This window comes from Cibotium barometz, chromosome 45, assembly GCF_041138505.1.
Source record: "Cibotium barometz isolate CiBa-2024 chromosome 45, ASM4113850v1, whole genome shotgun sequence".
In the NCBI taxonomy this organism is placed as follows: Eukaryota; Viridiplantae; Streptophyta; class Polypodiopsida; order Cyatheales; family Cibotiaceae; genus Cibotium; species Cibotium barometz.
Genome location: NC_141090.1, coordinates 8,785,153 through 8,857,241, shown reverse-complemented (window position 1 = coordinate 8,857,241; position 72,089 = coordinate 8,785,153).

Here is a 72,089-nt window from a genome sequence, read left to right as displayed (position 1 = left end):
CGGGAGGCACCGGCAAACGGTCTCTGATTGAGGAGCTTTCTTCGCGGGAGTAAAGCTATAGGGCAACTATGCAGTCCTTTGGATTGCAATTTTCGGGCCGAAAACGCGTTTCGGGCGCGTCTGGACCTCCGTTTTTCAGAAAGCAGGCGATTTCGAGCACTGCAGGTAAGTCATCGACTCTCTACAGAACTCTGTTTTAAGTACTGCATGAAGATAGATTGACTGTGCAGACACTGTGGGTGCTGCAAAGAGGTCTACAGTTGCCATTGGGTGTATGTATGCACATTGAGGTCACTGGTTGCGACATTTGAGTGGACTGCAGTGCCACTGTGCAGAAAATACAGCAGTTGCGCAGGAAAAACCAGAGTGCAGTTTCTGGTAAAATTGTGTGTTTAGCAAGATGTCTAATGATGGCATAACACAGATTGTGGCTGAGAAGCTGGATAAGAATAACTTCCATGCTTGGAGGTTCAGGTTGACGAATTTCCTGATGGGAAAAGGCTATTGGGACTACATAGAAGGTGAGCATGAAGAGGCACCGGAGATACCGGATATAAATCCGACTGCTGCAGATGTGAAAGAGTTTAAAGACTGGAACCAAGGAGCCAGGAAGGTTATGTATTGGCTTTCCATTAGTATACAAGACACCATGATTGGGCACATTCAGGATGCCAAGTCCCCCAAGGAGGCGTGGGACACCTTGGTAAAGCTTTATGAAACCAACACCAAGGCACGTAAGATACAGTTGAAGAATGAACTTCATACTGTGGAGAAAAAGAGCATGTCTGTGAATGACTATGCGTTGAAGATAAAGGGTATTGTGGAATCCCTTGCATCTATTGGTGTGTCAGTTAGATGATGATGATAAGGTGGAGGTCTGTCTACGTGGTCTCGGGCCACAATACAAGGCATTCAAGACGTCTATTCAGACTTGGGAAAACATTCCCAACTTTACAGATTTGGTGTCTATGCTGATTATTGAAGAGAAGAACTTGGGTGAAGACCAGCAGTCTTCACAAAGCAAAAACAGTTCAGAGCAACAGGCCTTCTACACGAGTTCAGGAAGAGGACGAGGTAGAGGAGGCCGTGGACGCGGTCAAGGAGGTGGCCGAACAGGTAATCAGAATTATGGCCAGCAGCAGCAGCAGCAACAACAGTCCCAGAATCAACAACAACAACAACAACAGCACGCAGGTGGAAGAGGCAAATTCAGAGGCAGGGGGAGTCAAAGAGGCCGTGGAAATTGGCAAAGGCAATACAATGATGCACGTGAATGCTATTATTGTGGTAAGCCTGTCCATGTGCAGGCAGAATGTTATAAAAAGCAGGCTGACATGCAAAATGGGAAAGTGCAGCAAAACAACTATGCATCCTCAAGCAGAAATAATGAGGATAATGAAAGGTTGTTTGTTATGCAGCATGTTGTGAATGCCATGTCTGAAAATGTTGATGCAGCACAAAAAGATAATGTATGGTATGTGGATTCAGGCGCTTTGAACCACATGACGAGTCATGGGGAGTGGTTCAAGGAGATGAAGAACCCGGAAAGACCAGGTTTTGTGGAAACAGGGGATGACACTGCTCATCCAATTGCCCACATTGGAGATGTGCCATTGTCTATGCAGGATGGCAAAGTGAAGTACCTTGCAGATGTACTTCATGTACCGAACATAACAAAGAATCTGGTTTCAGTTGGCCAGATGATTGAGCAGGGTTTGCAGGTTCGGTTTAACCCTGATGGGTGTTATGTTGAAGATTTTAAAGACAAGTGCAGGTTGGTTGCAAAAGGCAACAGAGTGGGCAGAAATTTTACGTTGAATGTAGACATGCCTGAAATGAGTGCTGCGATGTTTGCAAATGGTTCAGTTGTTGCAGACACAGACATATGGCATAAAAGAATTGGACATGTAAATGTGTAGAGATTGAAGTCTATGCAGACAAAAGGAATTGTGACAGGGCTGCCAAAATTTAAAGTGGAAGGTATACAGAAAATATGTGAAGCATGCCAATTTGGGAAGCAAACAAAGCATGTGTTTCCACGTAACAGATATGTGAGCAGAAATGCACTAGATGTTGTGCATTCAGATGTATGGGGTCCTACGAAGACCGTGTCTATGGGAGGCTGCAGGTACTATGTCACTTTCATTGATGACCACACAAGGAAAGTGTGGGTATATTTCATGAAGGAGAAGAGTGAGGTGTTCACTCACTTTCAGAATTTCAGAGTTTTGGTTGAAAAGCAAACAGGGAAATATGTTAAGTGCCTAAGGTCAGATGGAGGGGGAGAGTACTTCTCCAATGAGTTCTCTGAATTTTTGAAGAAGAATGGTATTCGGAGACAGTTTACATGCAGATACACTCCGCAGCAAAATGGAGTTGCTGAGCGAAAAAACAGGCACATTGCTGAGATTGCGCGAGCATTGATGGAAGAGAAGAATATGCCGCATTGCTATTGGGCTGAGGCTGTTTCTACAGCAGTATACATCATGAACAGGACTCCAACTGCAGCCATACATGATGTAACTCCAGAGGAGAGGTTTAGTGGCAGAAAACCAGATTTATCTCATCTGAAAGTCTTTGGATGCATTGCATATGTGCATGTGCCAGATGAGCTGAGAACTAAGCAGGATCCAAAAGCTGAAAAATGTGTGTTTATTGGATACTCCCTTGAGCAAAAGGGATACAGGTGTTATAATCCTGCTACACGTGAATTGAGGGTAAGCAGGGATGTTGTCTTTGATGAGATGAGCAGCTGGTATGCTGCTGAAAAAGAAGCTGTTGGGGCTGATGTGAGTGGAAGTGTGGTTGCACAGAATGCAGGTCAGCAATCACAGTCTTTGAGTGGACCAGGAGAGTCCTCATCTAGTGGGTCTATTGATAGACCATGGAGTGGCAGGCTGCGTCATAATACCAGCCCTGCAAATGTGATTAGTACATCACGTAAAGGAAAAGAGAAAGTAGTTGAGTCCCTTGGTATGCCTGACATTTCTGCAGGGCATTCTCATGTTGATGGAGAGTCTAGTGGCTCAGATATGAGCCTTGATGAGGAGCTTGGGATCCCAGCTATGAGAACACCTGGTGTAAAGAAGGCTATGGAAGCCATGAATGAAAAGCTGTGAAGATCAGGGAGAGTGAAGAACCCTGTGCAGAGATTTACATATGATGGTTATGTGGCACATCACTATGCATATATGGCAAAGGTTGTGCAGGTTGTAGAGCCCACATGCATTGATGAGGCTGTTGGAAATGTGTGTTGGGAGAAAGCTATGGATGAGGAGATGGATGCACTATATGGAAATGAAACTTGGGACTTAGTGCAATTGCCTGAAGGCAAGAAAGCCATTGGATGCAAGTGGGTGTACAAAGTTAAACATAACAGTGATGGAAGCATAAACAGGTACAAGGCTAGATTGGTAGCCAAAGGATATGCGCAGACATATGGGATTGATTATGAGGAAACTTTCAGCCCAGTTGCCAAGATGGCAACGGTGAGAGTTGTGATAGCAGTGGCTGCGTCAAAGCAATGGTCTTTACATCAGATGGATGTAAAGAATGCATTCTTGCATGGGGATTTGCAAGAAGAGGTGTATATGTTGCAGCCACCTGGTTATGAGGATGAGGGTCACCCCGAGCATGTTTGCAGGTTGAAGAAAGCCTTGTATGGCTTAAAGCAAGCACCAAGAGCATGGTCTGACAAGATTTCTGAATATCTTGTCACTATTGGCTTTCATGTAGCCAATGCAGATTTCTCATTGTATGTGAGACATGGTGATCGAGGAGTTGTGCTTGTTGTCATCTATGTAGATGACTTGATCATTACGGGGGACCATGATGCAGAGATCTTTGATGTAAAGATCTTGCTTAGACAGAAGTTCGAGATGAAGGATCTGGGGGAGCTTAGATATTTCTTGGGCATTGAGGTGATTAGGTCACCACATGGTATTGGATTACTGCAGAGACAGTATGGCTTGGACATGTTGTCCAAGTATGGTATGACAGACTGTAAGCCTATTTCTGTGCCATTGGATCAGAATGGCAAGTTGAGTGCAGATTCAGGAGAGATCTTAGAGGATCCTACTATGTACAGGAGCATAGTAGGAAGTTTGATCTACATGACGATTACCAGACCAGATTTGAGCTATGCTGTTGGGTTGGTGAGTCAGTTTATGCAGGTTCCACGGAAATCGCATTTGGATGCAGTGAGACGCATACTGAGGTATGTGAAGTCTACTTTGCATTGTGGACTATTCTATGAGACTGGGACAGAGATATGTGTACATGGGTACACAGATGCTGATTGGGCTGGTAGTATCTCAGAAGATCTACCAGTGGATTCATGTTTTCTTTGGGGAGTGCTGCTGTGACTTGGAGCAGCAAGAAGCAGCCTACGGTTGCTCTATCGAGTACAGAGGCCGAGTACAGAGGAGCTGCTATGGCAGCATGTGAGGTAGCCTGGTTGAGAAAGCTACTTGCAGATTTGGGTCTATCAGTGGATAGACAAGTTGTCATTTTCTGTGACAACATGAGCAGTATACAGTTGGCCAGGAACCCAGTCTTTCATGCTCGTACGAAGCACATAGAGGTCCACTACCACTTTGTCAGAGAGAAGGTCTTGGCAGGAGACCTTGACCTTGTTTATGTCAGCACAGAGGATCAAATAGCTGACATCTTCACCAAAGCATTGGGTACAGAGAAGCTCCGCAGATTCAGAGCTTCGCTTGGTGTACATGAGATGGAGTTGAGCTCGAGGGGGAGTGTTGAGATATCGAGCTCTAGTGAGGCGGTGGACACTGATGATGACCCGCTTGGGGGATAGGCCCCGCACTTACACCACTGGCATGGTTGGTGAGATCATGGGAGATATGCGGCCAGTGGGATGACAGGCTATGTGACAGCCACTCTAGAGACTGGCATAGTTATAGTGCCAGCTCATTTAGTCAGGTTCACAATATAGAGAACCCGTGTATGTATTTGGTTGAGTACCTTTCATATTGAGTATACTCTTATTCTTGTATATGGTGTGTTGAGTGTTGAGTAGAGAAGAAGAAGATTTTCAGCCTCTCACCTTGTGTGTTCTCTATTAGGGTTTTGTGAGTGTGTGTGTGTGTGCTTGCAAGAGCTCAAGCTCTCTTCCCCCCTGCATCTTTTCATTATCTTGGTGGGCCTGTGACTTCTCAAGGTAGCCCTTGCCTTATTGCCGCCCTCCTTTGGAGGTACCAATGGTTTTAGCGCGGTAATGAACATATGGAAAGACTTTGGGGACCATAGGTAAATCTTTACGATTATCCGCTGAGCAATGTTAACCCTTACCCTCTAGCTTGAATCATGAAGGAGATGAAAGGCAAGAGGCTATGTGAAAATTGGGGTTTCATGCAAAGAGAGGGAAGACTTGCAGTTTTTGTGGTCTAATACACAAATTTCAACGGGTAATTACTCATCACTCGGGTATTGGTTTCTAAAATTGATCATATAGATAGAAAGCTCTTTATATGATCTTTCCACTCATGTAACTAATTTCTTAATCCTTTACTTCATTGATGATCAGAATTTCTCCCAAAGTTGCTAACTTTTAGGCAAATTTTGGATAGTTTTATAGTCTTGTAGTAAAATGCTCATAACTTTTCGCTCGGTTGCCCATTTTTGAAAGTTTTTATATAGGTGTGAAGCTCTCTTCAAGCTCTACGTACCTATGTAATCCTCTTTTGTATAGTCTATATGGATTTAAAAATGTAATTCTCTGTGTATCTCTATTTTTATAGACTTTTGGCCATTATTTCTTCTTAATAATGATTAATTTCTCTTAATCTCTTATCAAAAAGCAAATCCCATGTATCTTATCCTCTTGTAAGTGATTGCTATATTCTTTTACCTTAAGATGTTCTGTCCAAATCGCCCAATTCGAACGGATGATCCTTACCAACATTCCCCGTATGTTTCCGTTCACATAATCCTAAGTCGGAAGATTTTCTTCCAACAAAGAATTGCCCTCTTGCTTGGAAGATTTTCTTCCAAACAAAGAATTTCCCTCTTGTTTGGAGCTGCAAGACTGGCAGAAATTCTTGCTTCTCTGGAGCATTTCATCTTTCCTTCCATGAATTATGATCTCACCTTTGATGTGTTTATCTGGAGGCTATGAGATTTCATACAAGTGTGTTTTGATTCTAAGAAGTGATCGAAGTCAAAACCCCAACTTTGTGTCACATCTTTTGGTGGAGACGGCGGGCAGGTTTTACTTAGAATTATTCTATTTTAACCTCAAGGTCCCGCATGATTAAAGAAAAGTTATTTTGAAATAAGTAAATTTCCCTTGTTGCTACTCATCTTTTGGTGCAAGATGTTCAACATTCCGGTGTTCCAAGGATCGAAAAGAGAAGACCCGAGGAGTTACCTCCGAGAGTTTAACCAAGCATGCCGCTTGACAGATTGGTGTATGAAGGAGAGGGAAGAAATACTTCCAGATTTCTTGGAGAGTGTGGCCTTAACTTGGCGTGAGGCTTTGCCAAGTGAGTCTAAGAATGATTGGGAAAGGTTGACCAAAGCAATGAAGAAGAGATTTGGGACAGTGGAGCATGCTTTACTATTGCAATTGGATCAGATTTTCCAAAAGGAAGGAGAGTCAGTTTTCGCCTTTGGTATAAAGTCTTGTTCATCAAATATCAACAAGCTGCTTTACATGTTGTTGCTTCTTCTTTTTCACCTTCTATGGGAGATTCAAAGAGTTCTTTAGCAATGGAGCACCTTAAGATGAGCAAGTTTATCATGGCTTTAGATCCCTGCTTGCATGGAAAAGTCCTTAGCAAAGATCCCACTAATTTTAAAGAGGCTCTTCGTATTGCTTTGAAGAAGGAGGCCACTCTTCATATTGAGACCACATTCCTATCTTCTTCGAGTGTGCTGACCTCACCCAAGTAGAGATAGCCTCAACATCTCAGGTACAAGCTCCATCCTTGGATCATAACATTGCACAACTTATGATAGAATTTGCTGATTTGAAGTTACACTTAGTCAACGCAAGGAGGCCACTCTTCATATTGAGACCACATTCCTATCTTCTCCGAGTGTGCTGACCCCACCCGAGTAGAGATAGCCTCAACATCTCAGGTACAAGCTCCATCCTTGGATCATAACATTGCACAACTTATGATAGAATTTGTTGATTTGAAGTTACACTTAGTCAACGCAAGGCCACCTAGGGTTCCATGAGTTGATGATAAACCTAGGGATAGAAGTAGTGTCACATGCTATGAATGTCAAGAGAAGGGGAACTATCACACTGAGTGTCCAAAATTAAGGATAAAAGTTCAACACTTTTAGAGGAAACATGCTCAAAAGAAGAAGAGGAAACATTGATGCCATTAATGGCAAAAAGGGGTCGTAAAACTAGGAGCCAAGAAGAAGAAGAACAAGAAGATAAATCTGAAGAGAAGAGGAGAAAATAAGAAGAAGAAGAAGTCGTCTAGAAAAATTGGACAATCTGACTTTCCTCTTGGACAAGGATCTCTTAGTTATGACCTCTTAACAGATCTTAGGAAGAAAACAACACAAATCACATTTGGGCAGCTTTTGGCGCTCTCTCCAAAGCTCAGAGAGGAATGGGGTAAGCTGGCTAGCACAAGGGAATCTAAGAAAAAGAAGAAGATGGATAATGGGACTCCTATGGCTTAAAAGGTGGATATTTATATAGGAGATGATGTGCCTGTGTGATTGATGTCATCATTGAGGAGCAAACAATGTCTAATGCATACATTAATGGAGGTGTGTCAATTAATGTCATGAGTGAAAAAACAATGAAAGATGCCGATTTAAAGTTTTCTACTAACCCTCCCTATCGCATCAAACTTGCTGATAATACTAGGGTGAAAACCTTAGGAATTTTCAAGAATTTGAGAGTGGATGTATGTGGTATTTCTGTGCCTACAACTTTCCAGCTCATTCCTACAAAGCCTGATGCTAGGGCTTACCCCCATTGATATTGGGTAGGCCATGGCTTCGCCAAGTGAATGCAATTCAAAGTCACAAAGTGGGAGACAGGTGATCTTATTGTACAAGGTGACGAAAAGAAGGTCCACTATAACATCAAGAGTCGTCTCGCAAGAAAGTGGTAAGAGGTGAACCTTCAACTTTCAAAAGTTCAGAGTCAGAGATCCGATGAAGAGGAGACAAGTGGTAGCTCCGAGGATTCCATCTCAAAAGGGGAGGTGGAGGGAGTTGCATTTGGTCTTTCCCTGGGAAAGGATCAAGAGGATGCTGAAGACAATGGAGTCTTAGAAAGGGGAAGCTTCTTCAACCATGTTCAAGAAAGGAGATGTGGACCTCACTAGTCTTCACCAACAGAATGAACTTATTCTTGATGAGTCCATAGTAGCAGGTAGTGAAAGGGAGAATTAATTAAAAATGTTGGATGGATTTCCTAACCTTTTTGCAAACAGCTACTCACACAAGTACGCCAAGTTACCCCTAGTAGAGCACAAGATTGATCTCAAGCCCCAAAGTATAAAGCCAGTGGTACAGCGGCTAAGGCATTTGGGAGTAGTGTAAGCGGAGGTGCTTAAGAATGAGGTAACTAATTTGCTTGAAGCTGGATTTACTTTTCTAGTAGAGAATTTAGAGTGGATTTTCCCAGTTGTAGTCACTCCCAAAAAGGGTGGAAAATGGTGTGTGTGTGTGTGGACTTTCGCCCTCTGAATGCATGCACAAAGAGGGATTATTATCATCTACCCTTTCAGGATGAGATTTTGGATCAAGTTGCAAGTCATGAGTTGTATTCAGTGTGTGATGGATACTCTGGATACTTTCAAATCCGGATTTGTGAAGAAGATCAAAGGAAAACCTCATTTATCACCCCTTGAGGAGTGTATGCCTATAGGGTGATGCCATTTGGCTTGACCAATGCACCAGCAACTTTTCAACACTTCATGAGTTAGGTATTTGCAGCTTACTTGTAAAGTTTATAAGGGTCTTTTTGGATGATTTTGCATTTATTCAAGCTGTATGGATCACTTGGAAAAGTTGAGGTTGGCCTTGCAAAGTATTCATGATGCAAAAGGGTGTCTTAATCTCTTGAAAAATGCCGCTTGTGGCACAAAGGATGGTGGTTCTCTTGAGACATGTTATCTCAGAAGAAGGCATAGAGATGGATCCTGAGAAGGTGCAGGCAATTGTGGCCCTCCTACCACCTAGGTAAGGAGGATTTTGGGTAAAACAAAGTATTACCAACGCTTTGTTGACATGTTCTCTGAGAAGATGTATCCTATAAATTTGTTGACAAAGAAGAATGTTTCTTTCCAATGGGGACCCGATCAAATTCAATCTTTTTGTTTGCTCAAGGAATGCATGAGTCAAAGTCCAATTATACAGCCTCCTAGGTGGGGGGAGGATTTTTATGTGAACCCAAGTGTCTCATCACATTCAGTGGGTGCTATACTCTTGCAAAAGGGAGAGCAATGGCATATGCAACCAGTATATTATGCAAGCCGACAACTCACTGATGCCGAGGAGAGGTATGGTGAAATGGAGAAAGGTGGTTTGTCTCTTGTTTTTGCAGTAAAGAAGTTCAGGTCATACTTGTTACCTCACCCTTTTTTCTTCCTCACATCTCAACCTTCTTTATAATTCTTGGTCCGCAAACCCAATCCTGCAGGAAGGAAGCTTGCAAAGTGGATTTGTGAGCTTCAAGAATTCTCTTTCACTTTTATTACAGAAAACACCACTAGGGCCTCTCTTGCAGATTTGCTTACAAGGAAGGAAGAGGAAGAAGGAATAGGAACAAAGGAAGAAGTATATGAAGATTTGGAGACACCACCAACTGCTTTCACTATGCATTTTGATGGAGTCTTTAGCCCTTCCAGGCAATGTGGGACTGGGGGGATAGTTTTATTTGATCCAAAAGGAAAAGAGGTATGGGCCAAGGGTAGGGAATTTCCAAAGGCTATATCAAATAATGTGGCTGAGTACAATGCATTAACTTGGGGATTAGAAGATTGCATAAAAGATGGAATTAAAGAGGTAGAGGTTAAAGGAGATTCACAATTGGTCATTCGACAAATGAAAGAAGAATATAAGGCAAGGAGAATATAAGGCAAGGAGAATATAAGGCAAGGAGTCCTAATCTCCAAGAATTGTATATAAAGGGGATTCACAATTGGTCATCCGACAAATGAAAGGAGAATATAAGGCAAGGAGTCCTCATCTCCAAGAATTGTATAAAAGGGTAATGGAGTTAAAAGAAGCTTTTGAGTTTTGTAAATTTGTGCATGTTAACAGGAAGGATAATCAAAAGGCTGATGAATTGGCTACTAAAACTTTGGCTTCTTTCAAAGTAGCTATTCTTGCATTAATGGATACAGGTTGGCACCTGAGCTCCAAGATGTTCAACACTATTTAGGTACAGGATACTTCCCTCCTGGATTGAATCCTCAACAGAAGCAAAGGCTTACAAGGAAAGCTCATCCCTACACAATTCTAGGGGATGTTCTTTATAAATAAGGTAAGGATAAGATTCTTAGGAGGGTAGTGAGCCTGGAAGAATCTAAAAGGATTATGGAGTTATGTCACGAATGTTCAGGTCACTTTGCCTCAGCCAGCACAACTCGGGAGGATCCTTAACACAGGTTATTATTGGCCTCGACTCAGCAAGGATGTCTATGAATGGTGCAGAAGCTGTGAAGTATGCCAGGCATATGGGCATAAGCAATTGGTTCCCGGACCCTTAAACCCTATCCCAGCATATGGTCCATTTGAAACGTGGGGATTAGATTTTGTGGGCCCACTTCCTCATTCCTCACATGGGAAGTATTACATATTGGTGGCCATAGATTATGCAACAAGGTGGGCAGAAGCAAAGGCCATGGTCAATAATAAAGCAGTAGCTGTGGCATCCTTTCTCAGGAAATACATATGTGCCCGATTTGGATACCCATTAGAAATCCTTACGGATGGGGGGAGGTCTTTTAGGAATGACTTGATTGAAGCTTTGGTGCTCCAGAAATTAAAAATAAAGCATGCTAAGTCAACTCCCTATTATCCCCAATGTAATGGTTTAGTCTGAGATAACATGTCCCAAGAGAACCACCGTCCTTTGTGCCCAAGCGGCATTTTCTAGGATTAAGACACCCTTTTGCATCATCAATACTTTGCAAGGCCAACCTCAACTTTTCCAAGTGATCCATGCGGCTTGAATAAATGCAAAAATCATCCAAAAAGACCCTTATAAACTTTCCCAAGTAAGGTGCAAATACCTGACTCATGAAGTGTTGAAAAGTTGCTAGTGCATTGGTCAAGCCAAATGGCATCACCCTATAGGCATACACTCCCCAAGGGGTGATAAATGAGGTTTTCTTTTGATCTTCTTCACAAAGTAAGGTGCAAATACCTGACTCATGAAGTGTTGAAAAGTTGCTGGTGCATTGGTCAAGCCAAATGGCATCACCCTATAGGCATACACTCCCCAAGGGGTGATAAATGAGGTTTTCCTTTGATCTTCTTCACAAATCCAGATTTGAAAGTATCTAAAGTATCCATCACACACTGAATACAACTCATGACCTGCAACTTGATCCGAAATCTCATCCTAAAAGGGTAGAGGATAATAATCCCTCTTTGTGCATACATTCAGAGGGCAAAAGTCCACACACACACGCCATTTTCCACCATTTTTGGGAGTGACTACAGCTGGGGAAATCCACTCTAAATTCTCTACTGGAAAAATAAATCCAGCTTCAAGCAAATTAGTTACCTCATTCTTAAGCACCTCCGCTTGCACTACTCCCAAACGCCTTAGCTGCTATACCACTGGCTTACTTTGGGGCTTGAGATCAATCTTGTGCTCTATTAGGGTAACTTGGCATACTTGTGAGTAGCTATTTTCAAAAAGGTCAGGAAATACATCCAACATTTTTAAGTAATTCTCCCTTTCAGTATCTGCTATGGACTCATCAAGAACGAGTTCATTCTGTTGGTGAAGACTCTAGTGAGGTCCACACCTACTTTCTTGAACATGGTTGAAGAAGCTTCCCCTTCCAAGACTCCATTGTCTTCAGCATCCCCTCTTCCTAGGGAAATACCAAATGCAACTCCCTCCACCTCCCCTTCTGAGATGGAATCCTTGGAGCTACCACTTGTCTCCTCTTCATCAGAGGACTCTAACTTTGAACTTTCGAAAGTTGAAGGTTCACCTCTTACCACTTTCTTGCGATGACTCTTGATGTTGTAGTGGACCTTCTTATTCTCACCTTGTAGAATAAGATCACCTATCTCCCACTTTTGAATTGCCTTCACTTGGCGAAGCCATGGCCTACCCAATATCAATGGGTAAGCCCTAACATCAGGCTTTGTAGGAATGACCTGGAAAGTTGTAGGCACAAAAATACCACATACATCCACTCCCAAATTCCTGACAATTCCTAAGGTTTTCACCCTAGTATTATCAACAAGTTTGATGCGATAGGAAGAGTTAGTAGAAGATAACTTTAAATCGGCATCTTTCATTGTTTTTTCGCTCATGACATTGATTGGCGCACCTCCATCAATGTATGCATTAGAAATTGTTTGCCCCTCAATGATGACATCAATCACATGCACATCATCTCCTACATCAATATCCACCTTTTGATCCATAGGAGTCCCATTATCCCTCTTCTTCTTTTTCTTAGATTCCCTTGTGCTAGCGAGCTTACCCCATTCCTTTCTGAGCTTTGGAGAGAGTGCCAAAAGGCTGCCCAAATGTGATTTGTTCCGTTTTCTCCCTAAAATCTGTTAAGAGGTCATAACTAAGAGATCCTTGTCTAAGAGAAAAGTCAAATTGTCCAATTTTTCTCCTAGACGACTTCTTCTTCTTCTTATTTTTCTCCTCTTCTTCAGATTTATCTTCTTGTTCTTCTTCTTCTTGGCTCCTAGGTTTACGACCCCTTTTTGCCATTAATGGCATCAATGTTTCCTCTTCTTCTTCTGAGCATGTTTCCTCTAAAAGTGCTAAACTTTTATCCTCTCTTTTCCTCAATTTTGGACACTCAGTGCGATAGTGCCACTTCTCTTGACATTCATAGCATGTGACACTACTTCTATCCCTAGGTTTACCATCAACTCGTGGAACCCTAGGTAGCCTTGCATTGACTAAGTGTAACTTCAAATCAGCAAATTCTATCATAAGTTATGCAATGCTATGATCCAAGGATGGAGCTTGTACCTGAGATGTTGAGACTATCTCTACTCGTGGTGGTGGGATCGGCACACTCGGATAAGATTGGAATGTGGACTCAATATGAAGAGTGGCCTCCTTCTTCAAAGCAATACGAAGAGCCTCTTTAAAATTAGTGGGATCTATGTGATATTTTTATCTCTCCTCTCTCTTGGATCAAACCAAATCAAAAGGGAACCAAACTACGTCCAAATCTTGTCCAAATTCAACCAAACTGAACCTCGAAAATTATAGAAAGTAGTTGGACTTAGTTAGAGGCCTCCCTCTCCTATAAATAGATCCTTAGCCCTTTGTAAAAAAATATGAGAACTATACTATGCCCGTATTATGTTGAAATAATGCTATTCTCTAAAATTCTCTCCAAATTGAAGAAATTGGAGCTTCCCTCTTTCTTCAATCTCCATTGGTGGCTCCATCAACATACCAAACCAATTGATTGGTTGGGGGCCTCTACCATGATCAAAGAATCAAGCAATTTGTAAGGTACCTAAAGGGTGAATTTTGATCTTTTTTTATAATTTCTCAATGTTTCTCTCTTCTCAACCCCTCTCAAGCTTGAGAAGCTTAATTGGAATGGCTTTTTAATGCTATTGAAGGTAATTGATGAATGGTAGTAAGGAAATACATAAATTTTCAGTTATGCTTAATTTTAATGGTTTTTATGTAATTTCTCTCTCTCACTCAAAGAATGGTCATTCCCATGACCTATTCTCAATCCAAATGAAGCTTCTCAAGAAGCTTTTCCCTAATCCAAGAATAAATTCTATGCTTGTTTAATTGGAGGCCAAATTAATGGCTTTTTTATGCTTTTAAAGTAGTTATTTCATGAAAATTTATGATTCAATCCATAATGGGTTAATGATCTAATTAGGGATCATTCTAATCATATCCATAATGTTAAAGTTCATTCTTTTAGAATAAATTGAGATTTATCAGTAATAGTAGGCGGAGCTATGGTGAAATTTCTGTAAAAATTACACATAAAATATTTTCATTCAAAGTATGAAAAGAGGACTTCCTACCATATTCTAGGAATTATCATCCTAGATAAACTGATTGATTCTCATTGTAATCATAGAAATATTGATTTTTAGGTTTATGCATAATTAATGAATTTTTAGATAAATTTATTTATCTATGAGAAATAATTAAATGTTAAAAGAGGAATTCCCATTACGTTTGGAATTCCATGATTGGATGGCAAAAAGATAATTTCCTATCATATTGGAATTATGGAATAATTCATTTAATTTTAAAAATAAATTTTTAGATAAATTTATTTATCTATGAGAAATAATTAAATGTTAAAAGAGGAATTTCCATTACATTTGGAATTCCATCATTGGATGGGAAAAAGAGAATTTCCTATCATATTGGAATTATGGGATAATTCATCTAAACTCAAAGATGAATTTTTAAATAAATTTATTTATCTATGAGAAATAATTAAATGTTAAAAGAGGAATTCCTATTGCATTTGGAATTCCATCATTTAGATGGACAAAGAGAAATTTTTAGCATATTGAAATAATGGATATTTTAAATGAATTTATTTTATAAGAAATATTTGATGGGAAAAGAGGAATTCCCATGGTAATTGGGATCCTAGAAATTAAATGGGAAGAAGAGGAATTATTTAGTCGATTTATGATTATTTTACCATAAGAGGAAATCTGGGTAGAATTGATTTCTACAAGTCCCATGAATTCTTTTATTCCAAAAAAAAATATTGAATATAATTCAATTGAGGAATTGAGAAGGAATACGGAACTAGTTGTCAGAAAAAGAATCTTTAATTAGGCCAAGCAATTGGCTAAAATTTAGAAAACGTCCTATTATCGTTATCAATCTAGAAAAAGCTATTAAATGGTAATAGCATGTGATAAGATGTGATGTAATGGAAATAAATGTAAATGTGAATAATGAGATGAGAAAAGGGTTAAGAGGATATGTGAAAGGGGAGATGGTGTTGAGATATCGAGCTCATCTAGTGAGGTGGTGGACACTAATGTTAACCCATGGCGGACATGGCGACGTACTATATTTTACGTCATTAATTTAAATATTCTGAGTCATGGGCCGGGCTTGTCGGCACCATATGTTAAGGATGAAGGGATTGGGTGATCGCCGATGAGAGGCGCACCTTGAATATCAGTAGGATAAGGGTTAGGATCGGCCGGCCATGTATGGGCGCCCAAGTGTGAACGGCCAAGTCACCTATAAGAGGCAAATGTAACCCTAAAATCCTCATTCTCATGTGTTGTGAATACAAGAGTGCTCTTGCCTTATCTCTTTGGTTTCCTTCTCCTGCGTGTGTGTGAGAGAGAGAGAGAGAGAGAGAGTGAGAGAGCGATCGAGCATTGTGTAGCGGCACGGCGGCGGAGAGGCGGTAGAGCGGCGACGGCGGCTCCTCCTTCACAGCTGCGACGCGGGAATCCTTCAAGGCAGCAGTTAAGCAGTGAGTGACACACCTTTTGCATTCTGTTTTGAGCTTGCCTTCCTGGTTGTATGCTTGCAGCCATTCGTGGCTCGCATACGGTGTCTGGCAAGTCCCCAGCTACGACCTGTGCGGCAAAAGCGCACATTTTTGGCGCCGCTGCCGGGGAGTTGCCCTGCACCAAGCTCCAGTTTGCAGCTCGGGCTGCTGCGTGAAGTTTAATTTACACTGTAGGAAAGGCGTTTGTGTTGCTGTTGAGGTGTTTCTGTGGTTTTCAATCTCTGTTTCTGCAATTTGTCTTCTACATTTCTGTTCCTTTTGTTATATTTTCGCTCCGCGTGTGGGCGTGCGTTCTGTTATCTGGTTTCTGCGCGTGAGAGGGATTTCTGAATCCCCAGATCTGTGCTGTGTGTGCGAACTGCACTGCGGCCAAGGCTAGAAACCCTAGAAAACTTATCCAAAAACAAACAGAAAATAAAAATTCTAAAAAATAAAAAATAAAAAATTAAATTTTATTTTGAAAGAAAGAACCAAACGTGTGGAGAGGAAAGATTTTCTAATCAGAGAAAAAAAATTTGAAAAGAAAGAACCCCAATTGACCCACGACCCACGGCCCCGGTCTCGGTCTCGGTCTTTTGATATATATATATAGGAGAGTGAGCCTCCATAGCTTTCTCTCAAGTGAGAGCTTATGGGAAGTCGTGCCCTATATGTAGCCCACTCCCCAAGGAGTAAAGTGAGCATGTGGGATAAAGCCCTCACCCTTTCCTCCACAAGCAAATAGGCTTTTGCCCCTTCCCCCCAAAGGAAACGGACTATTTTGAGGACTACAGGAGCTCTAGATAGGCGAACACGGTGCTGTAAAGCACACTAGGACCCTTTAAACGATACGCTCGTTTCAAGCTATCACACGCCCTAGTCCAAGTTCGACCGTAAGTAAGGGGGTCAAAAACGAGTTAAAAACAATCTAAAAACAAGTAAAAACGAGGTGCAAAATACCCAAGAAACCACTTGTGTGGGCTTCAAGGGTAGTTACCAACGCACGTAGGATACCCACGTCACATGCATCTACGTTCTGGTCGGGTGCTAGAGCCTGAACCACTAGAAAGCGTTTCAGTCTACGCAGGCTCACACCATCCCTCCACGTTGGCATCTTGGCCTTCGGCTAGAACCCAAGGGAGTGCAACCCAAGATCCATGAATAGTGGATAGTGACTCGTCCTCTGACTCAGAAGCCATGGAAGGACACCCTACCAAGAACCCTGAGGAGACAAGCCAAAACATGCCAGTGTGGGCTCCACAACCCGGATCTAGCATGTTTAGTCGTCTAATAGAGACCTTTAGTAGAGCTACACGCTCTGAACATGCGACAAGCGAAGTAAATGAGGAAGGAGGGGTAGTAGATTCGCCATTCACATCTTATGTAGACCCTACCCTCCCAAAGAGTGTCCATGTGGATATTCTACCCACTTCGTTTAATGAGGGCCCTACTGAGCTACCACATTCCGATGCTCTTCCTAAAGTAGAGGTCCCTAGAAGCCAATCCATAAGAAGTGACATTGCGTCCACTTCAAGAGAACCGTTTGGCACACCAAGTCTAGATGGGATATTTCTCAATGAAAATTGGGAATATGATCTACACACAGAGACTCTAACGGACCTATACACGGGTTACACATACCATGTAGGTTGGTTAGAAGTCCTACGATCTACATCTAGCGCCACTAATCTAGAGGAGCAACAACACATGATATGTGAGGTGATTCATAGAATTATCCAAATTGAGAGGCAAAATAGGGGAGTGGACCTAGTTTCCACTGGCCCTATGAGGTTTTTGGATACGGGCAATGCCAAACAACCAACCCTATCACAATTGGAGACTCCCTCGATGAGTCCCATAGACCCTTCGTATGTTGTTTCGCCTGGAGTCTCAATGCAGGTTGAGCCCACGAGCAGTAACTTTAGTTTTCCAACCTTGGCTCAACTTTCCATTAAGGAATCCGCAATGCCTACCCCAATGATGAGCATAGCTGGAAGTGCACCTGTTACCGCTGTAGTTAGTACGACACCACTACCTAGTGGAACAGTACCTACAACAGTGCATGGTAGTGCCTATCCGCCTTATGTACCTATTGCTACTCATGCTCATGTAGCTCCTACGCCTCCTAGAATGCCAATGGCGTATGCTCCAAGACCGCCTTATCACCACCCTTATCCAAGAGGAGCTAGGCCTAGCCACATATCATATCCTACGTCATTTGCCAACCTACTCAGACCAACGCCAACTCCTATCAGCCAGGCTATCCCAGAAGTGCCTCCACCAACTATGCCTACTCACTTAGGTGATCTCGCAGCATTTGCTCAGACGATCGGACGATCCATTACAGAAAACATGCGGGGTATGCCTGAGAGAGAACCTAGAAGCAAGGCAGTACAAGTGGCTAAACTCACTCAAAACTTCAGTGGTAACGAGGATGTTAGGAAGCACATTGAAGTCTTTGAACACGTGTGTGATTCCTTGGAAGAGCACAATGAGCTACACAAGTGTAAAGCCTTAGGCTTAACCTTGAGTGGGAAGGCCGGAGATTGGTATCGAACCTTAAGGGTTGAAGAGCGCACTCACTACCCCACTCTCAAGAGATTGTTCTTGAAAGAATACATACGTGAGGGTGTGCTTTGGGGAGTAGCATCTCAACTCCAAAAAGCTGAACGCGAGGAAGGGGAGTCAGTGAGAGACTTTATAAGTCGATTGAAGCATCTAAATTCTCGCTGCACTCCTGATGAACGCTTCAATAACAACCAACTCCTTGATAGATTCATTCGAGGATTGCGCCACAAGGACATCTACAATGGCCTAGTCATTAGAGGTCTTACAACGTGGGAAGCAGTCACTGCCAATGCAATCCAGTTAGAAGACAACTTGATGATTGCAGGTAAAAAGGTGTCTTCAGAAACAAAATCCGTTAGTTCACAAGTATCTGGGCACGAGCCAATGACAGTAAAACCTATTTCCAAGGAGCCCAAGATATCTGAAATGTCTGTGATGACCGACCTTACTAAGGCTCTCCAAGAATACTTCAGGGGTAATCGAGCTCCTCAGAATAGCCATATGTACCCAAGAAGAGAGCAACAATGGTGTTCGGTGTGCTTAGGACCACATAGCACGAGTGAATGTCCCACATTTAGAGTCAAATTCAATGGGAATTGCAATGCATGTGGTAAGTATGGCCATCAATCTAAAGATTGCCTAACACTTAAGCGAATGTTGGCAAACCAGGCACCACTAGCTTGGTCAAACACACCTCAAGTACCCGCGCTAATGCCTGCACAACCTATCGAGCAACCGTCACAGCACATAGTTCCAAGGAATCCGAATGTAGTCCAGTCTGTGCCGTTACCACCGCCAGTGCTAGGACCACAACCTCCACATCCAAGGATTACCCCAATAAACCAGATGGGTTGTGAGTCACATAGTGCATGTGGGGATTATGAAGAGGAGATAGACCCTACTGCTCCATACGGGATTGATACGTTTGAAATGATTCCCCAGTACTACATGGAGGATCATTTCGGGCAAGTTAAGCCTGTATATCAAGCGGCTGCTCTCGCCACAAGAGGGAAAAACCTTAATACCTTGGCGAGGAGACCACCTCTTCAATGCTATGAGTGTGGTGGACCGCATCGTGTAGCGGAGTGCCCTAATAGGCTACAGAAGATCACTACTCAAATGCAACCAAATCAAGGGAGCACATCGAGAATGCCGGTACTTACATGTAATCGTTGTGGCATAGATCATTTGATCGCTCAATGTCCACATAATTCTAATGCACCCAAGATTACGCCATTGAATTTGGTTGAGGTCACCAACCAAGCACGAGGAACCACACCCATTGTACCCGTGAATGTAGTTACACGGTCAATGCTTCAAAATCAAAACTACATTCTTGAAGAGAGGGATACTGCATCAATCGCTCAGGCAAAGAAAAAGAAAACACAGCGAAAGAGATCGCTTAATGCCACGAGCTCCAGGCCCAGTTCAAAGACTAACATAGGGACAGGAGACGACCCCGTGTATATGAATGATCCTGAAGACGATTCTGATTCAATAGAAACCATGGGGACCAAAGCCACTACCTTAAGGGAGGAACCCACTCGGGAGCTCAATGAAGGAGAATCAAGCGAGTACAAAAATAAGGGGAAACAGAAGAAAAATTCCTCGGCCCCACAACCACCAAGTCAGTTAATGCCCTCTCGACCACCCAAACTGACTGAGACTCCCCAAGACAAGCCACGTGGACCAAAAACCCTCAAGAAAAAGATTGGAACTTACCCAAACCTAGTTGAGGAGATTGAGCAAGTGCAACACTTAAGGGGTTTGGTGGAAGAAACACAAAGAGAACTGGAGCCAAACCCGAGAAAAATCAAAATTCCAGACACAGTGTTTCCTACGCAAGTTCAGCCTCACAGGAACCATAAACCGTTAGCTATACCGAGTATCATTCGGGAAGAAAGTGAGGATAGAACATCAGGAAGTGGGCAAACACCCTTTTTGCTTGAAAGAATGTTTAGTGAGGGAATGCCTGACCCCATCGAAGAGGAAGTGATTCCATCTTCACCAGTCCCTAGTCAAGGGGCGATGTCTCGAAAAGTACCGTTGAATGTGTCTAAGCTAATGGATTTCATGTCCTCTGAGATCAGAACCACGATCATATCCAAATTATACGGAGATCCTGAGCTATTCTTAGCTCTTCGGGCATTTCTCAATGGAGAACTAAAGGCGGGGCTACCACAATTTGTAAATATGGATAGACCCGACACGCTTCAAGATGAAGGGGAACATTGGGATCTACAACCCAACTTTGATGAAGATTCAGTCGTGGAAATACCTGTGAACAAGTTGGGACAGTACTTTGAAGGTGACGAATCTAATGCCACCCTCCCCATTACTACCAAGGGATTAACTCTAAAGGGAATCCTTGATGGTGGTGCTGGAGTGAGCATTGTGACTAAAAACTGTTGGGAATCTATGGGAAGGCCTCACCTCGAAGTCACAAACATAGTGGTTAAGATGGCAAACGGAACCATAGCTAAACCTATTGGAATGTTAAGGGACCTTAAGATCAAGGTCCTGGGATACAAGGTAAAACATACCTTCATTGTAATGGATTTCTCCAAGCATCCTATGTCATATCAAATGATCTTAGGACGTCCTTTCATGAGGGAAGCACAAATGGTGCATGACTGGTCGAAAAACCATGTCTACCTACAATTCCAGGACTCTGTCATTCGAGTTGATCTTGAGAATGGTCGTGCACATCCTTTAGGAAGCAAGGTTATCATCGATAATCGATCGGATACCACTGTTCATTCTGCCCCATTAAGGTATTGCTATACATGCAAAAAAGAGACTGATGATGGGAAAGATTCTCCTTACATGGATGTCCTACCGGGTATGACTGAGTCAGATAACGTGGATTGGGTACACCTAGCGGCAACCATAGACACATGGGGAAATAGAGGCACAAGTTGGGTAACACCTGAGGGGCAAGATATGCCACCGTTAGTGCCAATAAACATGATAGGTGTTATGCACATGACCCCTGATGGCGAGAAAGTGGCAAACTCCACCAACACTGAAAGTAGCGAAGACTCTGACCAATGCAACTCTGAGTATGAATCTCAAGAAGAAACTGACCCTAAGCCTGATGGGGAAAATGAATCAAATATTCACCCAAATGTGGAAGCAAGGTGCTCAAGGCCTAGGACAGTGACCTCCTGCAGTTCATCCGAAAGTGAAGATCGACCAAGTGAGTTCGAATCTGATAGAAACAAAAATCAAAAACTTGGTAAGAAGAAAACGAGACATAAGCGCCAACGCTATCAAGCTAATGTACGAACTGCAATAAACAAGGAGCGATCCACTGCAGAATGGCTTAGTTATGTAGGAGCCATTGACGCTCATCGGAAGATAGCAGATAATTGGGGACAATACCTCCAAAGTGTCATGTGGTGTATTCCGCAACCTCATGACGTCGCCCAATTAGAAATCGAAGAGAAGCCAAAACTAAGTCGTACTGCAAGAAGGCGGCAAAACCAAGAGTTGGCTCAACAACAAAAGGAGGCGGAATTAAAAGAAAAAAACCGGGCACAACAAGAACCAATAGACTTACACCCCGCACCCGAGCATTTCAAATCATTCACCACAGGGGAACGTAAAGTAGTCTACACAAAAGCCCAACGAACGCCTACCAATGGGAGTAGCGGTGTCTATGATGGCCCTGCGGTAGTTAAGGAGATAGACTTAGCAGATCCGAGTGAGGAGTCTAAACCAGTTTTTATTGCTCAAGACCTCACCAAGGTGGAAGAAGCTGCACTTACGAAGCTTCTTAAAGAATTCAAGGACATATTTGCTTGGACATATCATGATATGAAGGGTGTTCCACCTTCGGTGGTGCAACACACGATTCCAATGATTAGTACTGCTAAACCAGTCCAGCAACGTCCCTACCCAATGAATCCTAAGTACGCAAAGATTGTACAAGAGGAAATTGAAAAGCTGGTAAAATGTGGATTCATATACCCAATTGAGCACTCAGAATGGGTTTCTCCGATAGTCATCGTGCCAAAGAAGAATGGGAAACTCAGAGTGTGCGTTGATCTCAAAAAGGTTAATGCAGCCACCAGAAGGGATCATTACCCCTTGCCATATTCTGAACATGTGCTTGAAAGAGTGGCAGGCAAGGAGGCATATAGCTTTTTAGATGGGTACTCGGGTTACAATTAGATCACAATTGCAGACGAGGACCAAGCTAAAACAGCATTTATCACGGAGTTTGGAGTTTTTGCCTTTCGCGTCATGGCTTTTGGCCTGACCAATGCACCTGCAACATTCCAACGATTGATAAACACGGCCTTTAAGGAATATCTAAGGGACTTCTGTGAAGCTTTCTTAGACGATCTTTGTGTTCATTCCTCTTGGGATGAGCACTTGATGTGTTTACGAAAAATATTTGAAAGGTGTAGATTATATCGCATCTCCTTGAATCCTTTCAAATGCCAATTCTGGGTTAAACACGGAGTTATCTTAGGGCATATAGTGTCCAAAAATGGGATTTCCACGGACGAGAGTAAAATCAAGGTCATTCTGGAATTACCCCCACCCACCAACTACAAGGGAGTCCAACGCTTTATGGGTCACGTTGGTTATTATCGAAGGTTTATTCTCTTCTTTGCCGAGATAGCTCGACCATTGTATAAGCTTCTCATCGAGTTTATTTGGACCGAAGAATGTGACCGTGCCTATGAGCTATTAAAGAAGGCCTTGGCGAGTGCTCCAATCTTGAGAATGCCTAACTGGGATTTACTCTTCCATGTGCATATTGATGCATCAAACTTTGCTATTGGGTGTGTGTTAACTCAACCTGGAGAACATAAGCTAGACTACCCCATTAGCTTTGCCAGTCGCCAATTGAACGATGCTGAGATGAACTACACCACTACGGAGCGAGAAGGGTTGGCAATGATATATGCAGTAAGGAAATTTTGTTATTACCTCCTTGCCACCAAGTTTGTTTTCTATGTAGATCATCAAGCATTGTTGTATCTGGTAAACAAACCATGCTCCACAGGAAGAATCACACGATGGCTATTGATTCTTCTTGAGTTTGATTTCACGGTTGTTGTGAGACCTGGCAAGAAACATGTTATGGCTGATCATTTGTCTCGCATACCCAATGGTGAGGCTCCTACGGGGGTTGATGATGACTTACCTGACACTTCCCTGTTCATGGTGGAGACAATGCCTGAATGGAGTGAGAAAATTGTTAACTTTTTGGTTAATGGCTTTCCACCCAAGGAGCTTCGTAAAGATCTAGCTCGAAAGCTAATCAAAGAATGCGAACCTTATTGCCTGATAGCCGGGACTCTTTATAAAAGAGGAAAGGATGACGTTCTTAGGCGTTGTGCTCGAGAGGATGAGTATCTATACATTTTACAAGAGGCACATATGGGCATAGCCGGTGGTCACTTCTCAGGAGACTTAACTGCGCGAAAGATCTTACAATCAGGGTATTGGTGGCCCACTATGTTCCAAGATGCATCACTCTTTGTGAAGGGTTGCGATGAATGCCAACGATACAAGAAACCCCAGAGGAAAGATCAGATGCCCCTACATCCGATCAAAGTAAACCAACCATTTGAAAAGTGGGGTTTAGACTTTGTAGGTCCAATTAGTCCAGTGGCCCGAAACACACAATCTCGCTATATTATTGTGGCCACTGACTATATGACCAAATGGGCTGAAGCGAAAGCGACACGTAAGGCAGATGCGAGGACAACAGCCAAGTTCCTCTTTGAAAATATAATCACACGCTTCGGTTGTCCTTTTGAACTTGTGAGCGACAATGGTACGCATTTTATAAATGAAGTGATTAAGGAGCTCACAACAAATTTCATGATATCCCATCATAAATCTACTCCTTATTATCCGCAAGCGAATGGCCAAGCCGAGAGTACAAACAAGACATTAATCTCTGTTTTGACAAAGACAGTTGAAGCTCATCGCACGGATTGGGATCTAAAGCTTACGACAGCTTTATGGGCCTATCGTACTGCGTACAAAGTGGCTATTAATTGCACACCATTCAAAATGGTATATGGCCAAGAAGCAGTCATGCCGTGGGAATTTGTCATTCCTAGTCTTCGTGTTGCTACTCAAGAGGGTTGGGATTGTAATCCCTTAGTGGAGCGTCTATATATCCTTGAGCGGCTAAACGAAGAAAGACAATTGGCTGTATACAATGCCCTTGTGGAGAAGGATAGAAGGAAAAAATGGTTTGATCACCATCTAAAGGACAAGGACATCAAGGTTGGGGATAAAGTCCTGATGTATGGAGTGCGAAACGAAAAGAAGAAGCTCAAATATGCTGGTAAGGGACCGTATAGAGTATGTGAAATTACCCCGCAAGGTACCATTAGAGTGGAGACTCTCGACGGAGTTGAAACCATTGGATTCCTTAATGGGAGTAAATTCAAAAGATACTATGACCCCCTAAGCCAAGAGGAGTTACATGCAATCCATCAAAAGAAGGCAGCTAAAGAACAAGCTGAGCTTAAAAAGATACAAGCGAGAGTCGAAGCCAAAGAACGTCAACAGCGTGCTAGGAGACAACGAGAAGCCAACTTGGGAATTACGCAAGTATTTTTCGAGGAAGCAGAAGAGGATGCACTGGAATTTGACCCACCTCTAAGATACCCAATTGAGTTACAGAGTCCTTACGGGGAGGTACTGTATAATGCATTATTGGATACAGGAGCTCAACACAATTTGCTATCATATGGCATGTGGTGTCAACTGGGAAAACCACCTTTAACCAAGAGTTCTATCCAAGTCCAAGGAATCAACAAGAAGAAAACCCCTGTCTCAGGAATTCTGCACACTCCGGTTGCTTATGACAAGGGAACCATAATTCAAAGCTTTTTGGTTATGCCTGCTGGTACCATGGAAGGGACTGTAATCTTAGGGCGCAAATGGATGATGGCCACCAAGTGCAATATCGATTGGGCAACTAGACAAGTCACAACGCAAGAACCAACACTAGGTCTGACCGCTCAAAATCCCGCACCTAAGTCATCCACTCAAATATTAGATAATGAAAAATCACAAAGTCCAGTGGCAAAACCATCTTCGATTGTAGGCCACCCCTCTAACGCTTCAATGCCAAGAGTGGAAACAGGCAAGGCGGTCCCTAAAGCTTCGCTTACTATGCCAAAGAGTACATACAAATGGGTCCCCAAAGCTTCGTTAACAGCTACTTCCCCTGCTCAATCTCGTTCAGCCACCAAGAAGCCTCGTAAAAGGAAAGCAGCTACCCACCCGAGAAAGGGCAATGTAACATCGCGATGGATCCCTAAAAAGTTATTAGTAGCCCAAGGGTACTACGAGGGAAATGACCAGATTTGGGTCCCTAAACATAAGCTGAATCCCTCTACATCACCTGTAAAACCTTGCAAACCAATTGTTGCCACCAAAATGACAATTCAAGACCGTGGTAAGGAAAAGGTAACAGAGTGCTCCACACCACTTCTTCCAGAGTTAGTTTGGATTCCCAAATGATATCGATCATTACCACCTAGCTCAGGAAGGGGGGAACCACATGAAGCTTCTAGCTCCTCATGCCAGGCAAACACTGATATAGAAGTTTCTACATGCTCTACACCTACTCTTGCCAACACCCAACAAAAAATCGATGAGTCTACGTCTCCCCTTGTAATAGTATCATCGGAAACCATTTCCTCCATTCGTCAATGGGAGCGTACACTACCATCTCTGCAATTGGGCCACAAGGGTCATAAAAAGCTATCTGCCCACATCACAACCTATGACCCGCTGGACAAATTGGTTCCAAGAGGCTGCAACATCATTGCAAATAATATGATCTACCCAAGGAAAGGAGGAGCATGTACTCACGCTCGACATTCTAATGCTTCCTCCTTATAACCTTCTCCCCTGACCATGTAATTGCCAAATTCAAGGGGATGTATATATATAGCTTCATACATTCAAAAAAAAAACAAAGAAAAGAAAAACAAAAAATAGTAAAAAGAGCAAGAGCACAAAAACAAGAGAAATATCCGTATACAATCAAGAACTAGATTGTCCTGTCATAAACCTACTGATGCTATATATGTGTTTGTAGATATGGCAGATGCCCGATCATCATACACTTCATCCACTCCTACCTTTGGTGACAGGTATCATCTGTACCTTTCTCAGATATTCCACATATGCTATCCTGTAATTGAAACTGAATGGGATCATATAGATGTACTAGCCAGAGAGGAAAATATTGAGGAATTAGAATGGCTAATTCGCCTATTGACCATGACTGACCCCTACTCCGTAGAGGACATATCCCCGATAGCCCAATGCTTTCCTTTTCCACAAGATGACTATCCTCGCATGGTTACATTTTTGATGAGTTTATGTGGATGGGAAAATGAAAAGGAAATATCTGACAATGATGAATGGATGGATGAAACTCATGGCACTACTGAGGTTTACTTTATTTGTTTGGATGATGCGGATAGAGGCTTAGCCTTAGGGCTAGAGCCAGGACTCTACAACATCCTCTTACCGTATCCTCAGTAGTAGTGTGGTGACTGGTAGGTAGGTTAGCATTTTCAGGTTTTTTCTAGTTTAGATTCCTTAAACAAGTCTTGAAATTTTCACACTGATGTGCCTCTCGAGGTATAGTGCTTGTTAGTTGATTGTACAGGTTGAAAAGTTTGAGGTGGGTTCGCTTTCAAGTCCTGAGACTGCCGCAACATTCATCAAAATATATCTCATCAAATTGCAAGCTGTCTCGTCAAATCAAGGAGATCTCCAATTACAGGTGTAATTCTTCCATACCCACTCTCTTTCGTTTTTACTGTTCAATCAATTGCATAAACTATAATGCATGACCACATGGAAATTGTCAATGTACTACTTAGTTTTTGAAGTTGCTTGCATGCTAATGTAAAACATTAATGAGCTTAACTTTATTGGAAATATTCCTAGGCAGCATGATGTCTTTAGTTAACCTTGGAATACGATTGTCTTAGGTCTAGGGTCAAACCATCTTAATGTTTGACACCTGGCCATGTGTGTGTTGACCTCTAGGACATAGCTATTACCCCTTTGTCGAAAGGATGCAAGACAAATAATAGTTCAGGAGCAAAGATCAAAAGAAATAGATTTTTTTTTTAAAAAGCCTTCAATAAATGGCAATACAAGTCTTAATGTGCTTTAATGTTGGCCTATCGCCTTATTGATACTTGGTAGGCGAGGAGTATTCTACTCCAGACTGATGCCTTGGTTGGTAGGGGGTAGCCTTGCCTAAAGTGAGCTAATAGATTCCTGGATAATGCCTTGTGTTAAACATGGTACCAGGATCGATGTTAGTTTTGCCTTAGGAAGGTCGCCATTGTGTGTAAAAATTGTCACGTGCATTAAAAAAAAAAGAGAGGCAAAAGGCTCCTGTAACTCTGATGTTTCTTGTGTCCCTAGATGCGTGGTATTAACTTGTTCTTAGAGTAGACACAGTGTGGTCATCTGTTTATTTATTAAGCTTGGTTATTTTCCTTGACTTAGGCCAGTTATAAACCTTGATTAACCTTTGACACCTTGCTTACTCTTGATTTACTTTCAATAATTTTAAACTCCTGTTAATTTGCTACACTAGCTCACTCATGTGACCCTTAAACTAAGTTCTCCTAGCAACATCCATTGTGGTCTAACATGCTTGAATTTATACACTTTATATCTTTTGAATTCCAGCATACCTTCACTCTACTTTCCTGTTTTGCAGACGGTCTACCACAACACCCTCTCGAGCTTACCATACCATAGCTTCCGAGGACGGAATCTACATCAGGAAGGGGGGCATGTTAACCCATGGCGGACATGGCGACGTACTATATTTTACGTCATTAATTTAAATATTCTGAGTCATGGGCCGGGCTTGTCGGCACCATATGTTAAGGATGAAGGGATTGGGTGATCGCCGATGAGAGGCGCACCTTGAATATCAGTAAGATAAGGGTTAGGATCGGCCGGCCATGTATGGGCGCCCAAGTGTGAACGGCCAAGTCACCTATAAGAGGCCGATGTAACCCTAAAATCCTCATTCTCATGTGTTGTGAATACAAGAGTGCTCTTGCCTTATCTCTTTGGTTTCCTTCTCCTGCGTGTGTGTGTGTGAGAGAGAGAGAGAGAGAGTGAGAGAGCGATCGAGCATTGTGTAGCGGCACGGCGGCGGAGAGGCGGTAGAGCGGCGACGGCGGCTCCTCCTTCACAGCTGCGACGCGGGAATCCTTCAAGGCAGTAGTTAAGCGGTGAGTGACACACCTTTTGCATTCTGTTTTGAGCTTGCCTTCCTGGTTGTATGCTTGCAGCCATTCGTGGCTCGCATACGGTGTCCGGCAAGTCCCCAGCTACGACCTGTGCGGCAAAAGCGCACAACTGATGAGCCGCCTGGGGGATAGGTCCCACACTTACACCACTGGCATGGTTGGTGAGATCTTGGTGGGTGATATGCGACCAGTGGGATGACAGGCTGTGTGACAGCCATTCTAGAGACTGGCATAGTTATAGCGCCAGCTCATTTAGTTGGGTTCACACTGTAGAGAACCCTTGTATGTATTTGGTTGAGTACCTTTCATATTGTGTGTACTCTTATCTTGTATATGGTGTGTTGAGTGTTGAGTAAAGTAGAAGAAGATTTTCAGCCTCTCACCTTGTGTGTTCTCTATTAGGGTTTTGTGAGTGTGTGTGTCCTTGTTGCAAGAGCTCAAGCTCTCTTCCCCCCCTGCATCTTTTCAGATGTATATATGAAAGAAGGGATATGCATGTGTATGTGGATGTATGGATGTTGATGTGGATGTGGATGTATGAATGTGGATGTGGAAATAGATGTATGGATGTTGATGTGGATGTGGATGTATGAATGTGGATGTGGAAATGGATGTATGGATGTAGATGTGGATGTATGAATGTGGATGTGAAAATGGATGTATGGATGTAGATGTGGATGTATGAATGTGGATGTGAAAATGGATGTATGGATGTAGATGTGGATGTGCATTGTGGATGTATGAATGTGGATGTGGAAATGGATTTATGGATGTAGATGTGGATGTGGATGTATGGATGTGGATGTGGATGTGGATGTATGAATGTGGATGTGGAAATGGATCTATGGATGTGGATGTATGAATGTGGATGTGGATATGGATGTATGGATGTATGGATGTGGATGTGGATATGGATGTATGAATGTGGATGTGGATATGGATGTATGGATGTAGATGTGGATGTGGATGTATGGATGTGGATGTGGATGTATGAATGTGGATGTGGATGTGGATGTGGATGTGAAAATGGATGTATGGATGTAGATGTGGATTTGGATGTATGGATGTGGATGTGGATGTATGAATGTGGATGTGGATGTGGATGTATGGATGTGGATGTGGATGTGGATGTATGAATGTGGATGTGAAAATGGATGTATGGATGTAGATGTGGATGTGGATGTATGGATGTGGATGTGGATGTATGAATGTGGATGTGGAAATGGATGTACGGAGGTAGATATGGATGTGGATTTATGAATGTGGATGTGAAAATGGATGTATGGATGTGGATGTGGATATGGATGTATGAATGTGGATGTGGACATGGATGTGGATGTATGAATGTGGATGTGGATGTGGATGTATGAATGTGGATGTGGATGTATGGATGTGGATGTATGAATGCGGATGTGGATGTGGATGTATGGATGTAGATGTACGAATGTGGATGTGTAGGTGGAATAATGAATGCGAATGTGGATGTGAAAGGATGTGATGTCGATATGAGTGAATGGATGAGATGTGATGACATGTGAATCAGGACGTGAATGATATGGGATGTGAATGATATGGGATGTGAATGAATCAGGATGTGAATGATATGGGATGTGAATCAGGACGTGAATGATATGGGATGTGAATGAATGATATGTGATGTGAATGAATGACATGTGAATCAGGACGTGAATGAATGATATGGGATGTGAATGAATGATATGTGATGTGAATGAATGACATGTGAATCAGGACGTGAATGAATGATATGGGATGTGAATGAATGATATGTGATGTGAATGAATCTGATGGGATGTGAATGAATGATATGTGATGTGAATGAATCTGATGTGATGTGAATGAATCTGATGTGATGTGAATGAATCTGATGGGATGTGAATGAATCTGATGTGATGAGATGGAAAATGATGTGATTGGATGAGAATGGGTACACATATGAATTGAATGTGGAATAAGTAATGTGGACTGATGAGGGATAATGTGAAATAAGTAATGTGGACTGATAAGGGATAATGTGGAAAGACGAGAGTTCATCATAGAAATTGAATTTGTGACCTGTTTCTAAATGATTGTTTTACGTCAAGAATGCTGGGGAAGCACTTTGACCATCTTGTGAATAAGGTCGTGAAGACCTAACTGATAAAGTTGCACCAGCTGACGGAGAGTCAACGGAGGACGTCTCGCGTAGCAAGGTCAGGCCGAGGTCTTGACCAGCCTCGGTTCAATTTAAATGGTGAGCTTCTCGTACGGTGGATGAGGGACCAAGGAAGCAGCCTATGAGTGAAGCGCTAGGTGACCTGCGAAGGATCCTAGAGGGTGCTGACCATACGGTGCTCGGGCTCAGGGTCGTCAAAGATACCCACACGTGCGTCGTGGAAGATATTGGAACAAGGAGTAAGAGTTGTTTTCTGAAACCGGGCATGGATCTGGTTGACTGACCTTGCTGCGGATGAGTCCATGGCTTTTTTTATATGGATCTGTTGGTTGATCTTACTGATCTTCAACGGAGATTCCATCTTGATTTTTATAAGTGACTATATTGCCGGGTACTATGAGCTAGGAACTATTGAAAAGGTCCCTGAGTGGACAGGTGGCGAGCGTTCTGGTTGCCAATGATGCCATAGATACTCCGATGAAGGAATGATTGGAAATTAAGATTCAACCGGATATTTTGGAGGAGTGTGATCAGTGATACTATGGTTTCATTAAATGATTGTTTTAAAGACGGCTGAATTTGTGAAAAAGGCAATTTCATATTGGGTGTGTAAGTGGCATGACTGGTGTTAAATTTGTATGAATATCTGGCTAGGGGGCCTGGGAACTCTTTTCCCTGGTACCTGGGACAAAACCTAACCAAATTCTAAATTGGATCCCATCACTACAGTGGTTGGGCAGTTGGCTAACCCATGGGACTTGGATGGGGTTAGGCTGGACTGATGGATCCGTAAAATGAGACTCAATTCTGATATAATATGATAGATGAAGTAAATCCCGGATAGAAATTGTTCTATGGATAAGAATCAACAGCTGTGCCTCTCGATGGGAAAAAAACGTTGATCTCTATGATCCAAGTGCAAGTTTCTTCCTTGATCTGACCGAGTGTCTTTATAGGTTCGGTCGGATCAGTTTCGTTAGTAATGACCTTGACCTTGACCTTGACTACAAGTGCAAGTTTCTTCCTTGATCTGACCGAGTGTCTTTATAGGTTCGGTCGGATTAGTTTGGTTAGTAATGACCTTGACTACATTAGGGTAAAAATATCCTGGAGGAATCGCTCGGGCAAGGGAAGTTTTTTTCCGGGTCCGCCGGTTTTAGAAGAACCGAGGGATTAGTCTCTTGTCCGGATATCGGTGGGCGAGGCCCCAAGTGAGAGGACCCTGCACCGCGCAAGGAGTGCTACTTTCGCTGCTAGCACCCCCAAATTGTTGTGCGGAGGGGGTAGGGATCTTTCAACTGGTATCAGAGCAAATTGGCTAATGAGGATCAAGTGAGAAGCCAAAAATGTTAAAAATTTATGAAGTAACAGTAAAAGGTTGGAATTGTGTGATGAAATTCATACAAAATGGTATTCAGACTGAAATTCATAAGTTAGTAATTGGGTCTTCAGATGGAAGTACCGCAATTGCAAGGAATCCCTGACTTGCTTGAGGCCTAGATTGGATGGTATTTACCTTATAGTTCCAAGGACCGTGACTACCCGTATATACTAAGGGTATAACTGCAGCTCTTTACTGGCAGTATATACGAGTAAATCTAAGACCTTGAAATTATAAGCTAAAATGATATCCAGATGATGAATTCGAATGTGGTTGATATGATTTTAAAATTCTGGTTGAGAATTTTAAAATTCTAGTTGATATGATATGATGAATTCGAATGTGGTTAATATGATTTTAAAATTTTGGTTGAGAATTGATGAGTTGATTTGGATTCTGATTGGAAAAAGATGATTCCTGAATTTTGGTTAAAAAGCATTAAGCTGAGCAAAAACCACAATGAGGATGAATAGGACAAGTCCCTATGATAATGTTTGTAACTGGAATGATGATAATGACTTCAACAAATCACTATGTTTGTAACTGGAATGATGATAATGTTTGTAACTGGAATGATGATAATGACTTCAACAAATCACTATGAGATTAGTGGATTGTGTTGTCAGATTGCTATTGTTAACACTTGACCCGGTGGATCAAGTTAATTGGATGACAAATTGAGGACTTGCTTGACTTAAATTCCCATGGAGGAATGTTCAGAAAGAAAATTTTCGGTCTAAAGGACCATTATTGTGTTAAAGATATGATGTTCTGAATGAATTGTTATCTGATGATGAGTTCTATATAAGGGATCTTTATCCCAGGATTCTGTTGGGTTGACCAAAATATAAGGAACCCCAGAATAAGTAAGATCTTAAAGGAAAGAGTTGTCCTCTACTTTTGCAAGATAAGGACATCTCGCGTTTTTTAAGTGGGGTAGGATGTAAGATTCCTCCCCCCCAGCTTTTGAGGTATACAGGAGTAAGAATCTCCCTTTCTGATCTTATAATTATTCCCCTCTCTGAAATAAAAGAAAGACTCTGTTTTACCCTGTTTTGACCTAGAGAGAGAAAATGTCTAGAGGAAGGTAGTCCAAAATTAAGATATTTTTGGAGATAAAAATCCTCCTAGTGTCTAAAATAAATTCCCTTGAAACAGAAATTCAAAAAGAACTTTCCAATGTGCAATTGGAATTAATTGGAAATAGGTATAAAGGACCTTACCCTAAGGGTCTAGATTTTTTGAAATTTTTGGATTATGGTCCAGTTAAGGTTCCGATGGGCCAATAGGATCAATCCATGTGTGGGGAGGAGATAAATCCGATTTGTAAAAGAAGATACCCAAAAATGAGTAAATGCCCACATAAGATGAAGAGTTGACTATGTACAAGGTTGATTAGTAAAAGACTATGAGTATTACTAAAAAATTTGAGATATTTTGGGTATAATGATTCATTTTTGACACATGTGTAAGGAAGGGGAGTCCCTCCAAGGAGGCGCCTACTTCACATGCTTGATGAATGAGTTTTAAACTCAAAAATAATGTGATATTTTTATCTCTCCTCTCTCTTAGATCAAACCAATTCAAAAGGGAACCAAACTACGTCCAAATCTTGTCCAAATTCAACCAAACTGAACCTGGAAAATTATAGAAATTAGTTGAACTTGGTTAGAGGCCTCCCTCTCCTATAAATAGAAATTAGTTGAACTTGGTTAGAGGCCTTCCTCTCCTATAAATAGATCCTTAGCCCTTTGTAAAAAAATATGAGAACTATACTATGCCAGTATTATGCTGAAATAATGATAATTTTTACTATTCTCTAAAATTCTCTCCAAACTGAAGAAATTGGAGCTTCCCTCTTTCTTCAATCTCCATTGGTGGCTCCATCAACATACCAAACCAATTGGGGGCCTCTACCGTGATCAAAGAATCAAGCAATTTGTAAGGTAAAGGGTGAATTTTGATCTTTTTCTATAATTTCTCAATGTTTCTCTCTTCTCAACCCCTCTCAAGCTTGAGAAGCTTAATTGGAATGGCTTTTTAATGCTATTGAAGTTAATTGATGAATGGTAGTAAGGAAATACATAAATTTTTATTTATGCTTAATTTTAATGGTTTTTTATGTAATTTCTCTCTCTCACTCAAAGAATGGTCATTCCCATGACCTATTCTCAATCCAAATGAAGCTTCTCAAGAAGCTTTTCCCTAATCCAAGAATAAATTCTATGCTTGTTTAATTGAAGGCCAAATTAATGGCTTTTTTATGCTTTTAAGTTAGTTATTTCATGAAAATTTATGATTCAATCCATAATGGGTTATTGATCTAATTAGGGATCATTCTAATCATATCCATAATGTTAAAGTTCATTCTTTTAGAATAAATTGAGATTTATCAGTAATCGTAGTAGCGGAGCTATGGCGAAATTTCTATAAAAATTACATATACAACATTTTCATTCAAAGTATGAAAAGAGGACTTCCTACCATATTCTAGGAATTATCATCCTAGATAAACTGATTGATTCTCATTGTAATCATAGAAATATTGATTTTTAGGTTTATGCATAATTAATGAATTTTTAGATAAATTTATTTATCTATGAGAAATAATTAAGTGTTAAAAGAGGAATTCCCATTACATTTGGAATTCCATGATTGGATGGGAAAAAGAGAATTTCCTATCATATTGAAATTATGGGATAATTCATTTAATTTCAAAAATAAATTTTTAGATAAATTTATTTATCTATGAGAAATAATTAAATGTTAAAAGAGGAATTTCCATTACATTTGGAATTCCATCATAAGAATGGGAAAAAGAGAATTTCCTATCATATTGAAATTATGGGGTAATTCATTTAAACTCAAAGATGAATTTTTAGATAAATTTATTTATCTATGAGAAATAATTAAATGTTAAAAGAGGAATTCCTATTGCATTTGGAATTCCATCATTGGGATGGGAAAAAGAGAATTTCCTATCATATTGGAATTATGGGGTAATTCATCTAAACTCAAAGATGAATTTTTAGATAAATTTATTTATCTATGAGAAATAATTAAATGTTGAAAGAGGAATTCCTGTTGCATTTGGAATTCCATCATTTAGATGGACAAAGAGAAATTTCTAGCATATTGAAATAATCGATATTTTAAATGAATTTATTTTATAAGAAATATTTGATGAAAAAAGAGAAATTCCCATGATGGTAATTGGGATCCTAGAAATTAAATGGGAAGAAGAGGATTTTTTTAGTATAAATTTGATTTATGATTATTTTACCATAAGAGGAAATATGGGTAGAATTGATTTCTACAAATCCCATGAATTCTTTTATCCAAAAGAAGAATATTGAATATAATTCAATTGAGGAATTGAGAAGGAATATGGAACTAGTTATCAGAAAAAGAATCTTTAATTAGGCCAAGCAATTGGCTGAAATTTAGAAAAAGTCCTATTATCCGTATCAATATAGAAAAAGCTATTAAATGGTAATAGCATGTGACTGAATGTGATAAGATGAAAATAGGATGTGATAAGATGTGATGTAATGGAAATAAATGTAAATGTGAATAATGAGATGAGAAAAGGGTTGAGAGGATATGTGAAAGGGTGAGATGGGAAGTACACGGATGTGAATATGGATGTATATATGAAAGAAGGGATATGCATGTGTATGTGGATGTATGGATGTGGATGTGGAAATGGATGTATGGATGTGGATGTATGAATGTGGATGTGGAAATGGATGTATGGATGTAGATGTGGATGTGGATGTACGGATGTGGATGTGGATGTAGATGTGGATGTATGGATGTATGGATGTGGATGTGGATGTGGATGTATGAATGTGGATGTGGAAATGGATGTATGGATGTAGATGTGGATGTGGATGTATGGATGTGGATGTGGATGTATGAATGTGGATGTATGAATGTGGATGTGGATGTAGATGTGGATGTGGAAATGGATGTATGGATGTAGATGTGGATGTGGATGTATGAATGTGGATGTGGATGTGGATGTATGGATGTGGATGTGGATGTATAAATGTGGATGTGGAAATGGATGTATGGATGTAGATGTGGATGTGGATGTATGGATGTGGATGTGGATGTGAATGTGGATGTGGATGTGGATGTGAAAATGGATGTACGGATGTAGATATGGATGTGGATGTATGAAAGTGGATGTGGAAATGGATGTATGGATGTGGATGTGGATGTGGATATGGATGTATGAATGTGGATGTGGATGTATGGATGTGGACATTGAAAAGATGCAGGGGGGAAGAGAGCTTGAGCTCTTGCAAGCACACACACACACTCACAAAACCCTAATAGAGAACACACAAGGTGAGAGGCTGAAATCTTCTTCTTCTCTACTCAACACTCAACACACCATATACAAGAATAAGAGTACACACAATATGAAAGGTACTCAACCAATACATACACGGGTTCTCTATAGTGTGAACCCGACTAAATGAGCTGGCGCTATAACTATGCCAGTCTCTAGAATGGCTGTCACACAGCCTGTCATCCCACTGGCCGCATATCTCTCATGATCTCACCAACCATGCCAGTGGTGTAAGTGTGGGGCCTATCCCCCAGGCGGGTCATCAATGGCCACCGCCTCCCTAGACGAGCTCGATATCTCAACACTCCCCCTCGAGCTCAACTCCATCTCATGCACACCAAGCGAAGCCCTGAATCTGCGGAGCTTCTCTGTACCCAATGCTTTGGTGAAGATGTCAGCTACCTGATCCTCTGTGCTGACATAAACAAGGTCAAGATCTCCTGCCAAGACCCTCTCTCTAACGAAGTGGTAGTGGACCTCTATGTGCTTCGTACGAGCATGAAAGACTGGGTTCCTGGCCAACTGTATACTGCTAATGTTGTCACAGAAAATGACAACTTGTCTATCCACTGATAGACCCAAATCTGCAAGTAGCTTTCTCAACCAAGCTACCTCACATGCTGCCATAGCAGCTCCTCTGTACTCGGCCTCTGTACTCGATAGAGCAACCGTAGGCTGCTTCTTGCTGCTCCAAGTCACAGCAGCACTCCCCAAAGAAAACATGAATCCACTGGTAGATCTTCTATCTGAGATACTACCAGCCCAATCAGCATCTGTGTACCCATGTACACATATCTCTGTCCCAGTCTCATAGAATAGTCCACAATGCAAAGTAGACTTCACATACCTCAGTATGCGTCTCACTGCATCCAAATGCGGTTTCCGTGGAACCTGCATAAACTGACTCACCAACCCAACAGCATAGCTCAAATCTGGTCTGGTGATCGTCATGTAGATCAAACTTCCTACTATGCTCCTGTACATAGTAGGATCCTCCAAGATCTCTCCTGAATCTGCACTCAACTTGCCATTCTGATCCAATGGCACAGAAATAGGCTTACAGCCTGTCATACCATACTTGGACAACATGTCCAAGCCATACTGTCTCTGCAGTAATCCAATACCATGTGGTGACCTAATCACCTCAATGCCCAAGAAATATCTGAGCTCCCCCAGATCCTTCATCTCAAACTTCTGTCTTAGCAAGATCTTTACATCAAAGATCTCTGCATCATGGTCCCCCGTAATGATCAAGTCATCTACATAGATGACAACAAGCACAACTCCTCTATCACCATGTCTCACATACAGCGAGAAATCTGCATTGGCTACATGAAAGCCAATAGTGACAAGATATTCAGAAATCTTGTCAGACCAAGCTCTTGGTGCTTGCTTTAAGCCATACAAGGCTTTCTTCAACCTGCAACATGCTCGGGGTGACCCACATCCTCATAACCAGGTGGCTGCAACATATACACCTCTTCTTGCAAATCCCCATGCAAGAATGCATTCTTTACATCCAGCTGATGTAAAGACCATTGCTTTGACGCAGCCACTGCTATCACAACTCTCACCATTGCCATCTTGGCAACTGGGCTGAAAGTTTCCTCATAATCAATCCCATATGTCTGCGCATATCCTTTGGCTACCAATCTAGCCTTGTACCTGTTTATGCTTCCATCACTGTTATGTTTAACTTTGTACACCCACTTGCATCCAATGGCTTTCTTGCCTTCAGGCAATTGCACTAAGTCCCAAGTTTCATTTCCATATAGTGCATCCATCTCCTCATCCATAGCTTTCTCCCAACACACATTTCCAACAGCCTCATCAATGCATGTGGGCTCTACAACCTGCACAACCTTTGCCATATATGCATAGTGATGTGCCACATAACCATCATATGTAAATCTCTGCACAGGGTTCTTCACTCTCCCTGATCTTCGCAGCTTTTCATTCATGGCTTCCATAGCCTTCTTTACACCAGGTGTTCTCATAGCTGGGATCCCAAGCTCCTCATCAAGGCTCATATCTGAGCCACTAGACTCTCCATCAACATGAGAATGCCCTGCAGAAATGTCAGGCATACCAAGGGGCTCAACCACTTTCTCTTTTCCTTTACGTGATGTACTAATCACATTTGCAGGGCTGGTATTATGACGCAGTCTGCCACTCCATGGTCTATCAATAGACCCACTAGATGAGGACTCTCCTGGTCCACTCAAAGACTGTGATTGCTGACCTGCATTCTGTGCAACCACACTTCCACTCACATCAGCCCCAACAGCTTCTTTTTCAACAGCATACCAGCTGCTCATCTCATCAAAAACAACATCCCTGCTTACCCTCAACTCACGTGTAGCAGGATTATAACACCTGTATCCCTTTTGCTCAAGGGAATATCCAATAAACACACATTTTTCAGCTTTCGGATCCAGCTTAGTTCTCAGCTCATCTGGCACATGCACATATGCAATGCATCCAAAGACTTTCAGATGAGACAAATCTGGTTTTCTGCCAGTAAACCTCTCCTCTGGAGTTATATCATGTATGGCTACAGTTGGAGTCCTGTTCATGATGTATACTGCTGTAGAAACAGCCTCAGCCCAATAGCAATGCGGCATATTCTTCTCTTCCATCAATGCTCGCGCAATCTCAGCAATGTGCCTGTTTTTTCGCTCAGCAACTCCATTTTGATGCGGAGTGTATCTGCATGTATACTGTCTCCGAATACCATTCTTCTTCAAATATTCAGAGAACTCATTGGAGAAGTACTCTCCCCCTCCATCTGACCTTAGGCACTTGACATATTTCCCTGTTTGCTTTTCAACCAAAACTCTGAAATTCTGAAAGTGAGTGAACACCTCACTCTTCTCTTTCATGAAATATACCCACACTTTCCTTGTGTGGTCATCGATGAAAGTCACATAGTACCTGCAGCCTCCCATAGATATGGTCTTCGTAGGACCCATACATCTGAATGCACAACATCTAGTGCATTTCTGCTCACATATCTGTTACGTGGAAACACATGCTTTGTTTGCTTCCCAAATTGGCATGCTTCACATATTTTCTGCATACCTTCCACTTTAAATTTTGGCAGCCCTGTCACAACTCCTTTTGTCTGCATAGACTTCAATCTCTGCACATTTACATGTCCAATTCTTTTATGCCATATGTCTGTGTCTGCAACAACTCCTGAACCATTTGCAAACATCGCAGCACTCATTTCAGGCATGTCTACATTCAACTTAAACATTCTGCCCACTCTGTTGCCTTTTGCAACCAACCTGCACTTGTCTTTGAAATCTTCAACATAACACCCATCAGGGTTAAACCGAACCTGCAAACCCTGCTCAATCATCTGGCCAACTGAAACCAGATTCTTTGTTATGTTCGGTACATGAAGTACATCTGCAAGATACTTCACTTTGCCATCCTGCATAGACAATGGCACATCTCCAATGTGGGAAATTGGATGAGCAGTGTCATCCCCTGTTTCCACAAAACCTGGTCTTTCCGGGTTTTTCATCTCCTTGAACCACTCCCCATGACTCGTCATGTGGTTCAAAGCGCCTGAATCCACATACCATACAGTATCCTTTTGTGCTGCATCAACATTTTCAGACATGGCATTCACAACATGCTGCATAACAAACAACCTTTCATTATCCTCATTATTTCTGCTTGAGGATGCATAGTTGTTTTGCTGCACTTTCCCATTTTGCATGTCAGCCTGCTTCTTATAACATTCTGACTGCACATGTCCAGGCTTGCTACAATAATAACATTCACGTGCATCATTATACTGCCTTTGCCAATTTCCACGGCCTCTTTGACTCCCCTTGCCTCTGAATTTGCCTCTTCCACCTGCGTGTTGTTGTTGTTGTTGATTCTGGGACTGTTGTTGTTGCTGCTGCTGCTGGCCATAGTTCTGATTTCCTGTTCTGCCACTTCCTTGACCGCGTCCACGGCCTCCTCTACCTCGTCCTCTTCCTGAACTCGTGTAGAAGGCCTGTTGCTCTGAACTGTTTTTACTTTGTGAAGAATGTTGGTCTTCACCCAAGTTCTTCTCTTCGATAATCAGCATAGACACCAAATCTGTAAAGTTGGGAATGTTTTCCCGAGTCTGGATAGACGTCTTGAACGCCTTGTATTGTGGCCCGAGACCACGTAGACAGACTTCCACCTTGTCATCATCATCTACTGACACACCAATAGATGCAAGGGATTCCACAATACCCTTTATCTTCAGCGCATAGTCATTCACAGACATGCTCTTTTTCTCCACAGTATGAAGTTCATTCTTCAACTGTATCTTACGAGCCTTGGTATTTGTTTCATAAAGCTTTACCAAGGTGTCCCACACCTCCTTGGGGGACTTGGCATCCTGAATGTGCCCAATCATGGTGTCCTGTATACTAATGGAAAGCCAATACATAACCTTCCTGGCTCCTTGGTTCCAGTCTTTAAACTCTTTCACATCTGCAGCAGTCGGATTTATATCTGGTATCTCCGGTGCCTCTTCATGCTCACCTTCTATGTAGTCCCAATAGCCTTTTCCCATCAGAAAATTTGTTAACCTGAACCTCCAAGCATGGAAGTTATTCTTATCCAGCTTCTCAGCCACAATCTATGTTATGCCATCATTAGACATCTTGCCAAACACACAATTTTACCAAAAACTGCACTCTGGTTTTTTCTGCACAACTGCTGTATTTTCTGCACAGCGGTACTGCAGTCCACTCAAATGTCACAACCAGTGACCTCAATGCACATACATACACCCAATGGCAACTGTAGACCTCTTTGCAGCACCCACAGTGTCTGCACAGTCAATCTGTCTTCCTGCAGTACTTAAAACAAAGTTCTGCAGAGAATCGATGACTTACCCGCAGTGCTCGAAATCGCCCGCTTTCTGAAAAACAGAGGTCCAGACGCGCCCGAAACGCGTTTTCGGCCCAAAAATTTCTATATAGTTGCCCTATAGCTTTACTCCCGCGAAGAAAGCTCCTCAATCAGAGACCGTTTGCCGGTGCCTCCCGTAGAGCTCCCGACAAGGGTGTAGTCACCAACACAATAGGGAAGAGTAGTTGAAGCTCTTACCCTCGTACCGCTTCCTGTGTGGTTCTCTTGCTTGCAGCTCAGCCCTTAGCACGAACCAGGCTCTGATACCATGAAAAGATGCAGGGGGGAAGAGAGCTTGAGCTCTTGCAAGCACACACACACACTCACAAAACCCTAATAGAGAACACACAAGGTGAGAGGCTGAAATCTTCTTCTTCTCTACTCAACACTCAACACACCATATACAAGAATAAGAGTACACACAATATGAAAGGTACTCAACCAATACATACACGGGTTCTCTATAGTGTGAACCCGACTAAATGAGCTGGCGCTATAACTATGCCAGTCTCTAGAATGGCTGTCACACAGCCTGTCATCCCACTGGCCGCATATCTCTCATGATCTCACCAACCATGCCAGTGGTGTAAGTGTGGGGCCTATCCCCCAGGCGGGTCATCAATGGCCACCGCCTCACTAGACGAGCTCGATATCTCAACAGACATGGATGTGGATGTATGAATGTGGATGTGGATGTATGGATGTGGATATGGATGTCGATGTATGCGGATATGGATGTGGATGTGGATATGGATGTAGATGTACGAATGTGGATGTGTAGGTGGAATAATGAATGCAAATGTGGATGTGAAAGGATGTGACGTCGATATGAGTGAATGGATGAGATGTGATGACATGTGAATCAGGACGTGAATGAATGATATGGGATGTGAATGAATGATATGTGATGTGAATGAATCTGATGTGATGAGATGAAAAATGATGTGATTGGATGAGAATGGGTACACATATGAATTGAATGTGGAATAAGTAATGTGGACTAATGAGGGATAATGTGATTGAATGTGATTGGATGAGAATGGGTACACATATGAATTGAATGTGGAATAAGTAATGTGGACTGATGAGGGATAATGTGGAAAGACGAGAGTTCATTATAGAAATTGAATTTGTGACTTGTTTGTAAATGACTGTTTTACGTCAAGAATGCTGGGGAAGCATTTTGACCGTCTTGTGTGAATAAGGTCGTGAAGACCTAACTGATAAAGTTACAATAGCTGACGGAGAGTCAATGGAGGACGTCTCACATAGCAAGGTCGGTCGAGGTCTTGACTAGCCTCGGTTCGATTTAAATGGTGAGGTTCCGGTATGGTGGATGAAGGACCAAGGAAGCGGCCTATGAGTGAAGCGCTAGGTGACCTACGAAGGATCCTAGAACTAACTCACAAGTCTAATAGCATAGCTCAAGTATGGCCTCCTAATGGTCATGTAGATCAAGCTACCCACTATGCATCTGTATGTAGTGGGGTCCTCCAAAAGCTCACTTGTATCCACAAAAGCTCACTTGTATCCACATAAAGCTTTGTGTTTTGCTCCAGTGGCACTCAAATAGGCTTACAGTCTGTCGTCATAACATACTTAGACAACACATCCAAGCCATACTACCTCTAACAAAATCCCATGAGGTGATCTCACCACCTGTATGCCCAGGAAATACCACAGCTCACTCAAATCCTTCATCTTAAACTTCTGCTTCAAAAGCCTCCTGGCATTATGTATGTCAACATCACTATCACCAGTGATAATCAAGTCATCCACATAGATAACTAATAGCATGCTCCCTCTATCTATCTTTTTCACATAAAGTGAAAAATCTGCATTGGGTATCTGAAATCTAATGGTAACAAGATACTCTGACCATGCTCTCGATGCCTGCTTAAATCCATACAAGCCTTTGTGTAGCCTACACACAAAATCTGGGTGTGCATCACTCTCATATCCTGGTGGCTGCATCATGTATACTTCTTGCAAATCACCATGCAAGAAGGTATTTTTTACATCCATTTAATATAAAGACCAACCTTTTGCTACAACCATAGCAATGAAAGCTCTCATGGTTTGCATTCTTGCAATCGGACTAAATGTATCCTCATAGTCAATGCCATAAGTTTGCGCATAGTCCTTGGCAACTAATCTTGCCTTATACGTGCTCATTGAACCATCAACATTATGCTTGACCTTATACACCCAGTTACATTCAATTGCCTTCTTTTCCGTATAGGAGAAGGCACTAACTCCCATGTTACATTTACATGTCCAATGGTGCCATCTTCTCATTCATGGCATCTTCCCATTTCTTATTTCCAAGTGCCTTCTCACAAAACAAGTGGGATTGAACTCCTATATTTCTTTAACTTTGTAAGCATAATGATGGGCTATATATCCATTATATCTCAGCCTGTCAAATAGGTACCTAACCCTCTCACAGACCTACGTACACCTAGATCACTACCAAGTGTCCTCCAAACATCCCTAATTCTCCTTACACCAGGAATAACCATAAATGCAATGACAAGCTCCTCATCATCAAGAGCGCTGGAGTCACTATCCACATATGGGTGACCGGTTGACAGATTAGGCACAAAAGGTTGATCTACCTTTTCCTTCCCTTTACGTGATATATGTGTATGTACATCTGTCCTCAACCTGCCTCTAAACATGGATTAACACGCCTAGAGGATTCTCTAGGTCCACTAAGCACCTATGATTGCTACTCTACATGTGGTATAACATCAGCACTTCTTACATCTTCATCTTCTGTTGCCTTCACTTTTGGTGCATACCAACTATTCATCTCATCAAAGACATCTCTACTTACTCACATCTCATGAGTGGTAGGGTTATAACATCTATAATATTTCTACTCCAAATCATATCCAATAAAGATCCATTTATCCACCTTTGGATCCAACTTTGTTCTTCTTCATCAAGAACATGCATATATGCATGCAATACACCTAAACACTTTCAAGTGAGACACATCCGGTTTTATGCTTGTGAATGTCTGCTCAGGTATCATTCCATGAACAACTATAGTGGGTGTCCTGTTCATAATGTACACAATACTTGTTATTGATTTTGTCCAAAAATAATGTGTTACCCACTTGTTTTGACCATGAAGTTGGAAATAAAAAATAGGAAGATGCCATGAATGAGGAGATGGCAGCATTGGATGCAAATTCAACATAGGAGTTAGTAACTTTTCCTAAGGAAAAGAAGGCAATTGGATGCAAGTGGGTGTATAAGGTCAAGCATAACATAGATGGTTCACTGAGCAAGTATAAGAAAAGTTTGGTTTCCAAGGGCTATGCACAGACCTATGGCATTGACTATGAGAAGACATTCAAGCCGATTTGCCGGAATGGAAATCGTAAGATCTATCATTGCTATGGCTACAATAAAGGGTTGGTATTTACATCAGATGGATGTAAAGAATGTCTTCTTGCATGGTGATTTTAAAGAAGGAGTATGTAACCACCAGGTTATGAGAGTGATGTACACCCAAATTTTGTGTGCAGTTTATGCAAAACCTTATATGGCTTGAATTAGGCACCCAGATCATACTCAAACAAGATTGGAGAGTATCTTGTTACCATTGGATTTTGGATATCCAATGTAGATTTTTCACTTTATGTGAAAAAGATAGATGGAGGGATCATGCTATTAGTCATTTATTGATAAAAGACTGATAAAGAGAGAGTACACACACAAGAGAGGAAACCCTAATCCATTAGTGTAATGCCAACCAAAGAGGGAAACCATATCCACTCTCACACAATGCACAATAGAAGAGAACTACACACCACACACTAAAATGTGTTGTGTTCACACACCAAATAACCCTACTACACATTGTGGCCAGCTGGACACGGCCATTTATTGCCACACACATGCTACTATCTACCATGCCAGCACATATCGTACCTAGCTCTAACTGTCTCATCAAGCTTGTAATCTCAACAGTCCCTCTCAAGATCATGATGTATATCCATAGATGAAGAAGATGAGCTTGGGCTATCAGCACTCCCCCTCAAGCTCAGCACAACTTAAGTGATACGGAAGTACTTAAACTTCTCTCTCCCAAGTGGCTTCGAAATATGTTGGCAACCTACTCTTCAGTCTTCACATACTTCAAATCCACTGAACCGTCCAACACTTTCTCCTTGACAAAGTCATAGTGGACCTCTATATGTTTGGTCCGCGCATGAAAAACTGGATTATTGGCCAACCGTATGCTACTCATGTTGTGACAATGTATGACAACCTTGGCCTCAATGGACACCCAAATCAACAAGAGTTTCTTTAAGCATGCTCCTTCACATACAGCTATGGCTGCTCCTTTGTACTCAGCCTCTCTCCAACTCACCACAACACTCCCAAATGTAAAGGCATAACCACTAGTAGATCTCTTGCCATAAGAGCTACCTGCCCAATCTGCATCTGTGTAGCCATATACATAGCCTTTACCATGCTCATAAAGAAGACCATAATGTGCTATGGTCTTTACATAACGTATGATCCATCTCACTGCATCCAAATGAGGCTTTCTAGGGCTTTGCATAAACTGACTCACAAGCCCAACAACATAACTCAAGTCTGGCCATGTAAATAGTCATGTAAATGAGGCTGCCAACCATCTTCCTGTACATAGATGGAACTTCCACCTCTTCACCAAAATTAGCTCTCAACTTCACATTTTGCTCCAAGGGTGTACTCATGGGTTTACACCCAGTCATTCCATATCTAGCCAACATATCCAATGCATATTGACACTGGACTAGCCATATTCCTCCATGATCTTTGACCACTTCAATGCCAAGAAAATACCTCAAATTACCCAAGTCTTTCATATCAAACTGTCCACTCAATGCCCTCTTGACATGCATAATATCTATAGCATGATCACCTGTCAGAATCAAGTCATCCACATAGATGACAACCACAACAATCCCATGATATGTCTTCTTTACATATAGTAAAGAATCTACCATAGAAACCTGAAAACTAATAGAGATAAGATATCGGCTTATCTTATCACTCCAAGCACGAGGTGCTTATTTCAGCCCCATAAAGTGCTTTCCTCAACCTGCATACATGAGTGGGGTACCTTGGGTGTACATAACCCTCTGGCTGCTCCATAAAAACTTCCTCTTGCAAATCACCATTTAGAAAGTTGTTCTTGACATCCATTTGATGCATTTCCTAACCATTTACCACAACCATGGCAATAACCGACCTCATGGCACTGGACTAAACATCTCATCATAATCCAAACCTTGGGTTTGTGCATAACCCTTAGCAACCAGTCGTGCTTTATGATGCTCAATCGAACCATCTGACTTGCATTTCACCTTATAAACCCATTTACAACAACCAATGACATTCTTTCCTTGTTGTTGTAAGGAAACCAACTCCCAAAGTATCATTATGAACCAATGCGCCCATCTCCTCATCCATTGCCTTTTCCCATACATGCTTTCCAATAGCTTTTACATAGCATGTAGGTTCCACATGCTTTACCAAGGAGTCATATATGCATAATGCATAGCATAACCATGGTATGTCAACCTGTCAACTAGATACCTGACTCTTTGTGATCTCCTCAAAACCTGTGGATCACTCTGGACCCCTGTCACTCTGGCATGTGGAGGCACATATCTCTCTTACTTTGCACCTAGTGTGCGTAAGACTGGTATGCCAAGTTTCTCATCCAAACTCTCTGAACTAGATGACTCATATTATATAATGCCAATACCTTCAACTTGCTTCTTTCCTTTGTCCACAATACTACTACTAGTGCTTGCACCATCATGCCTCAAACGCCCTGACCATGTGTAAGGTTCCTCCCTTTAAAAATGGGAGAAACACTTAAGATAGTCCGCTAAGTCTTATCTTGGGAAAAATTTCCTATTCATCGACACCTTGACCCTGTAGAGATTCAAGGATACGATTCATAGGTATGACCTAGCTCTATCCCGCAGGGGGAGCGTGATTTTCTAAACATCAAATCACCCATAGGGCAATTGATCAAAAATTGGGCAACTACTAGACTTGATTTCTAGAGACCGCTTTTTTCCTCATCTTATGCAAGGCACAGCCGCTGACCTAGTCTTCTAGAATAGAGTTGCCCAAGAACCTAACTATCTAACGTAGGGCTTTCACTTAATCTGTTGGAAAGCTACTTAATCTGTTGGAAAGCTACCCGACTAATCGGGTCCACCCGTCTGTAGGATGGTGCCGTCAAGGCATTCCATCCTCCCACTTTCCACCCTACTCACGCATCAATTTGTTTTCTAATTACTACTACCACACTGTTTGACATAAATAAACATATTCTTTAATTAGGGCCCTTCTTCACAAGGTTCATTAAAACAGCCTTCTTACACAATACAATCATACCAAAGACAAGATGCAATTATATAAAAAGTTTATACATGAATCCATTTCCATACAAGCCAATCCGGCTCTCTTATTCTTATTCTGCCGATGATCTAGAATTCGGCCTTCCAGCCTCTACATGCTGGGCAAAACCCTATGGGACCATACACCTCATCGTCGGCCGCCGCTGGCGAGGACTCAAGCCGGCCTGTCGCCCTCTCAGGCTCCATCGCTCGATCCTCGCGCCCCTCAGAGGGATGTCTGCACACTAGGGTGGGCTTATTTACCGCACTAGCCTGGGCCCTCAGAACTAGGCAGCCTCATAATCTCTCGCCTCAATCGGCGATCCTTATTCTCCCAAAGGTATGAGGGATACCTTGGGCCATTCCTGGGCTTTGCTAACGACGCCGCCCGGCTACACAAGCACGGAACGGAGTTAGCGTTGAAGCCAAAAAAAATCTTGAATTCCAAAGATAACAACTTCAATGCAATTTTCTAAGTATAGCATTCACAATTCATGAAGACAGCAATTTCAACGCAATTTATCGAATACAACATCACATATTCGTAACTTCATATAATTTTTATGTCGTCATTTTAAAAGGAAAAGACACCATTCATTAATACTAATTTAAGGAAAAATCTCTTCTTTTTAAAATTAACCAAGCTAACCTGGCCACCGTTTCCTTGAGGGGCTTGAAAAGGGAGGACTGGAGCCGCATTGGGCGCATCTCCCTCCATCTCGTTGTTACGTGCCCCTCTTGAGGCGATATTTTGTCGTCTCTGAGATGAGGCCATCTTAGGCGTCGCCTTGTAGAGCTCGTTGCTGCGATCGAAACGCTTCAGTCGGATCTGAATTCCGAGCTCGTTTGCTCACCGTACGAGCAAAAGAATATGGCGCACGAACCCTCGCTTGAGTCAAAAAACCCTTACTAAAGTCTACGCAAATGGGGGGGGGATTGTGAGATGTCCTTAAGGGCAAAGGCAAAAACGTGGAGAGGGCTGGGAGGGGTGGCTGCAAGCCTCTCTGTAAGTCTATTCACACGGGGGGGGGGGGGGGGGGGGAGAAGAGTTAAGGACACTGGCCTCTAGCAAGAGGGGGATGGAGGAAAATTGGCTTATCTGAAAAGAGCCAAATGAGGGGGTGTGAGAGGGGTGGCTGCAAGGGCGACTGTACTTGCAGCAAGTACGCTACACAGGGACGGACGGCGGCACAACAGGGCATACGCTACACAGAAATGCGTGCCGTCTGTGGGGTGAGGGTACGGGCGCTGCGCAAAGCAAGGACGAAAGGACGGTGTACCTTCAAAGGCTATGGATCAGTGGCCTGCATGGGTCTAGGGGAAAGGTACGGTGTCGGTTGTCTGGGAAAGGAGTGGTACGCATGTACCTTATCTGGTCTGGGTGTCCACCTAAGGGTACGCGTGGACCATACAGTGGGCGGCCGTCCTTTAGTTCTTGGGCGACCATTGTACGGGCGCCCTAGTAAGTGTGTACCGACCAAATTTTGGGGTGGGGTACCCAAATTTGGGGCGCTCGCCTCGATTTGCGTGCCGGACCGCCTCGGGGGGCGAAAATTTTTTTTGTCCGGGAGGTTCTCCTGGTCGCAGGGGTTCAGACCGTTCGTCAATCGGACGTGCGGTCGTGCATTTATTAAGGTTTAAAGGTCGCCGTTTTTTAACTAAAATGATTGAAATTAGCGTATAGGCTTGATCCGGTGTCCGTTTTGGATGCTGTAAAATCCTATATTAGGGTAAAATCGCACGCAGATTCCAAATTTGGACTCAGAATTTGAAGATTCTAAGTAGAAATGACTCAAATAATAAAATCATTGATATTTATACCATAAAAACTCATAATTACATGGACATTTCTTTATTAGTGAAGATGGGTATGTTACACCATGGACGTACACTACTACCACTTGACACTTGTGGCCTAGACATAGAAGTAGAACTTGCTTGTGGTAAGTCCACATGAACATCATCATCACTTAAATCACCAGCATCCTCATCCTTTGCTTTGTACCAAATCTAGAGAAATTCCATCTTTGGATACCAGAAAGCCTAAGTATTCAACGGGGTTGGCAGAGAAAGTGCATTTTCTCTTTTTGGCAAAGAGTTGGTGCTTCCTTAGAATCTCAAGAACTTTTCGGACATGAGTCTCATGGTCAGCTACATTCCTTGAGTGAATCAGAAGTCATCAAAGAAAACTATTACAAAATCATCCAAGTATTCTCTGAGGATGTCTTGCATTAGGCGATTGAATATAGCTGGGAAATTAGTTAATCCGAACGGCATGACAATAAATTCATAATTCCCATAGGGAGTATTGATGGCTATTTTCGGTATATCTTGATCATTGATCCTGATCTGGTAATACCCAGATTTGAGATCTATCTTTGTGAAGATCTCGGCTCCATTTAGCCTATCCAGAAGCTCATCAATTCTTGGGATAGGATAATTAGTGTATGAACATAGCACATTTTACTATGTGGTGTGTACTTCTCTTCCATTATGCATTGTGTGAGAGTGGATATGGCTTCCCTCTTTGGTTGGGGTTACACTAATGGATTAGGGTTTGCTCTCTTGTGTGTGAATCTTTTATCATGGTATCAGAGCCTGGTGCTCTCTATTAGGGTTTTGTGAGTGAGTAACGAAGAGGAAAAGATTTTGTTTTGGAGCTATCCATTGGTGCTTGGAGCAAAGAGAAGCTGGAAGCACACCCCTACTCAATAGATCTGAAAGCTAAGGACCACGGGTAAGCAAAGCTAAACACCCTTGAGCGGATTACAAGTGGTTTGACACAAGCAAAGCAGGATTTCAGTTGCCCAAAGCAAGTGAAAATTTTGGTTTTTTGCAAGCTTTAATGGAAAGCTTGAGAGCTTGATTGGAAGAGACAAATTCATGTATTAGTTGAAGGGCACATTTATCTAGCATTGATGAATGAAATAGCAATGCATATTCAACCCTTGCTTGATTTGGAGCAAATCTATGTGATATTAAAGAGGTCAAATTTTGGTTTTTGAGCTACACAAGAACAGAGGATATATGAAAGAAATTGGATCCATTGGAGGGTCAACCTATGCACATTGGTGTTATTAGGGTATAGCACAAGGTCCCATATCTCATCCCATATGCTTGCCACACTAAACCATGTCATTGTGGAGTAATTAAACCATCAACAAAGGGGCCAAAAATCAGTGCAGAAATCCACTGTGGAGAAGATAAATTGAAGCAAGCCCGAATGGATGTATATCATGCATAATGAGCTTAGCAATTGGACACTATATATGTATGTATATTTTGATAGAACCCACAAGCACTAATTTGGGTGCAATGATGCAAAACATGTTGGATTAAATAGGTTTAGCAAAGTTGTTAACTGAGACTAGCAAATAGAGCTTCACTAAATTAGCAATTACTCTCTCCTCTTTCAAAATTAGACTAATTTCTTGCGTACAGAGTTAGAGCACATTGATATAAAGCCAGTGAATGCCTGGGCGTAAGATTCGGCGGATGCATATCGAGTGAAGTGGAAGTGGATTAGTGCCAGTAATTAATAGTTTACATGTTCCTGACCAAAATAGAGAGCTATTTTTGGCATGTACTTGGCACTTTGCAAGCTCGGATGATGTTTATATGCTACATGGAGGATTTATGGATGCCAATGCATATCCTCCACACTTGATTTGATCATTTTCCAGTGTTTTGGAAGATTAGAAGGCTCAACAAGGCAAAGTGGATTGTTTGTACATAGTTGAGCTCAAATGCTATGTGCATGATTTTGTATGCATAATATGAGCAAATTAAAGGTTTTTGAAAAGTGGAGGACTATTTTGGATGAATTTCTCAGAATTTGTGAGTGGCGCCAGGTTGTTTTCAGCATTTGCAACAAATAGTGTTTTTGAGTCCAAGAAGTTATTGCCATAAAACTTTTGTGCTGTGTGGACAGCATTGGTGCCGAGGTTTATGTGTGTATGTGCATGTCTGAGTTGATTATTGGAAATCCTCAGTGAACATTATGGTAAACAAAATGAGTGATAGTCCTGATAAAATTGTTGGTGAGAAGCTTGGTGAGAAGCTTGACAGCCACAACTTCCGCATTTGGACGTATCATATGACAAATTTTCTCAAAGGCAAAGGCCTATGGAACTTGGTGACAGGCGATGAGGCAGAGCCAAGGGTTCCCCAAATGAATGCGGCAGCTGCCCAGCTTACAGCACATCGAAATTGGACAGAGAGAGCCTTCAAAGTGTTGCATTACTTCTCGATATGTGTTACAAACACCATGTTATGCCATATATAGGACACACAAAATCCCAAGGATGCATGGGATACTTTGGTAAAGTTGTATGATACGAATATAGCACCAAAGAAGATGCAATTGAAGTAGAAGATTCATGGTGTGTCTCAAAGCAATAGAAAGGTAAATGATTATGTGCAAGAGATCAAAGAATGTGCTGATACACTAGACACATGGAGACAATGATGATGTATGGTATATGGATTCAGGAGCATCAAATCACATGACTTGCCATGGTGAATGGTTTGAGCATATGAAACCAATGGATGAAAAAGGATATGTGGATCAATTGATGACACTCAGCACGCTATCACTCATGTTGGGAGTGTGCCATTGGTGAAATCTATGTCAGATGTTTTGTATGGGCCTTCCATTACAAAGAGTTTGGATTCTGTTGGTCAAATGGTTGAGCAAGGATTATAGGTACGCTTCAATGAGCATGGATGCTTCGTTGAAGACTTTAAGAATGGCTGTAGAGTTATTGCTAAGGGCAAGAAGGAAGGCAGGTTATTCAAATTGGATGCAGGTATTCCAGAGTTGAAGTTGGCTATGTTTTCTAAAAGCCATAATGTGGTACAAGATATTGATATGTGGCACAAATGTATTGGGCATGTGAACATACAAAAGTTAAAAAATATGCAATCAAGAGGCATAGTTGGTGGGCTACCCAGATTCAAATATGATGGGAGTATACATGTATGTGATGCTTGCCAGTTTGGAAAGCAAGAAAGGTTGCCATTTCCTATAGAAGGCAACATGAGTAGCAGGCCACTTGAGATTGTTCACAGTGCTGTATGGGGGCCTACACAAAGCCCATCCATTAGTGGCAGCAGCACAGCAGGTACTATGTAACCTTCATTGATGATTATATATAGCAGGATGACTTGGATCTACTTTCTCAAAGAGAAGAGTGAAGTGTTGACAAAGTTCATGGATTTCAAAGCATTTGCAGAAAAGAAATATTGGATCAAATGCTTGAGAAGAGATGGAGGCAGTGAATACACCTCACATGCATTTGAGGACTTCTTGAGGAAGAATGGCATTAGAAGGTAGCTTTCATGCAGGTACACACCTCAACAAAATGGTGTTGTTGAGAGGAAAAATAGGGTCATTGGTGATGTGGCTAGGGCAATGCTAAATGAGAAGAGCATGATAAACTTTTATTGGGCAGAAGCATGCATCACAGCGGGTGATTTTCTTAACAAGACACCTACAACTGCCATACATGAGAGTACACCAGAGATGCACCTTATACGATATAGGCCAGACATTTAGCATCTAAAAGTGTTTGGTAGCATTGTTTATATGCATGTGCCAGATGAGAAGAGAAAGAAGCTTTATCCAAAGGAAGAAAAGTGTATCTTTGTTGGGTATGCATAGGATCACAAAGCATATAAATGTTACAATCCACATACTAGGCAAGTGCTTATTTCACTAGATGTGGTGTTTAATGAGCGCCTTCAGTGGGATTCAGGCGAGTGGCTTTGGCGAGATCCCTACTCGGCCCCTACCAGCCCAGGCACCCCCTTCCAGTACGGTGGGCGAGGATCGACGAAGCGGTCCCTGAATGAAGTGCTAGGACACCTAATGAGGATCCTAGAGGGTTCTGACTAAGCGATGCATGGGCTCGCAGTTGCTAGGACACCCATGCGTACATCGAGGACGATTTCGGATGGACAAAAAGGAAAGATTTTTGGGAACCAAATTTTGATACTGGATCTCGTTGGTTGGCCAGCTGGTCTTCAATAGAGAGTTTAGAGGATACATTTTTGTAATACAATGGACTCGGAATTTTGGAAAACAATGATCAGAAATATTATGATTTCTATTGAAGGATTGTTTTTAAAGGTAGTCGAATTTGTTATAAATGGCAAGTTCATATTGGGTGTGTACGTGGTATGCCTACCTTGATTTTTGCATGAATCATCAGCTAGAGGGCCTGGGAACTCCTTTCCTCGGTACTCGGGCAAAAACCCAACCAAATCTTTACAAAGGAATCCCACCAATTCAGTGGTCAGGTGGTTGGCTAACCCACCCGACCACTTTATAAAGGAATCCCACCAATTCAGTGGTCGGGTGGTTGGCTAACCCATGGGCCGATGTTAGGCTGGATCGGAGGATTCCTGTGAAACAACTAGATACGATTAGCTACGTTATTTAGTTTTAAATCCTGAGAAGACCTTGTTTTGTGGGAGGGGATCATCGACTGTGCCTCGTAAATAAGAAAAAAAGCGGTGATTCCATGGACCAAGTGCAAGTCTCCTCTTGATCTGACCATGTGACTTCACGTTTGGTCAGATTAGTTTTTCTAGTTAAGACTTGACTCGTTAGAGTAATTTTCCCGTTAGAAGATTTTTCCTAATTGGCAGAATCGCTTGTGCCTTTCGGACGAGGGGAGTCTTCCGGGCCCCGCCGCTCGGGCTGGCCTCTCGTCCCGGACATCCGGGCACGGCCCTGAGTGTGTGGACCCCGCCCCGCGGCGCGGGAGGCCGACGCTGCTTCTGCCACCGGGCAGGAGCCCCAAAACGGGAGGGGGACCTCACAAAGGTACAATTGGGAATCCATTTTATGTTGTTTCTTCTAAACTCTCAAGTTGAATAAAGTTCTATTTATTATATTTAAAAACCAACAATTGTTTTATATAGAATTGGTGGAGAGCTAGACTTGGGGATCTCCATATCCATAACTCTCTTTGAAGAAGGTGTAGCTCCACATCCACAACTTCTCAATGACAATTTGAAACCTCTTTAAATTAAAGTATGGCTTTGGGGCCATAACTTTGTGTAGAGTATATGCTCATAATATATGACTATAATACAAGTAATGAGTGTAAAAACTGATAACACTCAATTTTTAATAAATATGCATGTTGCTCTTGTGTGTAAATATGTGGGTTGGTTTCATGAAACTTAATACTAGTTTTCTCATTATCCTCATCCTCTTAAATTACATGGTTGATTTTTCTTGAAACTTTTTTGTATCTGTAGAGAATGCCTGAATCCACAGGCTCCAATGATGTTCTCACACCATGATCTTTAAACTCATGGTATATATGAGAGGTTTATGAGGGTCTTGAGGTAGCCATGGATAGGCTACAATAATATGAAGCCTTTAATCATGGGACAAAGTTCAAGCACCCATATCTCTACCATTTTCAAGTTACAACCTCTCTATCAATTAGCTCAAAAATCTCCTTAATGGCTCACATACAAGTGCCAAATATATAAAAGTATAAATGGACAACAACATAACAGACAATGACTATATATTAACGATTGCACTAGTTGAAATGAATTATAATGAAGTGAGTGCTCTAACTAACTTGAAAGGTCTCACTACACTCAACAACATCTAGGATGGGATTCCCGTCTGCATCCAACTGGTTCCCTCTTGCAGTTTAGGCTCTAGGAAGATATCAAGTCATCCACCTCAAAACTTGGTCAATCTGTAGCTACCTCACCTCCTCATGTGCAATATTTTGCGTGGCTGGATATACTCTGATTGGGGTGCGTAAAGATGGCGATGACCAAAACAGTGACCTATGTGCACACATTTGTAAGTATGCTAGGGAAATCATGGTTGTTCACTTTAATAAAAACCACTTCAATTTCTTAAAAACCACTCCTTCACTCACCTCTTCTTTTCCATCTTTTTGACATGACATACAAGTATCATGGGAAGCGCAAGAAGCACAATGTGAATTTCTAAGTCCCTTCCTCTCACACAACAATACCCAATTTCTCTGCATGTAGAGTACAAACCATAGTGATGTTGGCATGTAGGAACTCTACAACAAGTACAACAGCTGACTCCACAAGTACCTCACTAAATACATTCCATCAAGGCACCATAACCTTGGTCTTGGAGAGTGCATTGCCAGGAAAATCAGCCAAGTGCAGGCCTCCAAGGCTATGGAATGCATCCATGCTTTCCCACCTCATCAGTGATCCCATGAATCGTTGTAATACTGCAAGATTCTTGGAAAAACAAAGCATATAAGTGGACTGCAAACTATGTAATGACAAGACGAATGGAGAGAGTCACTAGCACAGATTAGAGATCATACATGTGTTTTTGCTTTCCTAAAAGTGCAAGACGGAGGTGATAAATGTTGGAGCTGAGAGGGTCCACCATTTGTGGAAAAAAGTTTTCATTTAGATAAGACCAATCACATGTTATTACTGTTGTTCAAATAATGAACTAAAGTTAAAAGCCAACCATGTTAAGTTTATTTATGGGATCCCAATAGGGCTACGTCGTCTCAACTGTTTGATCCTTGCTCTTTGCTCTCACCATGCAGGCTCACCTCCTTAACACCTCATGTGTGGGACTCATGATTATCATCCTTAGAGTAGCTATCATCAGTATCCTCATCAATGTCATTCCCTTCCCACTGTGGCCGTGAATTCTTTTTGGGTGTTGCTGTCAGGTTGTGGATAATGGAGGTGCATTTTCATTTAGCTTCTTGACCTTGTCCTCCTTTGGTCATTCCTCATTTGTTGATTTCTTGTCCTTCTTCTTCTCGGCAGCCTATTGCTGCTCGGTGACAAGCTTCTTGTCCTTCTTCGCTCCTGCATTCAACAAACATAGCAACTTTAAATTCCCAAAAAACAAACTTCATAGTTCATACAAATGTGCTACCCCATATAATGAAATGTACTCTGAAACTTCTCAGCCTCATTTGGAGGAAACTCCCCCTCGAGGTACTCTATCCACCATGGGCACACAATCCAAGTGTCCTTGCCCCATAACTCATCAATCCACTCCTCAGGATCTCCTCTGTTTGGACTACATCCATGTGTCTGAAGGGTGCTCAAGAATATACACCCGATTACACATACTACTTCTCCACTACCTAATACAAAAACATTAAAATTCTCTAAAAAAATGATAAAATAACAATAACAACTTCTCGACCACCTAATGCACCAAAATAACAATAATAGTATTATGGCATGCTACTACATACTTGTACAAGAGGTGTCGTGCCTCGCACGACATGTGTGGTCTGCTGGTCAAGATCTAGGGTGGCACACTCAAATCTTTGAGGGCATTTGTGATACCTACCCTAGAGTCTAGTGTGGCTCTTTCATGCATGGCAACTAATGACGGGTGTGCTTGTCTCCAACTTTGTGTAAAGTTATAGCGTGTACTTGGTCAATTGAAACCAGTACACATGCCGATGTATCCACACAAAGAACACTCTATTGTAGGAAGGAATCTGGGTGTCCCTCATAGCAAACTTGCCACCTGCCAATATGTCAAGGAGCCTACATTTCTTGCACTCTGTGAACCAACGTTATGTGTCTACCTACGTATAAAAAATAATCTAATGCACTAAGAGAGTTAGAGATATTACTCTCCATTTGAAATATGTGCCCGAGCGATCTCTGCTAGCTTGGGGTAGTGAATCTGCTAGCCTTTTCACCCTACCCTTGGTAGGAGATCACTTTCTAGAAAAACCCTTTGCCATAGTCGGGGTTGGCAATTCGGACCATCTCATGTCCCCTCTCTTTGTAAATAGAACCTCCATCTCCTTCAGGGCATCTTTGTAATTCTTGTCAAGCATTTTTGCATTCAAAATGTATTCTCTACTTCCTCGCTTAGGCTAACCATTGACCTTGGCTTGGTACGTGGCATCGAACTCCGACTACAATGCAGTTGTGTTTAAGAAATATATTTAGAAATCAAAACATGGCTTTATTCGCGGTCTCAAAACAAGGTGCACACATACCTTGAAAACCAATTGTGAGAGGAATGTCATGGGAGGCTTCAACTACTTTGATCTATTAGGCCGCCGACGAGTAAGAGCTTTCTTGGCCCATGCATGATCCATGTCACTGAACTTTGACAACAACCATTGTGAATCGAGAAGGCCCATACGTTGGATCATAAATATATCATGTGTCGTTATGTTAGGCACATGAATGGTAGTGACCCTGGAAATTTTGCATGCATAATAAATAAGGTATATGATGACATATAAGATATTTCTTTATTTAAATCACAAAAAAACAAGATGCAGTCCACTTACTTGTTTATCATGCGCAACACTAGCAAGAACTTAGCCTCCTCCTCCTCCTCCTTAAGGAATAATATCACTCTAAAAATCACCTTGGGAACCTTCTCTTTTCCAACTCGAGTGGTTTTTGCCCATTTCTGCCATGATTTGAGTCGATTGTTGGCATCCCACACAACAAACATCTTCCCAACCATGTGTTGTCATCCTTCCGTCTGCTTTAGTATCATGTCAAACTTTGCTAACAATGGTAGGTCCTGACCAATTGCACTTCGACGGTCGAATGGAAAGGGATCTTGGCTAGGTAAACCCTCAGAGACAATGAATGCCACCATTGTTGATTGGTATGTGATCTCTTCCATGCTTTTAGTTAACCCTTTGATGGAATCCTCATTCATACAGATTGCTGGGTTTGAAAAGAGGCACTCTAGGAAGGTGGTTATGATTATCAGCCAAGTGGTCCTCTCCACCCAATTCGTGGAGATGTGTCGATCAACCACTTGGCCCAAATTCTCCTTTATGGACTTCTCTTCTTCAGCAATTGTGGCACAATAGCTGGCAACACGATTATTAGTGGGCATTGCAGGAGCAGGCCTTACAACCAACTAAAATCCATGTATTGGTTACCTCGCTTGATGTGGCAACTTGTGACATGCCCACTTCTTGCAATACTGCGCTCTCGTCTAGATTTTCGGTGAAGCTCTTGGATTGCAAATGCGTTCGGAGAGGCATTTTCTTTGTAGACATGGAGGTTTGAGAACTCAAGAGTGAGAGACATGGAGGTGTTAAGGGAGATTCAAATGAGAGAAGAAGAGACACATTGAGGGAGAGAGCATGTGAGGGGCATTCTTGGAGAGGGTGCATTGAGGGAAAGGGCATTGAGCACGTTGAGGGAGAGGGTGAAAGGCGCATTGAGGAGGAGGGCTCATTGAGGGGGAGGGTGCTTGTAAGGGGGAGGGCTGCTGTGAGGCTTTCTTGTTGAAATATACAAGTGAATAGGGTGTGTGTGGGAACAAGCTCTTGGATAGAGGCTGTAAAAGAGGAGATGTAATTGTGAAAGAACCTGTGAAAAGGTTAGAGGAATCTACTGGGAGAGAATAATGGGTAGCATGAGGGAATTTAGGAGTGTGGAGATATTCTGGGAGATATTCAGGGAAAAGAGAAGAGGTGGAGAGAATCAGGCAAAAGGTGGAGATATTCTGGGAGTGAATCATGGAGAAATCAATGGGATTTGATGCTTGATGTAAACTCTATAAATTGAGGCATAGCCCTAATGAGAATTTGCTGGTTTTTGAGTATCCATGCCTACATTAATCTATCTGCTAATTATTCACTAATTACGTCTTAATCATTTCTTAATCACTTTGTTAATCATGTTGATTCTAGTGTATGATCCACCATAGCTCTTCATTTAGCTCAAATTTCAACATGGTATCAGAGCCATGCCTAGAATCAACTAGATTTATGAGCCCATTAGTGAATTAATTAGGATTAGTAAAATAATTAGCAAAAAAATCAGTTTTAGTGAGTTTTCACTCTTCCCCTTCACCCCCAGCCAGTGGAGGGTCTCTAGCACTTAGCACAAAACAAATTAGGTCACAAGCTTCTAGCTTAAGCTAGCCAACATCCTTGGCTACATGCTCAGCAAGGCGGCGCATCAAACCGCGTAGAAACGAAGGAGGAATCACGAAAATCGTTGGCGCCTATTTTTCTGAGTGAATTGGACATTGCTACTTGCTCCAATCAAATTGCTTCAATTCCTTTTAGCCCAAGGGGTAATCAAGCATGCTCTACAAGCTGGTGAAGACAGAAATCAATTTCATCAAGTCTACAGAGAGATCAAAGCTCTTCATCAAATCTGCAGGTGACTTTGGTAAAACAGAGATTAAGCTTTCATTATTTGGTCAAATCTTGTGTTTCTTGGCTTAATCCTCTACTAGACTCATTGCTATTGATGCCTTTGAAAGCATTTGAGCTCATTTGAAGTGGAAGGCACCAGATCTGGACTCCCCGCATACTCTGTTTTCTGCACACAAACCAGAGCATTAATTTGCTAATCAGTGATTAATCAGTGCTAATCACTGTACTTTGGTGTAATTGAGGGTTCAAATTAACCATTAGGTATCTGATACAGATCCCTATAACTTCATATTTCAAATCGGAGTTGGTTTGATACTCCAACCATCCCGTACAAATTGGTTACCCTTAATTTAGTGTAATTTCTGGAAAATTGTGCTGATAAAATTTGTGAAAATCATCATTTTGCATTCAACCCTTGGTTAATGCCTGTAAATCTCACTCAAATTCAAGGTTATTCACAGCCAGAGTTGCATTTGGAATGTGCATGAGAATGAATGCTATACGCATTATGTATTGGGCACATTTTATCAGTGTAAAAATGGGAACAGACACTGCCCTTGTCCAGATTAAGGCAAGAGGTAAGACCTCCCGCATAAATTTGGGTTTGCATTGCATAATGATACAAAATAAACATAAAAAGCCCAAAGGAACTGTCAGCAAAACATTGAAACATGTTGCTCACATAGAGCAAAATGACCTGACGGACAAGCTCATGGCCCCAGCCATGAAAGAAGAAGAATATCTCTTCCCAAGAAGAGGATCCACACCAAGAAGATCTCAAGGAAGACATGGACACGAGAAGAGAAGCTGCCACAAGAAGAGAAGCTGCCCCAAGAAGACTGAAAGAAGAGACGGACGCGTGGAGAGAAGCTGCCACGACAAGAAGACTGAAGACAAGAGAAGATGTGAGGCTCCAAAGAGTGAGGAGCCATGTGAAAATCTCTGAGAGAGAGAGAGAGAGAGAGAGAGAGACCCCACAACCCAATGTAACCTGCCCCAATAAAGTAAAACCACCTCTGAGCCACCGATGATGTAGGCCACGTGGTAGATGTATGTGTGAGCACTTTAGTCAAGGTCACGGGCACTTATAGTAGCCTTGGACACATAGAGAGAGAGAGTGTCAAGGACTATGGAGTTTAGGGACTTGAGGCACTGGTCGCGGACTGTCAAGTAAGAAAGAAACTTGATACAGGGTCCAGGTGTGCTGAGATAACTTGAGGGGAGGAGTAGACACTAGTCGCGGACTGCCAAGTAAAGGGTGGCAAACTTGGTATAGGGTCTAGGTGTACTAGGAGTATTCACTTGAGGGGAGGTGTTGAAATATACAAGTGAATAGGGTGTGTGTGGGAACAAGCTCTTGGATAGAGGCTGTAAAAGAGGAGATGTAATTGTGAAAGAACCTGTGAAAAGGTTAGAGGAATCTACTGGGAGAGAATAATGGGTAGCATGAGGGAATTTAGGAGTGTGGAGATATTCTGGGAGATATTCAGAGAAAAGAGAAGAGGTGGAGAGAATCAGGCAAAAGGTGGAGATATTCTGGGAGTGAATCATGGAGAAATCAATGGGATTTGATGCTTGATGTAAACTCTATAAATTGAGGCATAGCCCTAATGAGAATTTGCTGGTTTTTGAGTATCCATGCCTACATTAATCTATCTGCTAATTATTCACTAATTACATCTTAATCATTTCTTAATCACTTTGTTAATCATGTTGATTCTAGTGTATGATCCACCATAGCTCTTCATTTAGCTCAAATTTCAACATTTCTTTCATTTTCTATAATGACTTAAGAAGCCATTAGACAGTGAAAGCCAATGTCCCATGCACCGCGTGCCTGGTATGCACATGCCACATCATGCTGCCACGTGTAATGCCCAAGCTTAGGACTCACACATGGTAGCCAGCATGGATTGTGCTATCCATGGTGGTATTGCCATGTGTAATGCCCGAGCTTGGGAATTACACGTGGCACCAATTCATTGGTGCCATGTGTAATTCCTAACCCCCATGGGCATTACACATGGGAGTGCCATGTGTAATTCCCACGATTGGGCATTACCCATGGCATTCAATGTGGACAATACAGTCCATGTGGCATTGCCTATGTGGACAATGTTGTTCGCATAGGTAGTCTAGAGAGAGAGAAAGAGATCCTATTCATTACACTTTACAATGATGAATGGTTGGAAGATGCACAACTTGATACAAGGCATGAAGCATAAGATGTGTAACTTAAGTTGAAGAAAGCACTTTATGGCTTAAAGCAAACACCACAAACATGGTACAAGAAAATGCATGCTTTACCTTATATGTACATATAGATGATGACATGACTATTGTGGTATAGTAGGTAGATGACATCATTGATATGAGTGCTAATACAAGGCTTGCAAAAGTCATTTGAGATTATAGATTCCCCCCCCCCTAATGCCATAGTAGTTGAAAAGCCTACACATGTAGTTATTATAAGTCGTGTTGCTCACAATGATTGATATACATATTGAAAGATCCCTGCCCCCTTCGCGCAACGGATTTGGGGTTGCTAGCAGCGGAAGTAGCACTCCTTGCACGGTGCAGGATCCTCTCACTCGGGGCCTCGCCCACAGATATCCGGACAGGAGACTAATCCCTTGGTTCTTTCAAAACCGAACCCGAAAAAACTTCCCTTACCCAAAAAGTACGGGCGATTCCTCCAGGATATTTTTACTCTAATGTAGTCAAGGTCATTATTACTGACCAAATTGATCTGACCGAACTTAAAGTCACTTGGTCAGATCAAGGAAGAAACTTGCACTTGGATCATAGAGATCAACGCTTTTTTCCCCATCCAGAGGCACAGCCGTTGATTCTTTTTTCCATAGAACAATTACTATCCGGGATTTACTTCATCTAGCGTACTACAACAGAAATTGAGTCTCATTTTACGAATCCATCAGTCCAGCCTAACCCCATCCAGTCCCATGGGTTAGCCAACCACCCACTGTAGTGATGAGATCCAATTAAGAATTTGGTTAGGTTTTGTCCCAGGTACCAGGGAAAAGAGTTCCCAGGCCCCCTAGCGGATGTTCAAACTTAAAGCTAGTCACACCACTTACACACCCAATATGAAATTGCTTTCTTCAAAGATTCAGCTATCTTTAAAACAATCATTTAATGAAGCCATAGTATCACTGATCACAATCCTCCAAAATATCCGGTTGAATCTTAATTTCCAATCATTCCTTCATCGGAGTATCTATGGCATCATTGGCAACCAGAACGCTCACCACCTGTCCACTCAAGGGCCTTTTCGATAGTTCCTAGCTCATAGTACCCGGTAGTATATTCACTTATAAAAAAATCAAGATGGAATCTCCGTTGAAGATCACCAAGATCAACCAACAGATCCATATAAAAGAGCCATGGACTCATCCGTTGTGGACCAGCAAGGTCAATCAACCAAATCCATGCCCTGTTTCAGAAAACAACTCTTACTCCTTGTTCCAATATCTTCCACGACGTACGTGTGGGTATCTTCGGTGACCCATAGCCCGAGCACCGTATGGTCAGCACCCTCTAGGATCCTTCTCGCAGGTCACCTAGCGCTTCACTCATAGGCCCCTAATCCACCGTACCGAAAGCTCACCATTTAAATCGAACTGAGGCTGGTCGAGACCTCGGCCGATCTTGCTACGCGAGACGTCCTCCGTTGACTCTCCGTCAGCTGTTGCAACTTTATCAGTTAGGTCTCCACGACCTTATTCACAAGACGTCAAAATGCTTCCCCAGCATTCTGGACATAAAACAGTCATTTACAAACAAGTCACAAATACAGGTCACAAATACAGTTTCTATAATGAACTCTCACCTTTCCACATCGTTCCACATCAATCCATATTACTTAATCCACGTCCAATTCATATGTGTACCCATTCTCATCCAATCACATCATTTTTCATCTCATCACATCAGATTCATTCACATCACATATCATCCATTCACATCACATATCATTCATTCACATTCCGATTCACATGACATCACATCTCATTCATTCTCATCCCGATTCACATCACATTACATCTCATCCATTCACTCACATCGACATCACATCCTTTCACATACACATCCTCATTCATTCTTCCACATTCACATCCACATTCGTACTTTCACATACACATCCATATCCACTCTTCCACGTCCACATTCGTACTTCCACATACATATCCATATCCACTCTTCCACGTACACATTCACATCCACATCCATTCTTCACATACACATCCGCATTCATACATCCACATACACATCCACATCCATTCTTCCACATACACATCCACATTCATTCTTCCACATACTCATCCACATCCATTCTTCCACATACACATCTACATTCATTCTTCCACATACTCATCCACATCCATACATCCACATCCATATCCACATCCATACATCCACATCCATATCCACATCCATACATCTACATCCATATCCACATACACATCCACATCCATACATCCACATCCATATCCACATCCATACATCTACATCCATATCCACATACACATCCACATCCATACATCCACATCCACATCCACATCCATACATCCATATCGATATCCACATCCATACATCTACATCCATATCCACATACACATCCACATCCATATCCACATCCACATCCACATCTACATCCACATCCACATCCATACATCTACATCCATATCCACATACACATCCATATGTCCATATCCATATCCACATCCATACATCCACATCCACATCCACATCCATACATCTACATCCATATCCACATACACATCCACATCCATACATCCACATCCATATCCACATCCATACATCCACATCCATACATCTACATCCATATCCACATACACATCCACATCCATACATCCACATCCATATCCACATCCATACATCCACATCCACATCCACATCTATACATCCACATCCATATCCACATCCATACATCTACATCCATATCCACATACACATCCACATCCATACATCCACATCCATATCCACATCCGTACATCTACATCTACATCCATATCCACATACACATCCACATCCACATCCACATCCATATCCACATCCACATCCACATCCATATCCACATCCATACATCTACATCCATATCCACATACACATCCACATACATTTATCCACATCCACATCCACATCCATACATCCACATCCATACATCTACATCCATATCCACATACACATCCACATCCATACATCCACATCCATATCCACATCCATAAATCTACATCCATATCCACATCCATACATCTACATCCATACATTCACATACACATCTACATCCATATCCACATTTATTCATTCTCATACACATGCATACCCTTTCTTTCACATGTACATCTGCATTCACATCCAATCACATGTACATCTGCATTCACATCCAATCACATCCCAAACTCATCTTATCGCATCCGTTCTCATCCTATCACATCCCATACACATCTTATCGCATCCCATTTACATATTATCACATCCCATACACATCTTATCACATCCATTCACATGCTATTCCCATTTAATAGCTTTTTTTAGATTGATACCGATAATAGGACTTTTTCTAAATTTTTGCCAATTGCTTGGCCTAATTAAAGATTCTTGGCCTAATTAAATTTTTGCCAATTGCTTGGCCTAATTAAAGATTCTTTTTCTAACAACTATTTCCATATTCCTTCTCAATTCCTCAATTGAATTATATTCAATATTCTTCTTTTGAATAAAAGAATTTATGGGATTTGTAGAAATCAATTCTACCCATATTTTCACTTTTGGTAAATAATCATAAATCGAATTATACTAAAAATTCCTCTTCTTCCCATTTAATTTCTTGGATCCCAATTACCATGGGAATTCCTCTTTTTGTATTTAATTATTTACATTCCAATGTCATGGAAATTCCTCTTTTCCCATCAATTACCCATTTTAGACACTAGGAGGATTTTTATATCCAAAAATATCTCAATTTTGGACTATCTCTCTCTAGATATTTTCTCTCTCTAGGTCAAAACAAGATAAAATAGAATCTTTCTTTTATTTCAGAGGGGGAAATAATTACAATATCAGAAGGGGAGGTTCTTACACCTGTACACCTCAAAAGCTGGGGGGGGAGGAATCTAACATCCTACCCCACTTAAAAAATGCGAGATGTCCTCATCTCGCAAACTAGAGGACAACTCTTTCCCTTAAGATCCAACTGTATATTTTGGTCAACCCAACAAAATCCTGGGATAAATATCCCTTATATAGAACTCATCATTAAATAACAGTTCATTCAGATCATATCATTCATATCTTTAACACAATAATGGTCCATTAGACCTGAAAATTTTTTTTCTGAACATTCCTTCACGAGAATTTCAATCAAGCAAGTTCTCAATTTGTCATCCTATTAACTTGATCCACCGGGTCATGTGTTAACAGTAGCAATCTGACAGCACAATCCACTATTTCTTGGATCCCAATTATCATGGGAATTCCTCTTTTTACATTTAATTATTTACATTCCAATGTCATGAGAATTCCTCTTTTCCCATCAATTATATCTCATAAAATAAATTTATCTAAATTAAAATATCCATTATTTCGATATGCTAGAAATTTCTCTTTGCCCGTCTAAATGATGGAATTCCAAATGTCATAAGAATTTCTCTTTTGACATTTAAATATTTCTCATGGATAAATAAATTTATCTAAAAATTCATCTTTGAATTTAAATAAATTATCCCATAATTCCAATATACTAGGAATTTCTCTTTTCCCATCTAAATGATGGAATTCCAAATGTAATAGGAATTCCTCTTTTAACATTTAATTATTTCTCATAGATCAATAAAATTATCTAAAAATTCATCTTTAAATTTGAATGAATTATCCAATAATTTTAATGTGATAGGAATTTCTCTTTTCCCATCCAATTGATGGAATTCCATATGTAGTGGGAATTCCTCTTTTATCATTTAAACTTATCTATGCAAAAAGATAAATTTAACTAAATTTTCTCTTGAAAATTAAATAAAAATCTTCATTAATTCCTTTACACTAGGAATTACACTTTCCTTATTTAATTATTTTTATTCCAATGTGGTGGGAATTCCTGTTTCATCATATAAATTTATCTATGCAATAAGATAAATTTAACTAAAATCTTTTTTTAATTTTTACATAAAATATACATTATATTAGTATTCCAATTTTTTCTCTTAATTCTTTGGAATACATGGATTTCCATTATCATAGGGATTACTCTTTTAACATAAAAATAAATTACTAGAATTTCTCTTTTTTCTAATTTATTAATTAAACATAAACATAAAAATCAATTTCTCCATGATTTCAATGAGAATCATTCAATTAATCTAGGATGATAATACTAGAATATGGTAGGAAGTCCTCTTTTCATATTATGAATGAAAATATTTTATGTGTTTATTTTACAAAAAATTTACCATAGCTCCGTTTGCTATTACTGATAATTCTCAATTTAATTGAAAGAATGAAGTTTAATATTATTGATATGATTAGAATGACCACTAGTTGGATCATTATCCAATTATGGATTGATTCATAATTTCTCTATGAAATAAATATCATAAAAGCATTAAAAAGCCATTATTTTGGCCTCCAATTAGACAAGCATAGAAATTACTTTTGGATTAAAGAAATGCTTCATGAGAAGCTTCATTTGGATTGAGAATAGGTCATAGGAATGGCCTTTCTTTGGGGGGAGAGAGAGAAATGCTTAAAAACCATTAAAATTAAGGATAAATAGAAATTTATGTGTTTCTTTATCACAATTCATAAAAGAACTTCAATAGTAATCAAAAGCCATTCAAATTAAAGTTTCTCAAGTTGAGAGGGGTTGAGAAGAGAAGCATTTTGAGTTTTAATAAGAAAAAGACAATAATCCAGCTTTACCTTCTAATTTACTTGATTCTTTGATCACAGTAGAGGCCCCCAACCAATCAATTGGTTTGGTATGTTGTAGGAGTCACCAAGGAAGATTGAAGAGAGAGAGAAGCTCCAATCTCTTCAATTTTGTAGAGGTTTTTAGAGGATAATAGAACATATCATTATTTCAGCATAATACTAGCATAGTATAGTTCTCATATTTTTTTACAAAGGGCTAAGGATCTATTTATAGATGAGGGAGGCCTCTAACCAAGTCCAACTAATTTCTAGAATTTTCCAGGTTCAGTTTGGTTGAATTTGGACAAGATTTGGACCTAGTTTGGTTCCCTTTTGATTTGGTTTGATCCAAGAGAGAGGAGAGATAAAAGTATCACAATATCTTTGAGTTTAAAACTCCACCACACATGTGAAATAGGTGCCTCCTTGAAGGGACCCCTTTTACTTACACATGTGTCAAAAATGAATCATTATACCCAAAATATCTCATTTTTTTAGTAATACTCATAGTTTTTTACTAATAAACCTTGTACTCAGTCAACTCTTCATCTTATGTGGACATTTACTCATTTTTGGGTATTTTTCTTTTATAAATTAGATTTATCTCCTCCCCACACTTGGATTGATTCTATTGGCCCCCCATAGGAACCTTAATTGGACCATAATCCAAAATTTTTTAAAAATCTAGACCCTTAGGCTAAGGTCCTTTATACCCATTTCTAATTAATTCCAATTGCACATTGGAAAGTTCTTTTTGAATTTCTATTTCAGGAAAAACCATTTTAGACACTAGGAGGATTTTTATATCCAAAAATATCTCAATTTTGAACTACCTCTCTCTAGACATTTTCTCTCTCTAGATCAAAACAGGATAAAACAAAATCTTTCTTTTATTTCAGAGGGGGGAATAATTACAATATCAGAAGGGGAGGTTCTTACACTTGTACACCTCAAAAGCTGGGGGGAGGAATCTTACACATATTAATCAAAAGGCAATTAATTCAACTTAATGAGACATTTTATAATGATATAATGTGCAGTTAAGTGAATTTTAAACATTTTGACGGATAAGGGAACAAAGCTGCAAACAAAGATTAAGTGAAAAATAAAGATTCCATCTCCACTTTATAAGGTTGATGACTTACATGTCATAAGAGTAGATGTCATTGGCTACAATCATGCACTCTCCATGCAAAAATGATGTATTTCTTGAAAGGATATATATTGTCTATATTTCAATGTCTAATAATGATGGGGTAAATTGATCTCATAAACTTAAGGTTAGTGGGTATATCGAAACATTGTATAGAGCATTGATTGTTACATTTATGTGAGCTTATAATGTTTGGTTATACACACACAGGAAGATGCTCCTTTTCCTCTATATATATATGAACCATAGAATTTATTTTTTTAGAATTAATATTTTTAAAAAATAATAATTATTTAAAATTCTCAAATAAAAATGGCCAACTTATTTAAATCACCGTTCATTTCATGTGTACTTGGCACCTGTTATGTCATTCTTTTTTGTTCTTGTGTACTTTTTGTTCCTCTTTACAATAAGTTGTACAATCTCCTTCCCATCTTCTAAGAAGAATTTATGTTTTAGCAATGGTCGAGTTCTCGTGAGTGCAAATTAGCTCCCTTATCGTTCTATGGATTGCAAGCAATAGTAAATATTGGGTCCCAAGAGTTGCATGTCCCTCTAGAACCAACCGAGTCTAATCATTATGGGGAGGAGTTATATATACTTGAGGACTCTCTTTTAGCCAATTACTCTGCAATAGTTGATGCTTCATTAAACTCAAACCCAAAATCAATAGTCATCTTAGATAGCCCACCCAGAGGACTTCCAACTAAGTCTAATGTGATAGATTTATGTAGCCCCTTATAAGATAACAACAAAATCGGTGCATCAGCCTCATCCACTGTTTGCAAGAGGAGATGGTAAGAGAATTTTGGAATACCTTTGGAGCATGAAGAAGGAAAACACATTAACAAAGATTTTGTTGAATTTTAAAGAGGTTATCAAGGCCATGGAAATTCTTAGGCAATATAATGGTGATATTGCATTTGCGCTCCCACCAAGCATGGGAACACGTGCAAGAATGGACTCCATGGAGTATAAGTGTGATCCCCACTGGTGGTCAAAGTCACAAACCTCTAACATTGCCTTTCCTAGAGTGTGTCATGGAGAAGCCATTTCTTAAGTAGTTTGAAGTGCGTGAATGAAATTTTCTCGGGTTGTTTAAAGAACCATAGGGTCTCAAATACATCACATTTTACTGGAAGCACGCTAAAGGCATCGACCACTAGAGAGAAGTATAACAATGCATCCAGAAAACTCCTTTGCCATTACTGCTCAGTGCGAGCAATGTGCATTATTGCTACATGCAATTGCTGCATCTATTATGTGATGCCCTCCAGACGATGAGTCAATTAATGATACACATTAGTTTTCATCAACATAATGTACGGGTAGGCACAAGGCACTAACTGATAGGATAAATAAAATGGTGTCCAGTGTGTTAGGAGTAGATCGTAATGTCGGGGCAAGAAAGATATAAATGTGTGTGGCAAAAGAAATTATAATGGCAGTGCTAGTTCAAGAAGGTGGTTCCTCACATTTCATTAGGAACAAGAGTTCATCAACATTGCAGAGGAGATGGGACCACTGGTGGAAGATAGCTAGTAAGTTAATTTGGTTGGGCAATTACGTTTTTATAAAAGAGTTATTAAAATCTAGACAAGCAAAGTGTGAAATTTGAATAATTTTATTTTTAGGTTTCGGAGGTTAGTCTCATTGCAGCTCGGCACATGCCTTCAAAAAGGAGAGCTTTGTCTTGGATGCACTTCTGAAGCTAAAACGAGAGTGCACTTATGACTTTTTTCATGAAAGCAGGTCCCCGGGACAAGGGTCCTTAGGGGGTGAGAAGTGCTTTGTTCCACCATTGGAGCAGCTTTAGGGTTGGATTTGGTGAATAGAATGCAACGGACCAACTCAGATGACTTGCTCAGGTTAGAAGTGCTTTGTTTTCAAGATGTCACCATTGGAGCCGCTTCATGGTTGGATTTGGTGAATCGAATGCGATGGACTAGCTCTGACGACCTGCCACATGCGTGGATATAGTTCGACCACACCCGATGAACATTAGATTGGGTGACCATGGCTTGTCATGTGTATGATCTAATGTAGCATATTACGAATGTAGAGTATAAAAGTAGTGAGAGTTGGTCAAGTGTGTTACATCATAAATGACTAGAGTTTTCATGCAGTATGCAAGATCTAACAATTACAACATGTGAAATGAAAGAGGAAGATATGGAGTCCCAATGTCTCTTTTGGAAATGCATTAATGAGGTGATGGTGGCAAACCATGGTTGTGAAAGGGAAGATTTCTTTGGTTTCATGGTGGTAGATAAGGCTTAGGCTAACTGGAATGCAGTTCAACATGTGTTCAATGGTGGGAAAAATAATGTCTCCACAGATAGGGAGAGATCTTGCCTATTTCATTGGGAGAAGAGCATTGTTTCCTAGACAACAAAGTATGTGCATGCTACATCTCAATTTGAGCACAAAGCAATGTGCGAGAAGTGGCACATGGCTTCTACCAATGAAGAGTAGAGGCTCGATTGATATGTCAATTCTGGTGCATTGGTCATGTGATGGATAGGAATATGTCAGCACAATGGACTCTTGGTTGAGTTGGTGGCGAGAGGTGCGCATAGCACATTGGGGTTTAGTTTATGACAACAATAGAGAGAAGTAATGATGGTCCAAATACCCCAAGAACAAGCCTAGCAGAAAGCAAGCATGGAAGTATTCTTGCAGGGGAAGGATATAGACATAAGATTTCTCTTTTATGATGATGACATGTACTACCGATATGGCAAAATGCAATTTTGCAAAGCACTAAGGCAGTCTCTTACTCTCAAGGCAAGCACATAGGGAGAGGACCATGCTTGGAGAAACTAAAAGAATGGTTGTCTACAAGCCCACCCAAGTGGTCCAAACAGTTAATCAAGTAACTGAAGGAACACCCATGTATAAGGTGCCCACACCTCTCATGGTGATAAAGAAAGTGCACATCACAAGAAACCAGCCACTATGGTCATTGATATTGATGATGAGGCCATGCATCAACCAAAGTATAACGCACATGTATGAGACCACAAGTATGTTGGGAGACCATGGAAGATCATTTT